Source organism: Microcebus murinus, chromosome 13, assembly GCF_040939455.1.
Source record: "Microcebus murinus isolate Inina chromosome 13, M.murinus_Inina_mat1.0, whole genome shotgun sequence".
In the NCBI taxonomy this organism is placed as follows: Eukaryota; Metazoa; Chordata; class Mammalia; order Primates; family Cheirogaleidae; genus Microcebus; species Microcebus murinus.
This window is the reverse complement of record NC_134116.1, coordinates 74,016,445-74,088,533: the sequence shown is the minus strand read 5'-3', so window position 1 is coordinate 74,088,533 and position 72,089 is coordinate 74,016,445. Positions and strand designations below refer to the sequence as shown.

The 72,089-nt window shown below is 38.7% G+C and overlaps 1 protein-coding gene across 2 annotated transcripts; it reads left to right on the top strand.

Annotated features, from left to right (window-relative positions):
* Positions 1-23,859: 23,859 nt before the first annotated feature.
* USPL1 (ubiquitin specific peptidase like 1) lies at positions 23,860-64,438 on the top strand. Of its 2 annotated transcripts, XM_012746519.3 has the most exons (10): positions 23,860-24,107; positions 25,500-25,596; positions 27,441-27,606; positions 28,127-28,255; positions 35,955-36,567; positions 41,720-41,833; positions 46,408-46,537; positions 49,813-49,938; positions 57,253-57,410; positions 61,288-64,438. In XM_012746519.3, exons 3-10 carry the CDS (start codon positions 27,508-27,510, stop codon positions 63,189-63,191), a joined length of 3,273 nt encoding a protein of 1,090 aa, XP_012601973.2. In that variant the 5' UTR covers positions 23,860-24,107; positions 25,500-25,596; positions 27,441-27,507; the 3' UTR covers positions 63,192-64,438. The 2 variants fall into 2 exon arrangements, with proteins under 2 accessions (XP_012601973.2, XP_012601976.2); XM_012746522.3 differs by lacking the exon at positions 25,500-25,596.
* Positions 64,439-72,089: the final 7,651 nt, after the last annotated feature.

The following is a 72,089-nucleotide window of genomic DNA, read 5'->3' as shown; positions in this document are numbered from 1 at the left end:
CCTAATCAGGACCCTGGCTTTGATAGAAGGCTGTCTTAACTCAACCAGGAGGGAGACACCTGCAGGCAAAGTCAGAATTTTCTGCAGGAAGTTTTGAGTCCATTTTCACATATGAACAAGTGTTCAGTTATTCATTTTATCTCTGTTAACTATGCTGTTATAGATGGTTCTCCTTGGCAAAGATCACTTTCTTCAATACAACCCAAGACTTTCTGGGAAGGTAGGGGGAGATGGGGGCAAAAATGTCCCAAGACTTGCTGAATAGAGTGTTTTACATTTTTATTTTTTATTTTTTGAGACAGAGTCGCACTTTGTTGCCCAGGCTAGAGTGAGTGCCGTGGCGTCAGCCTAGCTCACAGCAACCTCAAGCAATCCTCCTGGGCTCAAGCAATCCTCCTGCCTCAGCCTCCCAAGTAGCTGGGACTACAGGCATGCGCCACCATGCCCGGCTAATTTTTTCTATATATATACATTAGTTGGCCAATTAATTTCTTTCTATTTTTATAGTAGAGATGGGGTCTCGCTCTTGCTCAGGCTGGTTTTGAACTCCTGACCTCAAGCAATCTGCCCGCTTTGGCCTCTGAGAGTGCTAGGATTACAGGCGTGAGCCACCTCGCCCAGCCAATAGAGTGTTTTATAAATTTGCAACAGAAACACTGTAGATGATCTGCAATGTGTCTTGCTGCCTCTATTCCACAAAGCATTCAGAATGATCTTTCAAAGCATAAAACTAATCATGTCCCTTCCCTGATTATACCTTTCAATGGATTCCTATTAGTAAAAAAAACCTAGGCTGGGTGTGGTAGTTCACACTTATAATCCCAGCACTTTGGGAAGCCAAGGGGCAGGACTGTTTGAGGCCAGAAGTTCAAGACCAGCCTGGTTGACACAGAGAGACCCCTGTCTCTATTAAAAAACTTAAAATTCAGCCAGGTATGGTGGCATGTGCCTGTAGTTCCAGCTACTCTGGAGGCTGAGGAGGAAGGATCACTTAAACCCAGGAGTTCAGGGTTGCAGTGAGATATGATCACACAACTGAACTCCAGCCTAGGTAACAGTGTGAGACCCTGTCTCTAAAAGAAGAAAAGAAAAAAAACCCCAAATCCAACTTCCTTACTGTAATTAAGGCTCAAAATAATCTCATTGCAACTAACTCTCTTAAGAGCTCCTTCCATTCTATTCCTAGATTATTCCACATTTCAGCTACAATAGCTTTTTCGGTTTTTTTGGAGACAGAATCTCACTCTGTTGCACCAACTAGAGTGCAGTGGTGTCATCGTAGCTGACTGCAGCCTCAAACTCCTGGGCTCAAGCGATCCCCCTGCCTCAGCCTCCTGAGTGGCAGGGACTACAGGCATGCACCACCACACCTGGCTAATGTTTCTATTTTTTTTTTTCTGGAAATCTGCTTATCTTCCAAGAATTTTTTTTTTTTTTTTTTTTGAGAGACAGAGAGAGGTCTTGCCCTGTCAACCAGGCTATAGTGCAGTGGCGTCAGCCTAGCTCACAGCAACCTCAAACTCCTGGGCTCAATCCATCCTCTTGCCTTAGTCTCCCGAGTAGCTGGCTAATTTTTCTATTTTTTTTTCTTCTAGGGCTATTACAATATCAATTCTTGTATCGCTCATCAATCAACAACAAGATGATAGATCTCCTTTTATCTTAAAAAGAAGAGTCTAGAGAAACAGAGAGATATTTCTGAGGAATAAACTGATAATGAGGGAGATATTAAGTACCCAGTACAGAACTTTCTCTAAAAGCTCAGTAATGACTCATCTCATGAAAAGAAGCAAGTGTGAGAATAGAAGGCTATTTTACAAACTATGTAAAATTAGTAGGTCACTGGTGAACAACATTTATGAGCAAAACAAAATTCCCATGAAAATTACCATCATATGCTGTCATGTCTGCCGTTCTATATGTCATTAATATTACTTAAGAAACAAATATTTATTAAAGATGAATCATGTACTCAGCACTAGCAAATAAAGAGGAAATAGAGAGTATAATATTTATTCTTGCAAAAATAGCATTAACATAAATTAGATAACAGAAAATAAGAGAACGTAATCTTAAAAATATTATGTAGCAACACAGAAAGACACATATAATTACATATATACATTCAAACAATGATAATATATAATTTATAAATTATGAGGTATGGAAAAGTTCAATTCTGAAAACCAACATAATCAGGAAAAGCTTAGTGAAGGACACGAGATCTGTGCTGGATCCTGAAGGACAGGCAGGTAGAGCATGTACAAGCAGGGGAAAGGACTTCCTGACCAGGGATATATCATATTTAAAAACTAGGAGGCAGGGCTGAGCATCATGTGTTAATGGGACAGTGAAGAGATCTTCCTCTGCAGATTAAAAAAAAATAATAATAATAATAATGGGAAGCTGCATGGTTAAAAGATTTGACACTTAAGGTAGAGCAGACAGTAAAGGTCTCAAAGTCGAGGCATGGGGGTACAATGAAAACACAGAAAATAGATAGTGAAAAACTATTACACAAGGGAATAATAAAGATTTGTAAGTTTGGCACAGAGGATGGATTAAAACAGGGAGGACTGCGTTGAGGGACGTTAGCAAGAAGGCTATGCAGTTGTGAGGGCTTGGACTAAGATGCTGCAGCAGATGGCCAAGAGCAAAAGTCATGTTCATAGTTGAATACATGGATGATCTTATCAACTATGAAGTACATGTTTTTTTTTTTTTTTAAGATAAAAGTGCAGTAGAGAAGAAAAAAGCATGTAATAATTTTAAGAGTAGTATGACCTGTTTTTTTCCTCCTTTCTGATTAATTTTTAAATCACTTTTCTTAAGTTAACAAACATCTCGACATCAAGACAGCCTCCTCAGTTCTTTTGAGTTTCATAAAAAGGGGGATTCTCCAATGAAGACATTTTAGAACTAGAGGGACTCCCATTTGCAATCTGAAGAAGATTCCAGAATATATTCTTTTACATGTACTTCACAGCAACAACAAAAATAAATAAATGGGACTTGGTTAAATTAAAAAACTTCTGCACAGCCATGTAAACAATCAACAGAGCAAATAGACAACCTACAGAATGGGAGAAAATACTCGAATGCTATACATCAGATAAAGGGCTAATAACTAGAATCTACAAAGAACTCAAGCAAATCAGCAAGAAAAAAAAAATCAAACCACCCCATTAAAAAGTAGGCAAAAGACATGAACAGAAGCTTCTCAAAAGAAGACAGACTAATGGCCAATAAATGTGAAAAAATGTTCAACGTCACTGATCATCAGAGAGATGCAAATCAAAGCCACAGTGAGGTATCACCTAAGCCCAGAGAGAATGGCTTTTATCAAAAAGTCCCAAAACAATAGATGCTGGCATGGACGGAGAGAGAAAGGAACACTTATATGCTGTTGGTGGGACTATAAACTAGTGCAACCTCTCTGGAAAGTAGTACAGAGATTCGTCAAAGAACTCAAAGTAGACCTACCATTTGATCTAGCAATCCCATTACTGGGTATTTACCTAAAGGAAAAAAAGTCATTTTATCAAAAAGACACTTGTACTAGAATGTTTACTGCAGCACCATTCACAATCACAAAGATGTAGAATCAACCCAAGTGCCCATCAATTCATGAGTGGATGAGTAAAATGTGGTATATATACACCATGGAATACTACTTAGCCATAAAAAATGAATGAATACCTTTTGCAACAATCTGGATAGGATTTAAGACCATCCTCCTAAGTGAAGTATTGCAAGAATAGAAAAACAAACACCACATGTACTCACTATTAAATTAGAACTAACTGACTAGCACTCATGTGTACAGATGTAAGTAAAACTTAATAGAAATCATGCAGGGGGGAGACGGACGGACGGGATGAATGAAATCATACCTAACAAGTACAATGTACACTATCTGGGTGATGGGTACATTTATAAATTTGACTTGAGCAGTAGAAAAGCAATCCATTTAACCAAAATATTTGTAGCCCCATAATATTTTAAAATTTAAAAAAATCTAAAAAAAAAAAGAAAATATACAGCAGAATTTAGAATAGATAACTATTACATTTTCTTTATTCTTATATTGAGCATGATATGAATTTTTTTTTTTTTTTTTTTTTTTTTTTTAGCCAAGGTCTTGCTCTGTTGCCCAGGCTATAGTGCAGTGGCCTGACATAGCTCACTGTAGCCTCAAACTCCCAGGCTCAAATGATTCTCTTGACTCAGCCTCCCAAGTAGGTGGGACTACAGGTGCACACCACAATGTTTGGCTGATTTTAAAAACTGTTTTAGAGACTGGGTCTCACTATGTTGCCCAGGCTAGTCTCAAACTCCTGGCCTCAAGTGATCCTCCAGCCTCAACCTCCCAATTCACTGGATTACAGCTATGAGCCACTGGTGCCTGGCTGAGAAAGACATGAGTCTTTATCAGTCTTTCCGGGTAATACAATTTAAGTTAAAGATCATCTACATCAGGGGTCCTCAAACTTTTTAAACAGGGGGCCAGTTCACTGTCTCTCAGACCGTTGGAGAGTGCAGCGCACATTCCACACATGCGCACTGTGTGCTCGGGACAAGTTGGCTGCTAAGCAGGACAGGCAGCGGCGGCAAAAACACCCAGCGGGCCGGATAAATGTCCTTGGCGGGCCGCAGTTTGAGGACGCCTGATCTACATGGTATTACCTTACTCATTTTCCTATGTTATATTTGGAAAAAACAGAACTTATCTTTAGTGGTACCCTTATTAGAAAGTATCCCAGCTTTAGCATATTAGTATTTTATTTCTAAGTTTAAGTTACAGTATTTTCAGCAGCCCATGTATAATGACTACAGAAACCAGACTCAAATACTTGAGCGGCTGAGAATGCATTAGTCTTCAGATGAAATGAATTGTCTAAGACCTTGCCACCTGGGAAAGCCAGGAACAAAGCCATAACTATCATTACAGCCTCAGAAGATGCAGTTGCTTTGTCTTCAGACTTAAAAAAACATTTTCCATCTTAAAATAATATTTATGCATTTACCCAGGATAGTGTTGGGAATGATGCATAAATAAACAGATACATAAACTAAAATTTAGGGCTCTTTTTTTTTTTCTTTTTAAAAAGTGAATCCCTGGGGCATTTCATATAGTACAAAACAACTGAAACAATTTAAGAATTCATGCATTAAAAGAAATAATGTCTTATATCCCAGTCTCCAAGAGGGACTGCCTGTACTAAACTATGAACTATAGCTTAGTCCTTTTTATTTTTTTTTACAGAAAGGCAAACTTACTCATTTTTAATGCATTAGAATAGGTAAAAATGCCAAGCACCAGCAAGAGAAGTTTTTCTTGCAGATGGATGTGATTCTTATAGGAGCAACAGGGATTTCCCTCCTTGGGCAGAAAGGAGCATTTTGGTTCCCCACCCCCAAACCCAGCACGGCTACAGACTATTCCAGAGTAAGCTCCTTCTGTCCTCTCTGGTTATCTTTTAATATACAGTGTGGCATGCTAAATCTGTGTTATACTCTCTTTTGTATTCCCACGGTCCGCCCCAGTGTCTGGATAATAAGAATTTAATAATGTTTGTTGAATAAATTTAGCAGAAGTTGAAAGCAAATCCTTTGTTTCCACAGCAAGATACCATTGGCTTTCTGGGGAGCAGAGTTCCTGATGAGGCTAAATAAAACCACCTCAGTTCATCTCAATGCCAAGGCATTTCTTGATTTTTTTTTTACAATGCAGTTGTTGAATCAACCATCTATAGTAACTTGAAAGACTGAAAACTATCCTACCCGAAACATTTTCTAGGAAGTTGATGCTAGAATATGTTTTGGTTTTCCATTTCAACTTCTAATAATTCTTTCAAACTTTATGTTTGACTTAAATTTTGTTTTAAATTGATCCTTTGGATGGAATACTACTTTCACATTTTAGAAGAAGGATATTTTGTACAATGTATAACCTGAATCTCGCTACTCACACGGAAACAACAGATAAATCCAAAAATATGGAACATTCTACTAAAAATATCAACACCATAAAAAACAAAGAAAGGCTATGGAGACGTTACCAATTAAAGGAGACTAAAGATACATGGCTAAATGCATGATCCTAGACTGCATCCTGTACTAGGAAGGTGAACAATGGCATAATGGACATTATTAATTGAACTGACAAAATTGGATTCCAACAGTAAAGTATCAATTTTAAACTTACTGGAGATGTTAACTTTAATTCTTAGGAATTATACTCTAAACAATTTAGGGGTACAGGGCTACAATCTATGTAGATTTCCTTAAATGACTTAGGAAAAAAACTATGTGTGTAGATACACACACACACACACACACACACATATATATATATCTACACACACATATGTATTTAGAGAGAGGGCAAGAGCACACATGAACATAAGTGGTTAAAGCAAATCAGACAAAATCTTAATGATAGGTGAATCTAGGTAAAAAGTATACAGGTATTTTTTTTTCAACTGATCTGTAAGTTTGAAATTATTTTCAAATAAAGAATAAAAGCAAACAAGCAAAAAATGACATTCTTTATCTAGTGAATTCTTCAAAGATTACCAGCTCCTTCGATCGTTTTTCCTGGTTCTACTGAGTCCTTCCCCCTATTTGTTCAGATCCTTGTTAAAATGTTAAGTCTCATAAAAATAATTATATTTTGGGTTCATTTACATATTCCAAACACTCTAAATTCTTTTCAAGAAAACCCATTTAAAATATTTTATTTGTTTCCAAATAAAATGGTAGAGGTAATTTATACCTTTGCAAACAGAAGCAATAGGAACAACCAAGGTGTTCCAGCCATGACACAAGTCAATTACATTCCATTTAAGAAATATTTAAAAAGCACTGCAATAACCTCTGTAAGGCCTACAAAAATGAGTTAAGACACAAATTCTGCCCTTCAGTTGATAAAAATCTAGTGGGAGATAAACACATAAACAATGGCCTGAAAAAAAGGGCCGACTCATAAAGGTTGTATTATCTATTGCTGTATAACATATTCCCCTAACATTTAGTAGCTTAAAGTAATAAACATTGATTATTTCATAAAGTTTCTGTGGTCAGGAATACAGGAGCAGCTTAACCACGGGGATCTGGCCCGGCTGCAGTCCTTAAAGGATTGACCAGGGCTGCAAGATCCACTGCCAAGGTGGCTCACTCACACGCCAGGCAATTACTGCTGGTTGTTGGGAGGAGGTCCTAGTTTCTTATCACATGGACCTCTCCACAGTGCTGCTCGAGTGCTCTCATGTCATGGCAGCTGACCTCCCCTATAGCGAGTGAACTAAGAAAGCAAAATGGAAACCCCAATGCCTTTTAGGACCTAGGCTCAGAAGTTATGCACAGCCATTTACACAATATTCTACTGGTTATATAGGTTAGTCCTATTTAGTCTAGGAGTGGGCACGAATAGCAAGCAGCAAAAATCATTGGGGGTCATCTTGGCAGCTGGCTTCCACAAAAGGCTATTCAAAAGAGAAAATACCCAGGGCATTGCCAGGAAGGTACAATTAAACTCAATTCCTTGGTACACCATGGTAAGAAACATTAGGTTATCTCTGGGGTGTAATATCCTTTTTAATTTAGTTCTTCTCTGAGTAATCTGGTCAGTAATTGTGAAGGAAATATGACAGGATGGCAATTTTCTTCTCTCTTGTAATCAACCATACACTTAGAATGTATCCAAAGAGAATTTACAAAGTCCCAAGTAATTGCTTGGTATCATTTTTTATAGTCAGGTACTGGGACCCCTCAATTAACATTCACACACACCACTACAGGTTGGCCAAATAAGTCTTAGTCTGAGGTTTACTATATACACTTCAGCATGAAGTTGTATGTATTGTCTTTAACCATCAGACGCCCCAACCCAAATGCAAGAAGGTCTCATCGTAGTCACAGAATCATAGATTACTAGAGTTGCATGGGATTTCTAAAAATCTCATGGGAACTCATGGGAATTAAGGATTAAGAATAGAGTTTGTCGGTCGGGCGCTGTGGCTCACGCCTATAATCCTAGCACTCTGGGAGGCCGAGGCGGGCGGATTGTTCGAGGTCAGGAGTTCGAAACCAGCCTGAGCAAGAGCGAGACCCCCGTCTCTACTATAAATAGAAAGAAATTAATTGGCCAACTAATTATATAGAAAAAATTAGCCGGGCATGGTGGCGCATGCCTGTAGTCCCAGCTACTCGGGAGGCTGAGGCAGCAAGATTGCTTGAGCCCAGGAGACTGAGGTTGCAATGAGCTAGGCTGACGCCATGGCACTCACTCTAGCCTGGGCAACAAAGCGAGACTAGTGAGACTTGAGTCTAGCACCTGTAGCAGAACTGTGGGTAGAACCTCTGGATGATCCACCAGTCAGTCACGCTGCTGAAATAGGCCATGTACGGATCAAGACCAAAGCATGGTCTCTACAACTTTACTATACATGTATGCTTAGCTACTTTCCAGCAAACAGCAGATCTTGGGTAAATTCTTTCTGAACTGAATATACAAAGATGGTTTTAACCTAACATTTAGTGCATGAATGTGCTTGAATGTGCTTATTTCTATAAGCACATGATTGCACATTGAATGTGCATGAATGTGCTTATTTCTATAATGGAAATGATGAATTGTGATCTACCTATAATTTATTAATCCTCTGATTAATGGAAGGCACATGAAAAGATGACTGGAGTATGTAACTAGTGCAAATAGTACACTTGATCTGAATCACATTACTCAATAATCAATTGCGTATTATGGCGTAAAGCATGTAAGTAACAAACACCAGATCAGTCAGTGGACGTACATTAATACTGGTTCTGCTCCTAGATAGTTGTAAGATCTGAATGACTTCTTTACACTTTTTTGACCTCTGTGTTCGTCTCTGTAAAATGAAAGCTTAGAAGATATTATGGGTTGAATTGTGTCCCCTCCAAAAAAAATGTTGAAGTCCTAACCTCTAATACCTGTGAATGTGGCCTTATTTGGAAACGGGGTCTTGCCAAGTGATAAAAGTTAAGATGAGGTCATAGGGTGACCTAATCTAATATGACTGATGTTCTTATAAAAATGGGACATTTGGACACAGACCTACACAGGGAGAACACCATGTGAACATGAAGGCAGAGATCCAGGTGATGCATCTACTAGCCAAGAACACCAAAGATTGCCAGCAAACCACCAGAAGTTAGGAAAAGGCAAAATACACATTCTTTTTCACAGTCCTCAGAAGGAACCAACCATGTTGATGTTATTTTGGACTTCTAACACCCAGAACTGTGAGATAATAAATTTTGTTCAAGCTACTCAGTTTGTGGTACTTTGTTACAGCAGCCCTAGCAAACCAATACAGAACAGATGCTCTCTTAATATTCTGTAAGGTATAGGACAAACTAGGATGGAAAGCAATGAAAAGAAAAAAATAAAGAAAAATATTAAAAAGTTAAAAATAAATGAATACAAATATTAAAAAAAATTCTGTAAGGTCTACAATTGGATAATTCTACGAAACACTACAAATGTTCAGGAAGATTACTCATATTCAGCTGTTTACAGCACACCACTAGTCTTTCCATTGAGAATACAAACAGATCCTTTATAATATATGCATGGAATGGCAAACTTTTCCTCAGTCCACATTTGACCCGCAGCCTGACCCCTGGTGTGTAGGGTTAACAAGCCCCCTTTCCCCTGGGCTCCTTTTTCTGATCCCTTTTTCTACTAGGTAGAACATATCTTACACCAGCTTAGGCATGCTTCTGGTATCATTAGAATGGCTGTCCCTTCCTCTGAATTATTGTCTAATTAGTTCAGAAGTTAGCAACTTTTCCCATTTTTCCTTCAGTCACTCTCCATTAAGACGGGGGCATGCACCTGCAAATCACTTATGGCTATCCATGGCCTATTCTCTGAAGTCCCAGTGCCCTTGTGCTGTTTCTAGGCTGTTCTAATAGACACATACCCAGAGGATATGTTGCTTTCACATCTCACAAAATGACTTACACCTAGAGATTTAAATAATTAAGGTACTTTCCCCTAATTGTTAGGTATGGTAGAACCGATATTGGTGGGGCCAAGTATAAAAACTGATATTGGTAGGGCAATGACTGGAGATTCAAAGCTATAAATTGGTGTCACAAGGCCATCACTGTTGCTTGTTTTCTTTTTCTAGATTGGGCCACTGCTGTTTTTTCACTAAAGGAGATGTTTTATGTAAAGTGAGTAACACAGTACCTAGCATAAAACAGGTTCTCAGTAAATGTTAAGGCCTCTCCTTCAACTGGCCTACTCTTGCTTTTCACAAAGTGGAGAAAAATAACATGGGAGATTTCCCTGTTGCTTAGGAAAAACAGCTAAAGCTTGTTAAAAAGAATATGCCTGAAAATACTGGGAGTGACAGTAAAAAAGCCAGCTATAGGTATGTGTGTATGCTGGAATGGGATGAAGAAGAGAGAGGAATGGAAGGAAAGGGTTTATGGCTTTGGTGGCAAAATAAAGAATAAGGAGACTCTTCTAACATGGTCTATTTCAAGTGCCAGGTCATGTAATTTGATTATTTCATGCAAAAAATCTTCTATAATCGATTCCTTCCTTTTTCTTAAAAAAATTTTTTTGGAGACAGTCTTGCTCTGTTGCCTGGGCTAGAGTGCCGTGGCGTCAGCCTCACTCACAGAAACCTCAAACTCCTGGGCTCAAGTGATCCTCCTGCCTCAGCCTCCTGAGTAACTGGGACTATAGGCGCTCGCCACCACATCTGGCTAATTTTTTGTTTCTATTTTTAGTTGCCCGGCTAATTTTTTCTATTTTCAGTAGAGATAGGGTCTCACTCTTGCTCAGGATGGTCTTGAACTCCTGACCTCAAGCGATCCTCCTGCCTCAACCTCCCCGGTGCGAGGATTACAGGTGTGAGCCACCCTGCCCGGCCTATTATCCATTCCTGATTTGTTTTCCTATGACAAAAATTTTTGGTTTTGAAAAAATAACAAATATTAAATCCCACATGCAAGAGTGGGAAATGGGCCCTATATGAGTTTGCTCAGGCTGCCTTAACAAAATATCACATACTGGGCTGTTGCAACAACAGAAATTTATTTTCTTATAGTTCTGCAGGCTAGGAGTCCAAGATCAAGGTGTTGGCTGGTTTGGTTTCTTTTGGGGCCTCTCTCCTTGACTTGTGGATGGCCACTTTCTTGAAACATCCTCACATGGTCATCCCTCTGTCCGCCTGTTTCTGGTGTCTCCTCATGTGTCCAAATTTCTTTTTGTAAGGATACCAGTCATATCTGATTAGGGCCCAACCTAAAGACTTCATTTTAACTTAATCACCTCTTTAAGGCCTTATGTCCAAATACTGTCACATTCTAAGATACTGGGAGTTAAGGCTTCAACATGTGAATTGGGGGGTGGGGGGGATGGTGGCATAATTCAGGCAATAATAAGTCCAAACTTTGTCAGCACTACAGTTTGGATTTATTAGTACAGTAACTGCATCTGTGCTAATCTAAATGTCACATATCCAAATGAAATAATACAGAATGATGATCTGAATTTATTAAAAGACATCTTTTTTTTCTGTAGAAACCCAAATCTATAAATTATATACCAAGTGTGGTGAGATACCTGATACCTTCCTGGTAGACAGACCACAAAGAGCACCACCGAAGGATCCCTTTCCTAATCATAGTTTCCTCACTGGCTTGCCACAAAACCTAAAATTCTTCTAGAATTCCATTCCTTCACTGGCATTTTATTTCCTCTGACAATGTAAATAACCTCTGCAAGAGTACCTATTAAGTGATCATCAGCGCTAACACCTTAGGGTAGAACAGCTCGGATTGTAGTCTTAAAATAACTAATTCCACCAGAATGGACTTTTCTTTATTACTTCTCTGCTACTGGAATATTAATCACTGTCTGTCCTTTAATAATAATTCTAGTCTCAGTCATTCAAGTTTTGTTTAAGATAATGAAAATATAGCAGGTATAAAAACATTTCTTCATCTAGTAAAGAAACCTGAGAAGGGTAAGAAGAAGGTGGTAAAATTAACATTTTTGAGTAACTGCTAGGTATCAGGTGTTCTGCTGGGTACCTTAGAAATCATCTCATTCAATCCTAAACTCTATTCTATATAGTGGTACAAGTTGAGTATCCCTAATCCGAAAATTTGAAATGCTTCCAAAATCTGAAACTTTCTGAGCACCAACAAGAGACTCAAAGGAAATGCTCACTGGTACATTTTAGATTTCAGACTAGGGATGTCCAACAGGTAGGTATAATGCAAATACTTCAAAATCTGAAATCCAAAACACTTCTGGCCCCAAAAAGGTAAGGGATATTCATCCTGTACTAACCCCACTTTACAGATGAGGATACAGGCTCAGATAAATTAACATCTCAGAGCTTATTGATAGGAAAGGAGAAACTGAAACTGTAGCTGGTTCTGTGGCTTACCTGTTATGGGACTGTGGTCAAATTATTAGTGCTGAGTTTTAGTATCCTTGTTTTAAAAGGGAGGATAATAAAATATTCACTTTTTATAGCACTGTTATGAGGTTTAAATTAGTTAATCTGGATATATAATAGTGTGGTAGAATGCAGCAGAATTGATGAAGTGTAACTTTTAATTTTTTTTTTTCCAGATGGAGGTCTCACTATGTTGTTCTGGCCGGCTTTGAACTCATGGCCTTAAGAAATCCACTTGCCTCAGCCTCTCAAGTAGTTGGGACTATAGGCATGTACCATCATGAGTTGATGACATGTGAGTTCTGAGACGAGGCCTTAAGAAGCCCTGTGGCTTTCCATTTTGCCCTCTTAGAACACTCCCGCTGCCACAACTGTTGGAGCAGGTTGCTCCTTGCACCTAGGGATGCTGCTAAACATCCTACAATGCACCAGGCACAGGTCAGCCCCTTCCCCCAACATTTCGGGCCCCAACTGTCAATAGTGCTGAGAAACTGCTATAATCTGTGATGGAATGTAGCTTGGATTAAAATAGTAGTGGTAAGAGTTGAAGAGGTGTTTAGCTTCTGGATATATTTTAAAAGTAGGGCTGACCATAGCTGCTGAGAGATTAAACATAAGGTATGAGGAAAAAATAGGAAGCAAAACTGATATCAGAGTTTCCTGCCTGAGCAATTAGAATAATGAAATTCCTCACAGTGAGATGAGGAAGAATGTAGGAGTAGTAGGTCAGTAGCAAGTCTTTTGTTTGGGGCTCCAAAGAAGAGACTGAAGTGTTCAGTTTGGAACATATTAAATTTGAAATGCCTAGTTGGCATCAAATGAATACATCAGGTAGGCAGATGGATATATGTGTTCGAAGTTCAGAGGAGAGGCTGGGGCTGGAGATACTAACTTTGGAGTCTTGGTATCTATATAGTATTTAAAGCTATAGGACAAGACAAGATGATTTAAGAAGCAAATGCAAATTGAGAAGAGAACTGAGCCCTGAGGCATTCCAATGTTTAAAAAAGAGGAGGAATCAGCAAAAGTTACTAAAAAGGAGAAGCCAAGAAGTAGGAGAACTGGGAATATGAGAGAATGATCAACTGTGTCAAATGCTGCTGAAAGGTCAAGGAAAATGAGCACTAGGAAATGACCACCAGGTTTGGCAACACGGAGCTAATGCTGATGTAGAAATGACAATTTATACATAGTGGGGAGGTAGGAATGGAAGCCTGACTGGCCTGAATTCAAAAGAGAGAACAGTAGGGGAAGGTAGAGACAGTAACTATAAATAATGACATACTCTCTTGAGGCCATTTCCTGTAAAGCTGAGTAAAGAAACAGGGTTCTGGAAAAGGGATTTCTTTTTCTCCCAAGTTCTTGCTTTACATATTCAAACATATAGAAAAGCTGAAAGAATAGTATGACAATCACCCTTATATTTACCTCATAGATTCAACATTGACCACAGTACCACTTTTACCTATATGTACTACGTATGTATCTTGAATATAACTCTTCCCCTCTAAATACACTTCAGATACACCTCCTAAAATAAGCCCATTCTACATAACCATAGTAACCATTAACACATCTAGAGACATGAAAAATATATTCCCAAATATATTCTATAGCTGGCCATATTCAGATTTCCCCAATATGTGTTTCACAAGCCAGGATCAAATCAAAGTCCATGTGCTTCACGTTTTTTGGTCTCTACTACATGATAATGACTTCTTGAAAAGATCTGTCTTAGAGAATGGATTTGACGGACTCTTTGTCACTTTCATTTTACTTGCTCTTCTATTCTATTAATAGAAGGGGAGTTTTTCAGGATAGTGAATATATTTATGACTGCTGGCACAATAGTCTAAAATTAACATTTCCTAACACCTTTCCTATATTTCCCTGCCCTTTCATTGAGAAAATCCTCAATTTATTCTAATTATTTTTTTCCATTTAATCACCACCTTTCAGCTCTGAAGATTCAACTAAGCAACTGCCAGGGTTTTATACACTCCATATTCAGAAAATATGTACTACCACCTCTTATTTACCATAAGAATTCATAGGAGATCCCATCTTAAAGCTAATCAGTACCCAAACCAAACATCATTTTATTGATTAATCATGACAAATTACACTCAGAAAGTAAAATGAATTTCCTAAAATTTCTTTCCTGATTAGCAAAATAGTGCCTCCAAACACTTGAGGACGAAAGCTGCTGTCAAATATATCTACATGACTGGAAATTATGACATCCAAATGAGTTCACTGGGTCTGGCGCTGGTATGCTCCACACTTCCTTCTATCTGTGTAGTGAACAGCTTACATCCAGATGAGAAAACAGATTATCCCAATATTTGGGCTTCTATAACGTGTCATTGGTATCTATAAGTTCTTCAAGCAACTTAAAAATGCAAACTGACCCAACAATACTTAAGTTAAAATTCCAAAGAACATTTAAGCATTGCCAATTTATCTTAAAACATCTTCTGCCATAATCTTCAAATTATTATCTTTTCCACTGTGTTCAAAAGCTACAACAATAGAGGACAAATGAACTGTATACTCCTTCATTCAATAAACATTTCAAGCTCCCTCTAACTTCCATTGCAATTTTTTTTGCTATTTTACATAACCTAAAATTATTTAGCATATTATATGAGATTAAATTATACTCTTAACCATTTCATTACACTTAACTTCTTTAAGGCTCTGGTATTAGAATTTTATTTTTATTTTTAGACAAAGCCTATCTCTGCAATTTGGCATTAGAGTTTTAATCAAACCACAGCCACATACAGGGCTTACAGTGCTCCTTTGGGCCTGTGGACTGACTATCTCAGTGAGGTAAATGACTTCACTAGCCATCCAATCCACCTCATTCTGATTACCGCTGCAAAAAAATTAAAAAAAAGAAACCTCACTTGAATAAATCAAGAAGATGGGAATCAGACTTCATGAAGCACCCACCAGGAGACGAGAAGCAAATTATTAATTCATACTAAAATCAAAATAGTAGCTATTATCACCTTATAATAAATCTGCCTATAGATCTCCTGAACTTTCACAGACTATCTGGAAGAACATGCACACTGAGAATAGGCCTTGATCATACTATGTAAATTACTGATTTAGAAAGAAAACTAAACAAGGTCAGTCTGATAGTAGAAAATCATCCTCTAGACATACTGTTTCAACCTGTTCTCCAGCTAGGAAATTTTATGATAATACATACAAAAATATAATTGTTTCATAAAACTATCATTAAATAATTTTACTGGGATATTAGACATTACTGAATTACTTACTCTGCAAGGTATAAAATGAAACTAATAAGTTATATAATTGTAGTAGCCAGCCTCCAAAATGTCCTCCAATGAATCCTACCCTCCTGGTATTTATATCTTTGTGTAAACACCTCCCAGGTTGTACCATGGTAGGTCTGAGCAGCCCATAGAATGTAGTATAGTGATGGTAGGTCAATTCTGAGGCTAGGTTGTAATAGATATTGTGGTTTCTGCCTCTCTCTTAGATCACTCGCTGAGGACACGCTGTGAGGACACTCAAGCGGCCTTCAGATGACTGCAACCACATGGAGGCTGACTTGGATCCACCCAGCTACACCACTCCAAGATTCTTGACCATCACAAACAGCATGAAATAACAACTGTTTGTTGTTGTAAGCTGTTTTGGGGTAGTTTGTTACATAGCAAAAGACAGCTGATATGATATTATATGCTGATTTAACTGAAGTTATAACATTATAACTTCTAATTTAGGTATTAAAAGTCATAGCTTCCTGATGCAAGGTATTTTAAATTTATTAACAAATACTGACTGAGTACTGTTGAGGACATGAAAGCTCTTTCATATTCCATATGAAACTTCCTTAGTGTAATATTCATGGCTGATCTCCATTCTCTCACTAACTCCTTCCTAGGATAGGAGGCGGTAACTGATCTGATAGCAAGTTTGGGAGAAGAAATTCTGAGACTCAGTCACTTCCTCTCTCCTTTCCATTTGGGGTCTGGGTGACTAAAGACATTGTTTTGGCCTTCTCTGTCACACAGTAAATGTAGTGGGGCCGCTCTATTCTTGTAGACAGAGAAACTTGAGGTTTAAATCTGTCTAATCTGGAGCACGATACTGGGAAGGTCATTGTTGCTGCAAACCTCAGCCACATTTTTCAAACAACTTTTTCGATAATTAAACTTACATTTCAATTTTCACTTATCTGATTTAATTGGATCCAAACATAGGCAGATACAAAAAGTTGGAGGAGGGAGCATTACTTATCAACTTCTAAACTAAGTATTTTGTGCCCTCGTAGAGTTTACAGTATATTTGGGGTATAAACTAAAACACCTGAAGGGTTTCAGATATAAACTACAAAAAGCACATGATTAATAAATAGGTGAGAAATTGTGATTGCTGGTGAACATTAGAAAATCTGAGGGGTAAAATATATGGATGCCCAGGCCCCATGCCAAACTCATGAAATCATGAACCAGACCCAAACAAGTATAGTTTCAACAAGTTTCCAAGGGCAGTTGGCCCTTGAACAACACAGGTCTGAGCTGCATTGGTCCGCTTATATGTTGAGTTTTTAAATAAAAGTTACACCAAGTGTGCCTGCCTCTCCTGTCTTCCTTTCCACCTCCTTCAGCTCTTTTGCCTCTGCTAGCCCTGGGACAGCAAGACCAACCCTTCCTCTTCCTCCTTCTCCTCAGCCTACTCAACATGAAGATGATAAGGAAGACCTTTATCCACTTCCACTTAATGAACAATAAACATATTTTCTCTTCCTTATGATTGTAATAAAATTTTCTCTTCTCTAGCTTTATTGTAGAATACATGTAACATACAAAATACACATTAATCAACTTTTTATGTCATCAGAAAGCCTCCCAGTCAGCAGTTGACTATTAGTATTATAGTTTTTGGGGGAATCTAAAATTATACATGGATTTTTGAGAGCATGGAGGGTTGGTAGCCCTAATCTCCCTGTTGTTCAAGAGTCAACTATAATGCTGACTCATACTCATTTAAGAACTTGTAATATATATATGAGTGCAACAACTCTGCAAAAGAGAAGACTTCTAGGAGCTAGCAAAGGAAAGGTTATAGCAAACAGAACTTACAGCAAACTTTAAAAGCTGCAATCCCCAACCCCCAGGGCCACAGACTGGTACTGGTCAGTGCCGTTAGCAACCAGGCCACAGAGCAGGAGGTAAGCAGTGCGAAGCTTCATCTGTATTTATTGCTGCTCCCCATCGTTCTCATCACTGCTTAAGCCCCGCCTCCTGTCAGATCAGCAGCAGCATTAGGTTCTCATAGGAGCTCAAACCCTACTGTAAACTGTGCATGTGAGGGATCTAGGCTGCACTCTCCTCACGAGAATTTAATGCCTGATGATCTGAGGTGCAGCTGAGACGGTGATGCTAGCGCTGGGGAGCAGCTGCAAATACAGATTATCAATGGGAGAGAGGTCTGACTGCACAATAAATGTGACATGCTTGAATCATCCCCAAACCACCACTCCCCTCCATCTGTGGAAAAACTGTCTTCCATGGACAGTTTTGGTGCCTGGTGCCAAAAAGTTTGGGGACAGTTGCTTTATAAGTCTTTTACAATAAATTGGTAAATATAAAATGATTGAGTTAATAGTTTTCTCAATAAGAAGATAAGCATATCAATTATGTATGCATCTGAACTAACAAATATGATAACATGGGGGAAATATGTTGTTGAAAACATCCCATTTTAAGAGTAGGTTTAGTTAGCCATGTAAATTGAAAATCTGGAGCCACCAAGATCATCACTCATCAACAAATATGCACTATGTACCAGGCACTGTATATGTGATAGTGAATAAAACAGAGGTAGTCCTTGACCTCAGGCAGCTCACAACCTGGTAGAGACAAATATATATGTAAATAATATAAACATATACATGCTATGAGGAAAACAAACAGCAGGTGGTAATAAAGAATTAGAGTGGGAGTAGACGATAGAGGGCTCCTCAGAGAGGGTGAACAGCTTAATAAAAGACATTTAAGCTAAGACTCCAAGGATGAGAAGAGCCAGTCACGTAAACAGAAGGGGAACAGCACCGCCAGCAGGGACATAAGACCCTAAAGGGCGGTCACGTGCTGGGATGCCAGCTTCAGGGCAATACAGTTACTACAGCACATCCTCCAACCTTTGAGTTTTCAACTTTTGCTATTGTTTCTATCATCACTTCTCCTTTTCTGGTGATACGTATTTTAAATGTCTTGGCTAAATTAAATGACGGCATGAGCTCTGGGGAATGTAAGGCTGCCCATTTCCAAATAATCCTAAATTCCTTTCAGTCCTTATGACTAATAAGTTCATCTTGAAGTGACAACTACATCCCAATTAGGAAAGAGTGTTTTTCTATATGTGCTTAATTTTTCGATTTAGAGGCCTCCTGATTGCTAATCAGCATGTTATGTGATTACCTCAACAAGTACTTATAGAATGTTATTTTGTCACTGGAAACATGCACTGCTGCTTTCTGAACTCTAGGCTGCTGCAGTGTCTAGGGAAAGTAAATGTACCTAAAGCAGTCCCTAACCAGTAGACATTCTCAGATCTACAGCTGGAGCTACACATTCTGAGAGTGGGTAACACTGGAAAAAGCCCTGGATCAGATAGTAGAGGATGTAGGCTTTAGCCCCAGGTCTGTCACTTTGTTATGCAAATTTGGATAAATTGTTTACTTTTTCTTTCCATATTGGTAAAGTGGGAATACCTAGAAGTTGCATCATACACAAATTCAACTATATTATGCTTGGCAAAAAACTTAAAAGAAAAATATCAGTATAAATAGTAGTCACTGAGCATATGTCTTGGGATGAGCATGATCTAGAAATCACAAACCTGTTGTTACATCAATCAGTCTCAATTCTCATATCCCTTTCACTGTGAATCTTGCTCTGCTATATGATTTTAATGCTTAAAGATTTATATTTGTTTAGGACAAAGTCCCTACACATAACCTACCTGCTTCATCTATATGCATACATACACACTCTTTATTTATTTATTTATTTCAGGACTCGAAGAAACAATCATTCAGGTGATGTGATTTATCTCATATTCTTAGAGTTAAATAGGGCTATGACACCACTCACTATATCATCCTGGCACAGAGAACACATATGTCAAAATAGATGAAACCCAGCTGTGCTACTGGCTAAGGTATACATATATTTACATATATGGAAAATGATGTATGAACAATCATTCATTACATACTGCCTTTTTTTTTTTTTTTTTTTTTTTGAGACAGAGTCTCACTCTGTTGCCCAGGCTAGAGTGCCATGGCATCAGCCTAGCTCACAGCAACCTCAAACTCCTGGGCTCAAGCGATCCTTCTAACCTCAGCCTCCAAAGTAGCTGGAACTACAGGCACATGCCATTGTGCCTGGCTAATTTTTTTCTGTTTTTAGTTGTTTGGCTAATTTCTTTCTATTTATGGTAGAGACGAGGTCTCGCTCTTGCTCAGGCTGGTCTTGAACTCCTGAGCTCAAGCAATCCTCCCGCCTCAGCCTCCCAGAGTGCTAGAATTACAGGTGTGAGCCACCACACCCAGCCCATAATACTTTTAATAAAGATCTGCAAAAAACCCAAAAAACCCTAAATGTCCAAAGGGAGAGAGCTGATCAAATGATATGTTATGCAACAGAATATTATGCAGCCATAAAAAGAATGAGGAAATACCTCACATAATAATTTAGAACTTCTAAGTGAACAAATAAGGTATATAAGTAGTATTCATAGTATGTACCATTTATTTTAAAAATGAAAAAAATAAAATATATACAGTACTTATTTGCTTGCATATGCATAAAACTATTTCTGGAAAAATATACAAGAAACTGTTAGCACTGGCTGCTTCCTAGGCAGGGAACCGGGTGGCTGAGGAACAGGTACGGAAGGCAGACTTTTTGCTGTGGATCCTTTTGTACCTTTTGAATTTTCAACTATGTGAATGTATTATCTACAAACAAAATGACAAATTTAGATCAGCAAGATAGAAGTCTTAGATGAAATGGGATCATGTCCTTACTGAGAAACATTTTAAACAGCAGGTGGTAGTTCTAAAAGTAAATATCTGGAAGTAGAATGTTGAAACTGTAAGAAATCTTCATTAAGAGATCCACCTATTTCAAAGTTCTCACTTTATAGATCTATAAAGCAAGGCCTTGAAAATTAAGTGACTTGTGTAAAGTCATGCAGCAGAAGAGATGGGATTAGATATCAGATATTCCAATATCTACTCTAGGACTTTTTTTTTTGAGACTAGGTCTTGCTCTGCCACCCAAGCTGGAGTGCAGTGGTGTGATCACAGTTCACTTGTAGCCCTTAATTTCTGGGCTCAGGTGATCCTCCTGCTTTAGCCACTTGAGTAGCTGGTCTACAGGGCTCATGCCACTGCACCTGGCTAATTTTCAAAAAATATTTTGTAGATCCGAGGTCTCGCTATGTTGCCTAAGCTGGTCTTGAACTCTTGACCTCAAGGGATCCTTCTGTCTCCTGGCTTCCCAAAGTGCTGGGATTACAGGTGTGATCCACTGCACCCAGCCTCTAGGACTCTTCATCATACCACCTTCTCATTTTGTGTGGGCAAAGCAAAACAGAGCCAAATAAGTTTGGGCTACATTATGAGTTTTTATTGTTCTACCTAAATTTTAGAGTCTAAAGTAAAAACCAACCTTAAGCCCTGGGACTATTAATTTCTTGTTTGGATCAACACTACATGGCTACACTTAAAAATAAGCTGTGCATATTTCTGTCATTGCACTTATACAGCATGACAGATCTATTTTTTTCCATCCTAACAACTGAATTTACTGAGGGGAAGAACTAAAATGTTTTAAGTTATTTTAATTTTTTAAATATACAAATGCCTAGCGTAAGTGTGCTGCCAAAAATATTAATATAGGTTCACAATTCCTTAACTAACACTCAAGGGTTGGATATGCTTTAGAAATAAGAATTTCTTAGAATTTAAAAATGTTACAAGGTACATATACCATTATATAACACCCCATATAACAGTGGCCAAGGGCAGCACCCCATAATCACACATTTTAATATAGTTTCAGCAAAACATATGGGATAAAGACTATATATAGCTTCTCCTAGTTCAGGTCGTATTTTGTTGCCAAGCTTAAGAAGTTTTTGGTTTCAGAGCTTTCTGAATGTTAAGATTTAGATAATAGTTACAGACTGTATTCACATGGGTGCTGCTGCTAGAAAGTATGGTTAGTCACTTCAACTCTGATCTTTTTGATAAGATCAGAACACAAAATTCTAGCAGGCAGCTTTTATATCCCAGGTTTGGATCCATCATTAGTAGAGAAAATGAGAAAAAAATGAAAATCCGAATTGTACAGTATTGAACTCCTATTGTACCTGTTCATTAGTTATAAATTAAAAAAAAAAAAGCTTCTCTTGATTAAATCATGTGTTTATAATTGGAAATGGGTAAACAAAACTTCTGTCCCATACTGCTGCCAAGGGGATGGAGGTAATCTTTTAATCGCACTAGAAGGTAACTATTGCACTCGCTTTGGGACCAGTGTACACAGAGGCATCCCAAATATATTAGTAAGGAATAAGCAGCAATTTTCTCAACTTGGGACCATTACTCTATGAAGGAGAGGGGAGTTTTCTAGTCAAACTTTCCTGATCTCCCGTATCAGAATTCTTTCCTTTTAAGACTTTTCCTACCTACAAGGAGTCAAAACACAACAAACCCTAAAATCTTTTCCTTTCTCTCTATAACCCAAATCCCACCTCCATTTTGTTTCTGTCACTAACATACTTTTTTTTACTGGCTAAAAATAAAATTTATACTAAAAGACTATAAATCAACTTTGCAAAAGATGATGTTTGGTTTTTTATGATATAATTTAGTTCAGTGATAATGTTCTGCAATCTTAAAAATTTAGATAAAATTTTTTAACTGAATCAATTGTTTTGTTCAATTTATGGGTTAATATTCATGAGGTGTTTATTACAAATAGCATATTCCATTCTAAAAATGGAAATAGTAATAGTGACCAAGAGAAAACCCTCTGAGTTTTCACTATTTGAGGAAATATTTTCTCAAACTTTCATCACAATTCATAAAAAAAGAACACCTAATTAGCTAGATCTTAAACAAATATACCAGTACATTAACAATCTAGTAAAACAAAAAAACATAAACAAAAACCAACCCGTCTATTTTTATATGGAGAAAAAACAACACTCTTGTATTTCTTGGCCACCTGCATTTATAAGTACCAAAAACTAAAATCCATTTTACTAAAGGAATTTCTTCCTACACGATACTTGATTCCTCCATACTACCTCATCAAAATCATCAGCACTACTCCAGAATATAATCATTTAGTTTGAGACCACAAAAAAACTCCACAGTCCAAAATGCCAAGCACGGTTATTACTCTGTGAATAAATGGTTAGGAACTACGAATTGTTATCCTTAGGATGCAGAACCAACCGAGCGAAAGGACTTCTGGAATATGCTGCCCCAAGATGCAGAATGCAGCTGCAAAAATAGCATTCGCGGTCACGATGTCCCTTAAACCACATGACCTTCCTACGAAAGCAGAGCCTTAAACTTATAAACTAAATGAGAACTCCCCCTTTTTCTGAAGTTAACACAAGGCAGGGCAGCTGAAATCAGCGCAGCAGGGGCAGATCCGCCGCTGACTCCTCAGGATGGACCATGGACAGCAAAGTCCCTGTGCTTTCGCTACACCCCTTACCGTTAGAAGATCTGGGAGGGAGGAAAGGAGGAGAAACACCCCAGAATCCTGGCAGAAAAGCCCCTGGCCCCGAAGGTGGGGTTTAGGGAGACTGGGAGGGGCAGCTCCGTGTGTGGTGACCCTTTGAGAACACGCACTCTGTGGCAGCATCGGCTCTACCGAGGGTTTGGAAATGCGGACTATGGGCGCCTGGCGCGGCCCGACCGTGGAGGCCACGCTGCCGGAGAGCCTCCATGGCACCCCCGCGGCGTCGGGAGCCCTTCCTTCTCCCACCCCCGGGTCACCGCGGGCCGCTCGGCTCCCGACCACGACTTGCGCGGGCCAGAGCGCAGCGACACGCACGCCGATCTCTTTCCTCAGCGTAATCCCTCCGCAGCCGGCCGCGCACTAGTTTTAATCACGCCCCACCCCCTGGCCGCCGGCGTCACCTCCGCCACTCGCACGCTTTCCAGCAGCTTCCAGAAACGTCGCCTCCCCAAACCCAGCCACTCATACATGGCGGGCTCTGCAGCCACCCGCCCCGCCCCTACTCGTCGCCGCAGTTGAAACTGCGGCTGCGGCTGCGGAGCGGACAGCCACGCCTCTGAGGAGCGCAGCCGGAAGTGCTCCGTCCTCGCCTTCCCCGCCACGCCTACGTCCCTTCAGGCCCTGCGTGCAGCAGGAAGGGGGACTCTTTTGCCAAGGGCTCAAGCCGGAAGCCGCTTTCCTAGCGGAGACACGTTGGGGGAGGAGCAGTCGGAGGGTAACGTGAGTTGAACGTTGCGACTTAGGTAGTGTGGCGCTCAAGCTGGACCAGGAGTTTGGACCGACCCGGTACGAAGAAGGGGAGTGCTCGCGGCAGGTAAGGGAGGAGTGGGGGTAGTTCCTTTTGGCTGTCGATATAGGGGAAAGGGACAGCTGGGTGACCCGTGGGGTAGTAGCCCCGCTGAAGGGATGGGCCGGGCTGGGACAAGGCTCGGGTGGGAAGGGTTGGTGATTAAGGTACAGAATTGGAATAACAGATCCATTTGGGCTCAGAGAGGTAAACACTGAAGAGAAACCAGAGTTTGTTTTGTCTCCTAAGGAGTGTGAGGATGGGCAGGGTTAACGGACCCTGCGCCTCCTTTGGCTTCCAAGATTGGGTTTTGAAACTCACCTCTCTTGGCCCTATGTCCATCTCTGATTCAGGACAGCTGAGTTTGGTACCAGACCGGGCTGGGCTGAAAATCGACCCTCTTCTTCGGCTTCCAGTCAGTTGTGGCCTTTTACAGTTCACGTGCTGAGCCCACCAGGTCTCGGAGGGCAAGATTAAACGGATATAAGGCCCTTCTTCCAACGGCTGTTTGTCTGGGTTTCCCCATTTTGCACAAAGGAGTGTGAATTAATTTGAATTGCAAACCTGTTGGGATTCCCTGGGCCACCTTGATACATTCATTGTTCTGTAAATTGGTCCGTAATGGGCTAGTAATTCACGTTAGGGCTCCTGGAGCGTTAGTGGCCACGGAGGTACGAAAAGGGGATATTAGAAGAAAGGTAAAGGTGCTGGAGGTGAAGTGGTGTTTAGGAAGATAAAACTGTAAGGCTAGGTTGGTCTCACAGTGCCGTGAGCTTTATTTAGGTCATAGTACTATCTTTAGGTCATATTGTGCTCCTTGGACGGACTTGCCTATAATCTGGCTGGAGTAAGTTGTTTTTAAGGTGAGCAGTGACAGGTTCAGACTTGTTTTATAAAGCATTATTTTAACGGTGATATGGAGTGGGCAAGGAATGGGGATTTGAGACATTTCCAAAGAACTGTCCATAGAATTTGGTGATTTTTATTGCGTGAAGAAGAGGGAAATGAAAGAGTAGAGAACGACTTAAATTTTCTAGACTTGTATGTTTGGAAGGATGGAGATGCCAAAATTCAGGTGAGATACAGAAAGTAGGAGCAGGTTGTTTTTGAAGGGTGGAATGGCAGTTACTTAGGGACAAATTAAGTTGTAAGAACCACTCCCGCATTTTGTGTTTAAGACAAAGTAAATTGGATTTAAAAGAAGACCTGGCAAGCCCACTTCTGGTATTTTTTTAAAAATGAGTTTTCGTTTGGGGAGGGGGGGTTCTGTGTGTTCAGGATTTCAACTACCCATCTACCTGCTTTTCCCATTGAAATGCTGGTGGTGGAATCATGATAGCAGATTTGAAGGCTCCTCATGTTTTACCTTTGCAATATAGAGAGACAGAAACAGAGAAACTATCTGAAAAAATTTTCTAGATTCTCTCAGGCAGATGGAAATTTTCATCAAGAACAATTTATTCAAGATACAAAGCCGACCGGTTTCTCTTTCAAGAATACTGCAGGAGGATACAAGGTACCCTGCATATTTTCTACATAGAGTGAAGTAAAAAAATTAGCACTACATAGTAGCTTTAATTTACTGTGTGTGAGGTGCTAAGTTTTTTACCTGCATTATCACATTTACTTCCTAGAAGAAATCAATTTTACAAATAAATTTCTGGACCCAGATCTGCAGGTGCAAAGCCCATACTTTTTTGTGTGTGACAGAGTGTCACTCTGTTGCCTGGGCTAGAGTGCCTTGATGTCAGCTTAGTGCACAGCAACCTCAAACTCCTGGGCTCAAGTGATTCTCCTGCCTCAGCCTCCAGAAGTAGCTGGGACTACAGGCATGCACCACTGTGCCTGGCTAATTTTTTCTATATATTTTTAGTTGGCCAATTAATTTCTTTCCATTTATAGTAGAGACAAGGTCTGGCTCTTGCTCAGGCTGGTTTCGAACTCCTGACCTTGAGTGATCCACTCGCCTCGGCCTCCTAGAGTGCTAGGATTACAGGCATGAGCCACCACTCGGGGCCCAAAACCCATAATTTTAATTGCTCTGGAACTGTAGAAGTTTGACTCTTTCCTACATAGTTCCCTTTTGTGAATATAAGTAAAACTAGCCAAGGGTAAATAAACTATTGTCTGGGGAGCCTAAAAAGCAAAGGTTGGTACCAGTAGGTCTCAGTGAGGTGATTTGACCTCCCAGGGAACATTTGGCAATGTCTGGAGACATTTTTGGCTGTCACATCATGTGAGTAAAGGTCAGTGATCCTGCTAAACATCCCACAATGCATAGGACAGCCTTTTCAAAGAGTTATTTGGTCCAAATGTCTAGTGCTGTAGTTGAGAAACCCTGCCTTTTGGTTATTTCTTCAAGAATAGGAAATTGAGAATCACTGATACTTTTTTAAAAAGCATTTTTGTTTTTGAGATTATTCTTTAGCTTGAAAGGTTTGTGAAGTTTACACAGCTGGAACAGAACAATATAACTAGTTTTTAAACTGAATTCCATGAGCCATGGATTCCCAGGAGATGGTTGACATAGAATCATGGATTCTTAAATTTGGGAAAGACTTATGCCTGGAATAACTTTACAACATTTCGGCTTAGTGATAATTCACGTTTGCCTAAAGGTCCCCTGTATCTGGTTCCCCTAAATTGTAAATCCATATTTATTTAAACTGCTCTTGGTTATTTCTTCCTTACGCTGAGGTCCAGTCTCTCATAATTTTAACCCTACTAAATGTGGTTCTTGGGACTACACTGAAAGCAAGCTTTTCACATGTGTAATTTATACAGCGACAGTGTTTATATCTTTATTCTGATATAGATCATTTGCAAATAATATAAAATAGTAGTTTGTTGGCAGCTTTTAAAAAGTAGCATTTTTCCCAGCTGGCGAAGTATTCTTGGTAGTTGGAAACAATAGGAAATATGGAATATATAGTTCATTGATTCTTTTGTCCCTGACAAATAATGGCACTATGAATCTGGGTTTTTTTAAAGTACTTTCTCAGTATAATGCTGGCATATTTGTTTCACATTGTGCATAGACTCTAAAAACTTAGGTTTTCGAACTCTGGTTAATATAGTTTGCTTTAAATAGTAACTACCTCTGCTCCAAGTTTTGTTTAATTTGCTTGCAAATGAGTCTGCTGTCTAAACTGGTTCTGTTGTCAACATCTGCCCTCTGTCCACAAATTTGCTAGATTTATAAATATTGGTATTGTTTTCACTTAAAAATCATAATTTTAGAATGTTTCTTCTAGGACATATAGCCCTGAAAATAAACTTAATAAATACAAAATAGCACAGTGCTTCTTTAGAGTAAATAGGATTTTTTATTTAATTGTCTATTGACTTTTTTTTTTCCAGGGTTCATTGAAAAATCCTTAGTGATATTGACATGTTTCAAGTGACATAAATTAGCCAATGACTCGGAATGATGGATTCCCCGAAGATTGGAAATGGTTTGCCAGTGATTGGACCAGGGACTGGTATAGGGATATCTTCACTCCACATGGTGGGGTATTTGGGAAAAGTTAGTGAACTTATTTTTTGCCTCGGTGCAAAGTTGTTGTTTTTTTTTCCTCCTATTTTTGAGACTTAAATTCAGTTTTAATGTTACCAGTTAACTTCTAAAAAACTGTGTCTTCCACGGAAATCTTATAGTAATGGCGAAAGATTGCTTTAATGTGTTTACCTCTCTATGTTTTATTGATATGTGAAAGTAGAAATAAAACATAGACCTTGTGGTTTACTATTCTTTGAAAGTATGATACATACATTTTTCCCTGGCAGTTGATGTTACTTTTTTCTTGCAAATAAAATTGATGCTCTTCTCAACATTTAATATTTAAAACTGTAACACATTCTTTTTGGAGTAATAGCTTATTTAAAGCCTTATATGCATTTCTTTTATTTGCCATGCTTAAAATATCTTACCAAGATTCTTCTAGCTGAAAATTATAATTTTTTCTGGTTACCTTTCCATTTAACTTTTTATACTTTTGTATATTCTAGGAATGTCTATATTTTAATTTGCTTTATTTCTCTTGTAGAATTATGATTCAGCTAAAGTTACGTCAGATGGGTATTGTCCTGCTTGTAGAGAGAAGGGAAAGTTAAACGCCTTAAAGACTTACCGAATTAGTTTTCAAGAATCTATCTTTTTGTGTGAGGATCTGCAGGTAAAGTATTACTCTTATATACGTTTTAGCCTTTTGTTTTTTTCTTTATTGTTTAAATTTTTACTAATTTTGTAATTTTTAGTCTGTAGATTTTTAATACATAATCTGGGTTCTAAGTCTGTCTGGTATAGAATTTTAAATAGTTTTTTATTTTTCCAACTAGTTTCTTGAGTCGTTGCATAATGATGTTTATTTTTATGGCCATTTGACTTGTGAGAGGTGAAAATACATGTCAAGATTGATTTTTTTTTAATTTTAATTTTTTAAAACCTGTGGAATCCTGGTTAGCTATTAGTGTATCATAGTTACTCATCTCTTCAGTTTAATTTTGAGACTTACTGTAATGTACCCAGCAAAGTATTTTGGAACGTGGTTAGTCCAAAAACAATATATATATTTTGAGCTAATATGTACTTAAAGTTTTAAAAGGCTCTAAATATCATTTAAAATTAATTATAGTAGTTTGTACCCACTGGTACAACTTTTATACAGGAGCTCATTAAATTCTGTAATACTCTTATGTTTTGTCTTTGAGAGTTGATGAGACTGTTTTATTCATATTTAGTTCTCAAAACTTTGCAAGGTATGTATTCCCATTTTATGAATAAGAAAATAGATTTAGGGAGTTTAGGAACACAAGATCTTTGTAGAGTGGCAGAGCTGTGATTCAAATGCAGTCTTCTAATTTCAGTTATGTTTATTGCAGCTAACTAGCAGTTTATAAAATCACCTGGAGTGCTTTTAATAAATTTCTGATGGGCCACTCCCCAGAAAGACCAAGTGATTAGAGAGTTAGAGTTAAAACTTTTAGCCTCACCCACCTGCCTCCAGGCAAGGGGCAGGGCTAGAGATCAAGCTCTATAAAAACAAGATTTGGATTTTTTGAGCTTTGAGGTTACTGGGAGGTGTTGTGCCCAGAGGACTTAAAAGCTCTGCACCCCTGCCCACCACCACCCTATACCTTATCCTATCAATCTCTTCATCTGTAACCTTTGTAATATCCTTTAGAATAAACCAAGTAAGTGTTTGAGTTCTGTGTGCCATCCATACAAATTAATTGTATCCGAGGAGGGGACGGTGGGAACCCCAGTTTGTAGCCAGTCGGGTCAGATGTGTACAGGTAGCCTGGACTTGGGATTGGCATCTGGAGTGGAGACAGTCTTGTAGGACTGAACCCTTAACCTGTAGGATATGACAGTATCTCTAGGTAGATAGCATCCAAATTGAATTGAATTATAGGATACCTAGTTGGCGTCCACTGGAGAATTGCTTGGTGTGGGAAAAACCCTCCACACATCTGATCACAGAAGTGTGCTGTGAAGGTAGAATATGTGAAAGTAGTCAGAATCAAAATGGAAAAAACCCTGACAAATAGAGGCACAGAAGGCTATGAAGAGAGGACTCTCACGCCTAAATGCCTGATAAAATTATCGCAAAAGATTATGTAAGAACCTAACTTTACACAAAGGCCATTACAGCCTTACACAAAAAATACTTATGGTAGGACATCTGCTTAGCAATTGCCTGTCCAACCTCCAGGACTGGCATCACCCTTGTTACTAATCCTTGTAGCCAAGGATAATTATCTCAGAACAAGTAATCCTCTTCATTTTTCCTTTAATACCCTTTGTCTTCCTTTACTTCCCTGAATATATACATAGTTTACCATGGTTCACCTTGCAATGCTTTACTCCTGAATAAATATTTTCTTTTAGAGAGCTTCTGTTTCTTACTTAGGTTAACAAACAAAAAGCAAAAAAGTTTTTTTCCCTTCAGACTAGTTGAATGCAATTGCAGCATTCCAGAGAGAGGGGGTAGGGGCAAGAAGGGATGAGGTGTCGTTGGATTCTATGTATTGTATTTCTTGAAGGTAAAGACAACAAGATTTGCTGAAAGATTGGGATAAGGGTTTGGAGAGAGGAAGCAAGGTTGATTCCAAGATTTTTGACCTGAACTCTTAGAGGAATGGAGTTGCCAGTTGATGAATTGAGAAGACTTGGAAGAACAAAATTTGGGGGAAAGACCAAGAGGTCAGGACCAGTTAAGCTTGAGACGTCTAACTAACATCTGTGAGTATGTGGAGTAAACAGATCTATGCATCTCGCATTAGTTAAAGTTTGAGGTTGGAGATATTTGGTTGTCATGAGCATGTAGGTAACTGAGCCCTAAGTATGGATGAAGAAGTCCACAGTCTAAGCCTTGGCACACTCCAGCATTAATAAGCTGGGGAGATGAAGCAGAACCACAGTAGAGTCTGAGAAGTGGACAGTGAGGTAGGAGTAAAACCAGGAAGGAGCATATATTGTCCTGGAAATCAAGGAAGGAAGGGAAGAAGTCATTAGTATTAAATGCTACTGAGAGCTTAGGGAAGTGAGGGCTCAACTCACCCTTGACTGGAGTGCTCTGGGGGTCCTTGGAGACGTTGATGAGAATAGTTGGGATGAAGTAATAGTGATAAAAGCCTGGTGGGAGTTAGAGGGAGGAGAATTGGGAAGTATTGATTGTGGGAGATTGTTTTTAAGTTGGGAAAAACTAAGAGCACATTGTATTCTGGTTGTATCCAGTAGAGAGGAAAAATTAGGGGAAAGTGGCTAGAGGGGCATCCCTGGAGCAGGGGATGGGCTCTGTTGCATAAGGGAAGGAATTAATTTTAGGAGCTTTGACAGTTTGTCCCTAACAGCAGACTATATACAAAGCGTTTTCTAATTAACTACCTCCAAATAAAGTTGTGGAACATTGGAAAGACAAAATAAATTTTACTGATTCTAGATAAAAATTACTTTTTTTCCTCTTTTGAGCAATATATAATATTTCAGAAGAGTTCTTTAGCTAAGGACTGTAAGAACAGAGAAGTTGTCCTCAGGAGATAGGTTTTGGCTATTAAGATTAGGTATATTATATGCATTTTTAGTTTTTGAAGCATTCTTTTTAAGTGATAAGGAAAAATAATCAAGAATTTTAGGTATATAGTTTGCAAATGTTAAAAAAACTGAGTAATTCATTGTTGATCTAATTTTTTAAAAAAATTTTATCAGCAATATGAGCTCATAAAGTGAATTGGTTTACACCAGCAGTCAGCAAACTCTTTTCTATGATGCACAAGCTAGGAATGATTTTTACATTTTTTAAGTGGTTGGAGAAAAAAGGAAGACGGCTCTTTTATAACACAGAAAAATTGTATGAAATTCAGATTTCACTGTTCATAAATGAACACATTAGAACATAGCCATACTCAATCATTTCTTTATTGTCTATGGCTGCTTTTGTACTTCAACAGCAGAATTGAGTAATTGTGACAGAGACTGTATAGCTCACAAATCTAAATATTATCTGGCCTTTTATCAGTAGAGTTACTAACAAAGCAAACTTGAATTAATTTCTAAAGAGCTCTGTTATACAATTTGGAGTCCACTGTGCTATTAAATTGTATACAGCCCTTTGGAAAAACCCTTTTAATCAGATATTTATATAAAATGTTTCTTGATTGATTTGTATACACCAATATTCAAGACTCTGGTTCAAAATTAGTACCAAATTGAAACTCAAGTGCGTTTTTGAACAGTAGGAAGTTTTAAATTATCCCCCCCCTTTTTTTTTTTTTAGGAGTAGTCCATTATTCACTGTTTATTTTGGAGCATTTTATTATTCAGTCTTTTTTTTTTTTTTTTAAACTGGCCGGGCGTGGTGGCTCACACCTGTAATCCTGGCACTCTGGGAGGCTAAGGTGGGCGGATTGCTATAAAAGTGATACATGAAAATAGAAGCCAAAATCAGGCATAAAGAGATAGAGATCTAAAAACATTAATTTATAAAAAGAAAATCAGGACAGGGTCAAATTATATTGTAGATTAGCCCTCTGATGGGAGCACAGATTATGTAAAGAAAAGTCAGTGAAGACATTTGCAAAATGTGAGTGGAAGCCATCCGGGCTACTAAGTTTTGCAGCCCCAGGGCCCCTTATGGTTTTTTATTGTTTTTAATTAAGTAGGGGTGCAGGTAGGGTGTGTACACCATGATCTTGACTGTTTGAGATTGGTGAAGGGTTTTTATTTCTGGATTTGGTGCTTTTTGGGAATCTTAAACAAAATTCTTATTTTAAATTTTTTCTCAGTAATATTTTCCTCCTCAAAATTTAATTTTTAATTTTTTTTTTCTGTGACAGAGTCTCACTCTGTTGCCCAGGTTAGAGTGCCATGGCGTCAGCCTAGCTCACAGCAACCTCAAATTCCTGTGCTCAAGTGATTCTCCTGGCTCAGCATCCCGAGTAGCTGGGACTATAGGCGTGGGCCACAATGCCTGGCTAATTTTTTATATATATATATTTTTTAGTTGTCCAGCTAATTTCTTTCTATTTTTTTAGTAGAGACAGGGTCTCACTCTTGCTCAGCTGGTCTCAAACTCTTGAGTTCAAAGTATCTGCCTGCCTCGGCCTCCCAGAGTGCTAGGATTACAGGCGTGAGCCACCACTCCTGGCCTATTTTTAATTTTTAAGTTGTAAAAAACACAAAATTTATAATCATAACCATTTTTAAGTGGAGAGTTCAGAAGTATTAGGTATATTCATATTGTTGCATAACAGATCTGTAGGACATTTTTTTATCTTAGCAAAACTGAAACTCTATACCCATTTAACAACTATTTTTCATTTTCCTCCTCCATATCCCCTGGCAGCCACCATTCTACTTCTGTTTCTCTGAATCTGACTACTCTAAGTATCTCATGTAAATGGAATCATACAGTATTTATCTTTTTTTGTGACTAGCTTGTTTCACTTAGCATAATGTCCTCAAGGTTCATCATGTTGTAGCATGTAACAGGATTTTCTTCATTTTTAAGGCTGAGTAATACTGAACTGTATTTATACACCACATTTTCTTTATCCATTCACCTGTCTGCAGGTATTTGAGTTGCTTCCAGTTTTGGGGTCTTTGAATAATGCTGTAATGAACATGGGTTTGCAGATATCTCTGTGAGATCCTACTTTCAGTTTTTTTTTAGATATGTTCCTTTTTGCGATACTTTGAATACACAGTTATTGCTATTGGTTTTAAAGTATTCTCAGTTTTCTGACATGATAGAATCTAGGATATAATCTCAAGGAATAAAGTTGATGGTCAGTCAGATTATTAGTTGATGACTATGTAGCTAGAAGAATATGTTATGTATGTTAATAGAAGAATCTAGAACTTTTCTGTTTACACTAAAAAATTTCATAAGTGCAGTATTATGAGTGTAGTGTTCAATTGTATAGAAGAAGCTACATGAGGGGATTTACTGCATTTCATTTATCTGTTGCTGTGAAAGGAATCACCTTGAAACTTAGTGGCTTACAGATGTTAATGGCTTCATTTATTCTCATGATTCTGAGGGTTGACAACACAATTCTTATACTTCACACGATATTGGCTGGGACAACTGAAATGTCCACATGCCTGGCAGTTGATATTAGCTGCTGGCTGGGATTTCTGCTCAAGAAGTCAGCCAGGGGTTTCAGTTCTTTTCCATGAGGGTATCTTTCTATGATGCTCATTGGGCTCTTCATAGCATAAGAGCTGAGACTGAGAAGGAGTGTTCCATAAGGCCTCCAAGAGGACAAGCCCAGTGAGCCAGTGCCCGTCAGGCTTCCATGGGCATAATGTGTGCTAATGTCCCATCAAAGCTAGTCACATGGCCAAGCTGAGTCTATGGGATGGCATGAATTACCAGGAGGTGTAGTTCTTTATTAGGTCACTAGGGACCATCAAGGTAGCAGTCTACCATACTTGTGTAAAAGAGGGCGTATTTTATTATTTCTTTTTTTTTTTTTTTTGAGACAGAGTCTCACTTTGTTGTCCAGGCTAGAGTGAGTGCCGTGGCGTCACCCTAGCTCACAGCAACCTCAAACTCCTGGGCTCAAGTGATCCTCCTGCCTCAGCCTCCCGAGTAGCTGGGACTACAGGCATGCGCCACCATGCCCGGCTAATTTTTTTATATATACCAGTTGGCCAATTAATTTCTTTCTATTTATAGTAGAGACGGGGTCTCGCTCTTGCTCAGGCTGGTTTTGAACTCCTGACCTTGAGCAATCCGCCCGCCTCGGCCTCCCAAGAGCTAGGATTACAGGCGTGAGCCACAGCGCCCGGCCTATTATTTCTTTATTTAATGATGAATTGCAATATGTTATTATTGAAGGGAAAAGATTCAAGCCAATATTCACACTGTAGTCAATGAACGAGTAAGAGGGCCAAAGCAGTGAGCAAGAAGGCATATTTTAAATGAAGGCATTTAGTACATAGATTTCTTGAATTTATCTTATAAAAATATTCTGGTAGTTTGTAAATTTAGGAAAGATTCACTGATTATTGATTTGTTTACATTTTTTATATTTGGCTGAAATTGTATTAATGCAGTAAGATTTGACAAGGTCATTAAAATTTGGCCAGTTTGACTCTAAACCCAATAAGGATGTGGAACTATAGCTGGGGCTGAGGCAGGAGGATCACTTGAGCCAGAAGTTTGCTACCAATCTGGGCAACATAGATCATGTCGCTTAAAAAAAAAAAAAATCAAAAGAGCAGTAGTGCTCTCAGATACATATTCAGTTTCAAAATATAGGATAGTTTTAAATTTGAAAATACTTTTCAAATTTTTAGTGTTATGCAGTGTGTCTGTCCCAACATTTCATTATAGAGTGTTTCTTTACATTGTTGAAAATTTTAAATTTACTTGACATTAGATTTTTTTTTTTTTTTTTTTTTGAGACAGAGTCTCGCTTTGTTGCCCAGGCTAGAGTGAGTGTCATGGCATCAGCCTAGCTCACAGCAACCTCAAACTCCTGGGCTTAAGCGATCCTACTGCCTCAGCCTCCCGAGTAGCTGGGATTACAGGCATGGGCCACCATGCCTGGCTAATTTTTTCCTCTCTCTATATATATATTAGTTGGCCAATTAATTTCTTTCTATTTATAGTAGAGACGGGGTCTCGCTCTTGCTCAGGCTGGTTTTGAACTCCTGACCTCGAGCAATCCACCCGCCTCGGCCTCCCAGAGTGCTAGGATTACAGGCATGAGCCACCGCGCCCGGCCAACATTAGATTTTTTATTGAAGCCATAATATGTGTTTTCTTTGTTAGCTTTCCTTGTGTAACTCAGGGTAAACCCTTGATTGTTCAAATTAACTAGGAAAAATTGTTCTTTTGGGGGCCAAATTTTTTATTTAAATAGTTGTGTTTGTCTCTAGTTCAGATTTAGGTGGGTAAAAACACGCCATGTCAAATTTTTTTTTTTGAGACAGTCTCGCTTTGTTGCCCAGGCTAGAGTGAGTGTCATGGCGTCAGCCTAGCTCACAGCAGCCTCAAACTCCTGGGCTCAAGCAATCCTGCTGCCTCAGCCTCCCAAGTAGCTGGGACTACAGGCATGCGCCACCATGCCCGGCTGATTTTTTCTATATATATTAGTTGGCCAATTAATTTCTTTCTATTTATAGTAGAGATGGGGTCTTGCTCTTGCTCAGGCTGGTTTCGAACTCCTGACCTCGAGCAATCCGCCCACCTCAGCCTCCCAGAGTGCTAGGATTACAGACGTGAGCCACTGCGCCTGGCCCGCCATGTCAAATTAATGCTAAAATCCTATACATATTTTCCATGATACAGAAACTGTAAAGTAAAACTTGAGCTTATTTGAATATTTGTAGTTTTTATTATTTTATTTTTTTCTTTTTAGTGCATCTATCCTTTGGGCTCTAAATCACTTAATAACCTAATTTCTCCTGATTCGGAAGAGTGTCACACTCCGAGTAAGCCTCAAAAAAGAAAGATCTTGGAAACCAGCTGTAAAGATTTACTTCTTTTAGCAAATTCCAAAAAGACTAGAAATCATATTGTTACTGATGGTGAACAAATTTCGAACAGCAAACATAATGGAGAAGTATATGGTGACAGCTCATCAAATCCAATTAGCACAGCTGATTGCTTGGAGCAGAATGAGATTTTGGAAGCTGATATTGTTGATGTGGCTACTGAAAAAGATCGTACTACAATTGATGTCTCTGGAACTGGGGGAATTTCCCCTCAAAACGAAGAATATACATCTGAACTGGAAATGCCATTGGAGAGCAAATTTACATCATTTCAGCAGACTTTGTGTGTCCAGTGGAAAAATGCTTATGCTCTCTGTTGGTTAGATTGTATCCTATCAGCTTTGGTGCACTCAGAAAGACTAAAGAACACTGTGACTGAACTGTGCTCTAAGGAGGAATCTGTATTCTGGCAGCTGTTCACAAAATATAATCAAGCAAACAAGCTTTTGTGTGAGAAGCAATTGGATGGAGTTAAAGGTCGGCACTAATATTTTATTTCTCTTTAATTCTTAAAGATGTTAATGTTGCAGTTTGTCTCACAGCATGTGGGAAAGATGCCATTGGTAGCTTCTGTTTTATGTAGAGATCTGGAAGCAGGGAGCCCAAGGACAGTATCATGAAGCTTGTGGTAACACCAGTTATATTATCACAACTTCCCAAAGGCAATCTTTTTCAAAAACTAAAGGAGAGGCTGTGGTTGTTTCTTGTTTTTTTTTTTTTTTGAGACAGAGTCTCGCTTTGTTGCCCAGGCTAGAGTGAGTGCCGTGGCGTCAGCCTAGCTGACAGCAACCTCAAACTCCTGGGCTCAAGCAATCCTCCTGCCTCAGCCTCCTGAGTAGCTGGGACTACAGGCATGCGCCACCATGCCCGGCTAATTTTTTCTATATATATTAGTTGGCCAATTAATTTGTTTATATTTATAGTAGAGACGGGGTCTTGCTCTTGCTCGGGCTGGTTTCGAACTCCTGACCTTGAGCAATCCGCCCGCCTCGGCCTCCCAGAGTGCTAGGATTACAGGCATGAGCCACCGCGCCCAGCCTGTGGTTGTTTCTTATAGCCTATCAGGATAATAGTGGTCATCATAGATTCCATCAAAGTAAAATTTTAAGTGTTTATATTGAAAATCGGAATGAAAAATAAGTCACCCATAATTCTCCAACCCCCCAAAATCTCTCATCACAATAGTTGTGCCTAATTTATAAATTAAACCCGATTATAGTTATGTATGTATAGGTAAAAATATAGTATGTAAAGGGTTCAGTACTACCTGAAGTTTCAAGCATTCACTGGCGATCTTGGAAGGTAATCCCCACAGATAAGGAGGGACAAATAGTACTGAACCTAATATATACTGTTTTCTCCTGTATATGCATACTTAACGATCAAGTTTAGTTAAGATTAATCTGGCTCAACTCCTTGCCATCAATTGGAACATGTTTCTGTTTATGTCTTCCAACCACAAATTTAATACCTTTTCTGTATTAACTAAGCACTTACCATGCATTGTGGCTGTAACTTTTGCAGTTGGAGATGCGACAGCAAAACTAGCATCAATTCTTTTTCCTTCTTCACAATTTTATAGAAAAGAGATTCGTTCTTACTGTAGACCTTAGTAACATCAGCATGTGATTTTTTTTCTTTCCTTATTAAGTCAAGAACTTTCACTTTTTCACTTAAAGGAAGCACTTTACGACTTCTCTTTGGCATATCTGAATTACCAGCATCACTACTATTGCACCTTGAGGCCATTATTAAGTCAAATAATGACTTGAACACAAGTACTGCAATACCTTCATGGTCAATCTGATAATCTAGAAGGCTGCTAAGTGACTCATGGGCGGGGAGTGTAGACAGCATGGATACTCTGGACAAAGGGAGGATTCACTTAATGGATGGAACAGAGCAGGAAGGTGTATGATTTTATTATAGTACTCAGAATGGCATGAAATTTAAAACTTAAGAATTGTTTATTTCTAGAATGTTCCATTTAATATTTTCAGACTGTGGTTGACTTGAGGGTAACTGAAACCACAGAAAGTAAAACCGCAGATGAAGGACTACTGTAGTGTGCCTCATTTAGTTTCTTTTGACCTTTATAAGAAGGATGTCATGCAGCATGTCTTCTGGGACCTTTGTTTTTATTTTTGTAAAGATTTATCTTTGAAGCTGCTCGTACTTCATTGATTTTTATTGCTCCATAATATTTCCATTTGGTAAATAATACCAGTTTGTTTATTCATCCACCTGTCAGTGGTCAATTGGGTTATTTTTTGCCATAATGAATCCTACTGCTATGACCATTCTTGGGCAGGGCTCCTCCTGGGTCATGGTACAAGCATTTCCCTTCAGTGTATACCATATGAATGGAATTGCCAAATCATGTCTGAGTCCACATTTAGAAGATGATGGCAGTTGTCTTCTAAAGTGGTTGTACCAGTTAATACTCCTGTTAACAGTGTGTAAGACATCTTCTGGATCTGTATATTGTTTCTTGATTATTTTCATACTTGTGAGATTTTTGCTTAAATTAAGTGGGGTAAAATGATCTGTGATCTTGATTTGCCTTTCCCAGATTTTAGAGAATTTGTTGGCTCTTCATGTTTATGTTGATCATATTTGTTCTCTCTTCTAGGAAGTGATTCTTTGTGTCTTATCCCTGTTTGTTCTGTTGATTGTCATGTTCTTATTGATTTATATGAGTTTTTGTACATCATTTTTGCTATTTTTATGTCAGATAAATGTTGCTGAATCTTCTCCCAATTTGTGGCTTATGTTTTTACTTTTTAAAAGTTGTCTTAATTTATAATGAAGTATTTAGCTTTCCTTTTGGAACTAGTAATGTTTGTGGCTTTTAAAAGAAATCTTTCCTGGCCGGGCGCGGTGGCTCACGCCTGTAATCCTAGCACTCTGGGAGGCCGAGGCGGGCGGATTGCTCAAGGTCAGGAGTTCGAAACCAGCCTGAGCAAGAGCGAGACCCCGTCTCTACTATAAATAGAAAGAAATTAATTGGCCAACTAATATATATATATATATGTATATATATATATATATATTAGCCGGGCATGGTGGCACATGCCTGTAGTCCCAGCTACTCGGGAGGCTGAGGCAGAAGGATTACTTGAGTCCAGGAGTTTGAGGTTGCTATGAGCTAGGCTGACGCCACGGCACTCACTATAGCCTGGGCAACAAGCGAGACTCTGTCTCAAAAAAAAAAAAAAAAAAATCTTTCCTTTTCCCAAGATCAAAAAGTCATTTATCTGTATTTTCACTGAAAAATGGATAAAGTTTTGCTTTGACTTTGAAATTTTTAATTCAGCTGGAGTTAATATTTATGTATGGTGTGAGGTAAGGATCCTTTTTTTCCCCATTTGCATAGCCAGTCTATTAAACAGCTCTACTTTTTTTTCCTCAATTGATCTGTCATGCCACCTTTGTCACATTAACATTCCATATGTGTGTGCCACTATTCCTTAACTCTCAATTTTGTTCTCTTGGACACTTTTTCTATCCCTGCATCTACACTATTTTAATTATGGCAACTTTTTAAGTCTTGCTAACTTGTTAAGAATCCTTACCTTTATTCAACATATTTGGTGGAAGTATCTTGGTATATTTTCTTTTCTGATCTTGTGCATATATTTTTTTGACAGACATGACATCATCATACCAAGCTTTCTTTAATGTACTAGAAAGCATGACTTTGGTCATGCAGTCTTTTATATGGATCCTGCACGTTGCTCCCCCATTGTTGACCATTCAGGCTGCTGACCAAGTTTGCTATTATGAATTAACACCAGGCAAATATCCATATATCTTTTAAATCCATTGTTGATTAATATCCTAGGAGGGATATTAAAATATGAATATTTAGGGTCTTGCTGAAGGGCTTTTCAAAAGGGTTTTACCAACATATAATTCTGTTTTCATTATGTAGAAGAAAATTTCCAGGCATTCTAACCAGTTACCTTACGGCATAAATGTTTAAAATAATTTTGTTAGGTAAGAAATATTTTGTTTCAATTGAGTTCTGTTGAAACTGAATTTTTTTAAATGTGTTACTCATTTGCAACTTGTGCAATTTTAAAAATTGATTTCTCAGACATTTTCGCCTTTGAGTTTTCTCTCTGTTTTCTATAATTACAGGAACCCCAATGTTGAGTAGGTGATAGTTGTTCAGTTTATTGTTGCAGAACAACAACAATTCAATGTTGAAATTAATTTTAATTTTATATTTTTATCTTTTTACACAATAATTGTAGTTTTTTTTTTTGGAAACAGTCTCACTCTGTTACCCTGGCTAGAGTGCCGTGATATAAGCCTAGCTCACAGCAACCTCAAACTCCTGGGCTCAAGGCAATCCTCCTGCCTCAGCCTTCCAGGTAGCTGGGACTACAGGCGTGCACCACCATGCCTAGCTAATTTTTTTCTATATATTTTTAGTTGTCCTGCTAATTTATTTCTTTCTATTTTTTTAGTAGAGACAGGGTCTCACTGTTGCTCAGGCTGGTCTCGAGCTCAATGATCCTCCTACCTCTGCCTCCCAGAGTGCTAGGGTTACAGGTGTGACCTGTAAAAACTAGTTATAGTTTTTATAAGCTGGTTGTTAATTATATTTGAGCTGCACTCCTTTGCACTGTAAATTTTCTTTTTTGCCATGGTTAACAAAATTCTGGTTAATGCCTATTTCATATTACAGGAGGATACACATATTTTCATTAGTGAAATATATAAGCAGCATGTGATCAGGCTGTATGAATTATTTATTTATAAGAGATTTGAGTGAAAAGATCCATTTATGGCTTAAGAGTGACTAGAGTCAGATGATACGGAGGCTTTTATTCAAAATAATTTTCTTATTAATGTTGGATAGTTTCTTGTCATGATAATTCCATTTTGAGGACTTCTACTCTAAAGTGATCAAAAGCATGGGCAGATATTTGCCCAAAGATGTTTATAACAGTGGTATTTATAATAGTGAAAAAAAGAAACAAATGTCTAGCAATGGGGGAGTGATTAATAATGCTGTTTCAGACACAGTGTAATAGCCTGCAGAGTTTTTAATGAAGCAAATATATGTGGACAAAGCAGGATATGGAATGACATAAACACTATGATGCCACTGAAGACCACCCATATCCGTCAGAAAAGACATAGGAGGGAAAAATACCAAATAGTTTGGGAAAGAATCATAATTTCATTAAGATTCCTTATAAATTTATCTGTTCTTATAGCCTAGCTAAGTTCAGTAGAAGTTACACAAAGTAGAATAAACGATGCTGTTTCTAGCATAAGTAATCATAGCACATAAAGAGATAGCTTCGGCTGTTCCAGAGATGTACAATATCTGAAAGGTTAGCTATTTTATTAATACTAGGGCCTGTGATTATTGGATGAAAAAGGCTTTCACTGAGATTTTACCCAGGCAGTAGGTACTAATGCTTTTGTGCTGATAATAAATATTAAGATACAAGATACCACAGAGGAGGAATAATTAAGGAAGTTCTGTGTTTTGCTTTTTGCCTCTTTGTAAAACGTTTTGACTCTGATAAACTTTTGGTCTTATTAATGTCTCAGTTTTCTATGGAAAGATGTGCATTGATGAGGAATTTATAATGTATATATTTTTTAGATGGAGATGGTCAAAAACTTGCTTCAGAAATATATGCGGAGATAGACACCTCTCTGAATGAAGTCAGAGATAAAATTTTTGTTAGACTTCAGCCTCAGCTTAGGTGCGCATTAGGTAAGTAATTGGTGTAACTTAACTGTATTGCTCATCTACCATATAGAAATATGTACATCATAAGGATAGGTATTGTTTGGATGATTATATTCTTGGGAGAGAGAATCTGGGTAGTTTGATGTGGAACCAGTGACTAAATCATCATTGGGCAGAGATACTCCATATAAATATGCAGGCTGGTGTTCTGCCTCTTGAGAGTGGGTGCAGTTCTCAGAACCAGAATACATAGGAAGTACATCATTGGTTCCTTCTCCAGTACTTTCCACATTTTCATCCTTTGCTATGCATTAAAAAGCACCTCGGGAATTTAAAAGTAAATGCCAGTGCTAAGGGCTGATACCAGGTCAATTAAATCAGAATCTCAGGGAGAGGGCTCAGGTAATCAATAAGTTTTAGAAACCGCTACATGATTCTTGTATGTTGCAGGTTTGAGAATCTGTGACCTAAACCAGTCATAGTAATTTTACTTCTAGTAGTGATTGGTTTAGGAATGAACATGTGGTATAGTTTTGGCCAGTGGGATATTAGGAGAAATATACTGATGACTTTTTGGAAGGCTTTCTTACCTTTAAAAGAGGCATAAGGGTGAGACCTGCTTTGTCCTCTGCATTGGTATTTGGCCTGTGGGAGCAGAGTGGAGCAAGGAAGCTAGAAACTCTATCCAGCTCTTTCTAAATTTTTTTAATATTACATAAAGGGGCTACTGGTGATTTGTTTTTTTTGAGAGGGTTGTCTTTTTGTTTTATTTCCTTTTTATCCTTGTAACTCTTCTATTAATATTATAGTAGCAGAATATATACACTCCCTAGTAGTAATTACGCATATTAAGTATCAGTGTCTTCTAGTTTTTCTTTCAACAGATGGCATTTATGTCATTAGACCCAGATACCATATCTGGAAGCAGTGTCTTTGGTACATGTTAGATGGCTTTTGACCTACTTCTTTGTAGACCCCTTAGTTTTTTACTTTTTTTCCCCACATTTTTTTATTGATATGTAATGTACGTTTACTTCAGCTTTCAATGTACATTTACTTCATTTTTCATGGAGTCTTGCATATATAATTTACTCTGTTCTTATAATCTGATTTTCCATATTCCAAATCCTCTGGCATTGCCTCCTTTAGGTCTAAAGAGCTATTCTAATTTGTCATCAGGTAGCATCTCAGCTGGAATGAATTTTCTTTTTATCAGAGTATAATTTACATGCAGTAAAACCCTTCTTTAAATGTATATAGTTGTGTAACCACCACTGTAATCAAGGTATGGGAAAGCTGTATCATCCTAAATATCTTCACCATGCTCCTTTGTAGTCAACCCTTTCCTCAACTCCAACCACTGATATGTTGGGTGCATAATCATTTCAGAGGAGCCTGTTCCATAAGATCCCTAGAGTACAGCGTGAGGGGCTTCCATGTTGCATTGACAGGTATCATTTCCCTCCCAGAGTAACCTAAGATGTTTTGCTCAGGGTCCCTGCTGCAGTTCCCAGTTGAATTAAAAAATGGTTTCTTCTCCAGTCTGAATCAGCACCGTTCTTATCCCTGAGAATTATATTTGGAACAAAGTTTCGTATTTTGCTCCACCCCCTCCTTGGGTCTGGTTTTCTATGTAACAAAGAAGGAATTTTTAAATTATTATTTTGTGTAATCGTAACAATTAAGCAAGCATACAACTCTTTGCGTACAGTAGGGTTCTTGTTTGTGCTACCCATTAAACAGTGATAGGTGCTGTGTTAGAGCCGAAGTTCTTACTAATCTAATCTTTGCCTCAGAGAGCACTTTAAAATTTTACCATCTGTGTGTTGTCATTCTGAATATTAACATGTATTTTAAAGTACTAAAGACAAATGTAGAATCTGTACTGACCCAGAATGTTGATTAAACTGTTAAGTTCAGCTTCTTTATCATTTGATTATTTTTAAAAAACACATTGTAAACTATCCCCTTTGCTCTCCCTCCCTGCAGTTTAAGACATAAAACATTATGAATACAACAGAAGCCCCTTTCTTCCCCAATTCTTCCTTATCTCCCCACAAAGATAACTACTATCTTCAGTTTGGTATTTTCTTTTCCTTGAAGTTTCTACTTATTTATGTAAGTCTGAAGACGGTTTACTCTTTGAGAATTGTGTGCTGGTGTGAGGATGGACAGATAGAGTCTGTCTGGTCTCTATCTAGTCTCCATCTGGAAGCCTCCCCTTGGTTACTTCATAGTTTAACGGAGGTAGTTGTGCAGAAAAGAGGGGAAAGAGGGCTGTCAGTAAGTGGTGCTGGGACAGTGGGTTCCTGATACAGGAGGAATATTGCATCCTTACTTCATACCATGTTCAGAAGGAAACTTAAGCATGTTTAAGACCTAACTGTGAAAAGCAGAGTTGTAAAACACTGGCAGAAAATATAGGTAAATATTTTTATCACTTTAGAATGGGGGAAATTTTCTTAAAGAAAAGATTGATAGATACGATTACACTAAAGTGTAAAACCTTTGGGCAAAGATAGAACAAAGTAATAATATCCAGTATACCTATAAAGAACTCTTCTTATACATCAGTCAAAAAAAGACAACCTAATAAAAAAAAAATGGGAACTTGAATATCTAGATAGCAAAACATCACTGAAAGGTTTGCATCATGGCAAGTGAAGGTATTTTAGGGAAGTATGCAAATCAGATTGGTAGTGGGGAGTTGGGGTTGAGATTCTAGAGGCTAAGAGACCATGTAAATAATCTAGACAGGAAGTTATCAAAATTGAAATTAGGGATTGGTATTATATGTTCTTTAGTAAAATGCTTTATACTTTGTATTCATAGAATTTGTAATCAAAGGAAAAGACCAGACCAATTTATATAAAATTACCTGTAATGGTCTGTAATCATTTAATGTATTTAACAGTGTGTTTTAGCTTTTTCATGATATTGATTGACTGAGAACCTTAATGTATTTTAGACTTGAAGATTTTATGTTGTCATGATGAGATGTAAATTGTTTGCTGTTTTTTCAATTAACATTTAGTTACAATAGAGTGAGCATTTAAAGGCTAATTACAAACTTGTGCTATTACTAGATTTTATGTGTACAGTGTTTGTGTTTTTATTTCTAGATTAGTATTTCTATTTCTAAAAAACATTTGATTTAATGTTTTTGAACAAAAATAGCAGCGGGACTATACCACAAAGGTGACTATTAAAATAGCCTTAATTATTTTAATAGTCTATTAAAATACAATATGCTTGGCCAGTAATACCTGTTGTCTGCCTTGTGGTCCTGCCAAGGTGACCGTTGCTGGCCATGTTCCAGGCAATTGTAGTTCCAGGCTAGTGGGAGAACTGAACCATGAAAGTGAAGCTCTGACCAGGGGAATGAGGGGATAGGACTCATTCTCTCTGGGACCAAATCAGTCAGCATCTAAGCTTGTCTGAGGATTGGAAGGAGAGAAGCCAATTAGAGAATGATTGTAAGAAGAATTTAAATCCTATTTAACTTACTTGCTGATCTCAAAGCTGGAAGCCAGTATTGACCGTTCAGTTTTTGTTTTAATGGCAACAAAATTCAGGTCTTCTCTAGTCTTAAAGTTGTTGAATTGCTAAAAGAAAGGATTAGCTGAAAGGTTGAGAAGAGTGGTAGATGAAGAATGCATAGATTTGAGGCCTGTCGTTTAACCCGTGTGTCATTGTTAGGTCTATCTCAGTGTTCCCTGGTCCTCGGTTCCCAGTGTCAAAAGTGAGTACTGGTACCCAATTGAGCCGATGATGCAATGATCACAAATACAAAGCAATCCCACACAAACAGTTAATTACAGAAAAGAAAGAAACTATACAAAGTGAAAGTAAAGAAGGAAGCTACTACCTAAAGTGAAAACATGTTTCTCACAGAGGAACGGGTCAGAAAGACACTGAGGACTCCCAGGTGGTTTCCTTTTACTGGCCTGGTCTGGGGGCGGGCTTATAGCAGGTATGGCATAGTACCAAATGATTGCTAGGTGTTCTGTGTTTTCCTACAGTCCTTTCCCCTGATTGGTTCCCTCCTTATCCGCCCCTACAAACCACCCTCCTGGCCTATACCCACCACCTACAGATTTGATCCCTACCTAACATTATGTCCTCTCCAAAGGCAGAACAAGAGGATTGGAATAGGAGTGGTGTTTTAATGATTCTGTCCAATTCTGATATTGTTCTACAGTATTTTTTTTAGTATCTATAGCAAACCATTTACAAAATTTTTGTTTTAATGTACTCTAAGGCTATTTATTATAGTTTTAAGGTTTTTTTCTTCCTGAGAAAAGCTAGAAAGATCTGAGAAACCAGTTTGGGTCTTTTTTGGTTTTCGTCTTAAGAGGTTTTCATAAATGTCTTCCAAGAAAAATGAAAGAAACTGAGGTGATAATTAAATTTTTGTGCTGGACATTTTTAGAAAAATGTTTTAACCCCCTGCCATCCAACTGTGAATGACTTACTCTGAAATACTGTCTTCATATATATTCATACTGTAAATATAGTGAGAAAAGACAATAGCTAATTTTGGTTTACTTTTTGCAGCTATTAATTATGAACAATAATTTTTCCTTTTCTTTTTGAAGGTGATATGGAAAGCCCTGTGTTTGCATTTCCCCTGCTCTTAAAGATAGAACCTCACATTGAAAAGCTCTTCCTATATTCTTTTTCTTGGGACTTTGAATGTTCACAGTGTGGACACCAGTATCAAACCAGGTTAGTTTTTTTGTTTTTTAAAATTAATTCATTCTATTGAAAATGACTGTAAGTAATGTAATTTGAGTAAAACTTGCTTCACCTGTAGCACTGCTCTCTCCCAGGTTTCTTCTTCCTTTGACCAAATTTCCTACACATCCTGAAGTTTCTTCACCACTGAGGTTAAAAGAACAAATTTGAGCACAAGAAACTATAATAGCTTGCTTTCTTAAACTGGAAGGGTCAAAACCTCATGGTTTGAGACATTGCTTGTAGGAGTTTTCTTTAAAATTTCTTTAGCGGAAAGTGGAGACAAATGAGAATAGCACCCTCCTCCCCCTCTGGATTTGCTGCTGAGTAAGAGTACCTCTCAGAATTCCCTGCAACTGTGTGTTTTGTTTACTCCTCTATTAGAAACTAGGGTTTTTATTTGTATATTTTAGGTTTTTAGCATCATAGGAACTGTTTTTAGGCACCTAGAGTCTGGCAGCCGTTCTCAGAGGTAATGTAAACTTCCATGTTCTCTTCCTTAGTTCCATGAAGACCAGCCACCACCAGAATCCTCCTGCGTGTCAGTTGTCTCAGCCATCCTTTCTCCTTTTCTCATGTCACTTGGTGAGGATTAGGGAGGCTGTGATTGATGTACATGTTACTTTCAGGCTGTGTGTATAAGGTGTATATGAAACAAATGAATTCTGTGTTTAGACTTGGTTCCCATCTCTAGGATATCTCATACATGCAGGTATTCAAAAACCTGAAAAAAATTGAAATACTTCTGGTCTCAAGCATTTCGGATAAGAGATATTTAACCTGTACCCACCATGTAAGGAGAGGAATTGGGTTTTAGAAGAAGAGTCAGGGAGGGGAAGTTTTCATCAGACATGATATCCTCACTTTGTCCGTACCTGAGGAAGTTGTTGGCTGGCAGTTAAAAAGGTTACCAACTGGCTCTGTTGGTCATTTATTTAAATTATTACAATAGACATAAATCTTTTCCTCTTTTCTTTAACTCACTAGTAAGTTAGAAAGCTTGGAGTCCAAAGTTATTAAATAAAAACGTGAGAGGAAAATATCACTTAGCTATTCATTGTCTAAATCTGAGATTCTTTTTAGATATTTAGGGAACAATCAGAGAGAGTTCAGTCTGGGAGAATGCTCCAGGGAATGTAGGCAACAAAGTATTTATTTTTTTATCAGTTAAAACTCTTAGAACAGGATGAGAATTAACATTTTACTTAAACCTAAAACTTGCAAGTGAGTATGAGAACAAATATCTGTTTCCAGGTCTTCTGTCGTTGATTTTTATAAATTATCTGATTTTCTTCTCACTCATTGGGGAAGATCTTGGCATCCTCATTTGACACATGTGAACACTGAAGCTTGAAAGAGTTGGATACCCAAGGTGACACACTAGTGAGTGGCAGTCAGGAGTTACACTTTCCTGGTCTCTAAGACTTTTGCTAACTGTGCTATACTCCCTAATCATTACCTGGGATTTTAAATAATATAAATAAGCTTGATGGTTAAAATCAGCTTAATTATAGCTTTTCTAGAATCCACATACATCTTAGTAGTTTGGCAGTTTTTCATTGAGGTGTTATATGTGCCAGAAACTCATTTAGGCATTGGAAATAGTCTTTTTCCTGGCCAAATTCAAACTAGTTAGAGAATACATGAACATAGGCCAGTGACTTAGAAATTAATTTGATCTTTTGGCTGCTTTACGTTATCTTTGAATACAAGAGGATAAGTGCATTTTAGAGGAGTATAGAAAAAGCTGTGAGAGCTTGAGGGAAAGAAGCCACTTTGGTTTGCTTTTATGTTTTTGTTTTTATTTTTTTAAAATCTTCCTTTGTTCTAAAAATGAATGTAGTTATAGAGGAAAAGCTAAAATGAAATGGCATTTCATTAAATATGTTTTAATATGTTATAACTTAAAACTTATTTCAACTTAACCTAAAAGAAGATTATTCCACAAATTCATTTGTTTTTGTGCTAGTGCCTGTTTACGGGCTTCTGCTTGATTTAGGAAGTATATCCTAGAGGCAGTTAAAAAAAACACGGTCTTTGGAGGCAGCCTCCCTGGATTCGCATCTCAAGTCTGTCGTTTATCATCTGATGTATGCCCCGCTCTGTATTTCGGTTTCCTCATCTGTCAAATGGGGTTAAGAATAGCACCTACCTCTTAGAGTTGTTTGGGAAATGAGTGCCTAGCACCATGTCTTGCTGTGCACAAAGTGAGTGCTCAGAAGAAATGTTAGATGTCATGTGGAGCATTAACGCTTATTTGCTGAGATAAACTCCCTTTTATAAACTAGAATATAGAAGCCTTTACTAAACAGTTATCTTTGAGAATTTAGCAGAAATGTAGTTAATGCATTTGTTGATACTTTTATGTTGCTTTGCTTTTAAAATGTTAACTTCACTGAGAACTGATCCATTTTTAACAGCCAGTGATTATCTCACGTAGGATTTGTTAATATGGTTATTGTTTAGAAATGAAGCTTTGTCTCTGGTAATATGTGACTGCTCTTCTAATTAAAAAATGTTTCTATTAAAGTGGATGTAGTTGAGGTTCAGTGTACATCTTTAAAGATCATCTTTTTAGATGGCTATTCATATCAAATAGACTACTGGACAAATTTAGAACTTGCTTTACCTGTGAAAACATAATTCTTTCACAACTGATGCTGTAATTATTTTAAGTATCAAGGAAATTAAGTTGTATTAATATATGTTCTTCATTATATATTTGAAAACACCCCATTTCATTTTTGGTTGTCAATAATGGCTCACCAGATTGAGTTATTTGAGTAAGGGGGGAGCTCTTAATAAATTTGGTAACTGTAGAGCATTAGTTCTTAACTAGGGGCTATTTCGGCCCTGACAGGACATTTGGCAATGTCTAGAGACATTGGTTGCTGCAACTGGGGGCTGTTACTGGCATCTGGTGAGTAAAGGCCAGGGATGATGCTAAACATCCTACAGTGCACAAGACAGTGCCTTGCGACAAAGAATTATCTAGTGCAGAATTGTTGAGAAACCCCGCCTTCAACAGTTTCTTGCTGCATCTCATAGCTGAAAAACTATTGGTTATTAATGTGGGGAGTCTTCACAGAAAGCTTCTTTACTAGAGTTGGAGGAACATTTTTATATTAATATATGATTTGGGGAAATAAGAATGTATGAGTAAACAGTTGAAGGGGGAATACCTTTTATTTTAGACATTGGTTTAAATTAATGTGAATACATTTAACATAAATGATTTTGTTGTGTCTTTGGTTTTTTTTTTATAGGTGTACGAAGAGTCTGGTCACCTTTACAAATGTCATCCCTGAGTGGCACCCACTTAATGCTGCCCATTTTGGTCCATGTAACAGTTGCAACAATAAATCACAAATAAGAAAAATGGTATTAGAAAAGTGAGTTCAGTTTGCCTTATAATTTTTAGAACAAAATGAAGGTGAATTTACATTTTTTTAATGTGTAGAATTGAAAATGATGACTATAGCCTAGCTTTGAGAAATTTGAATTAACATCTATTTGTGAATGGCCTGCTGTCTCTCTGTTTCAGGGACTCTGGCTGATAAGCCCACTGTCCTGGGTGAAATACCACGAAAGCGCTGACTTAGGCTGCTTGTCTAGCTCCACTTTCCTGGTGTTTTCCCTTCTTTTTGCCTTTTTTTCTCCCTTTAAGAGTAAAATTTTTCTGTCCTCTGCCAAGTCACTAGAATTCTGGGATTTTCTTAATCTAAATTTCAAGAACTAAGATAATACAAAAATGAGCAATAGGCTTGTCTGTCTGAATTTCCATCCTCTCTCTGATCTCGGCCTGCTAATTCTTCATGTAAACTTTCTGCTGCCCTTGAGCAGATGTGTTTTCATTATATTTTGCCAGCTTTTCTGTTTGTCCTTAGTGGGGAAGTTGGTCAGAATTACTTTCTCAAGTGTTACCAGAAGCCGCATCTCTTTAAACCCACGGGTCAGCTGTATCTTGGGCAGTTTGTCTCTTGTTAATGCACTCACATGTATACACATCCTCTTTAACGTTTGCTTTCAGTCTAACTCTACTGAAATGTTTTGAGGTTTAATTTGATGTGATAAAGAACCAGTGACATTAACCTCTGGTGCCTATGAATGTGCCAGAAACCTCTCAGAATCTTTCCTAAAGGTATAATCTCATTGAAGTAATAAATTCTCAGTTAATGTTACAGTGCCAAAAGGCTTAAAAGGGGGGAAGAAAAAAGGCCTCCTCAAGCCCCAGGCATCTACTTTAAACTTTAAAATTAAGGTAGTATTTACTTTGACATTTGAAAATGCAGTACTTATTTTGCCATTATGCAGCCTGTTGTCCTTTCATGGTGGTTGAGCGCTAGGGTTCTTACACCAACACCCAGGCCCCATCCCTGTTAGCCTGTCTCCATTTTTCCAATGTGATTGCATATTTGGTTAAGTCAGTACTCAGTGTTTGCATTGTTATTAATATACATATATTATTCCCTCTCCAGCCAAGTAGCATATGTGGTTATGTTTCATTTCTTTTATAATTCTTTATTTTTCCTGGAATTATTATTTGCCTTGGGTTTTCACTTTATTATTATTATTTGCCTGTGAGTTTTTTCCAAATGCTTTAAACACTTATTAATAAATATTCAATACTCAAGTGCTTCACAGTTTTCAAATCTTTTCCCTCTCCCCTTTTTTTTTCTAGAAACCTCCTTCCGTTACCTTTTATTCCTTTGCTCCAGGCTTCTAGTCTATGCTGGTACCTGTCTGGGCCTGCTGCGTAAAGGTGTTCTTTATTATATATATGCTTTAGTCACTGTCCCAGTTTTTAGCCCAGGGCCTCACCCCCACATCCCACAGCATCTATTGCTCATAAATATCAAGTCTTTCAGGGGTTCCATGGGATAGATGAGCTCTTCCTGCTCACAGCACGCCCAGTCTGCAGCACTGTGCCTTCACCTCAGCCATCCTGCTGTGGAGGTGCCCCTTCTCTTGGCTTTCCGTCTTCTGAATAATTATTGACTTCTAGTTGCTCAGGTCTCATTTCTCTTTCTTTGTCCTTTTGGACTAGAACCTTCTTTTCCTTCACTCTTCATTTGATAGCATTTGAGCAGAAGGGCAAAGCATGAAGGAAGAGGAGGATCTTGAACCAGAAGTCTGTAATCTGTCTGGGCTGCCCAGTTTTGAGATCAGAGTGTTGAGGGTACTCTTCACGCCCTGGCCTTGATGATTTCAGGAGGAGGGACAGCAGGGCATGGGGATCTGCCATCCTGTCCTGGACCATGCACCTGCCTGTGGCTTCTTGGTGTATATGATTTCATCCAGCTGTTTATACTCACTTTTCCCCAAGCCCCAGTACTGAAGATAGACTCAAATGTTATTTTGTTTTGTCTGTTAATTGGTTGTATTGCAACATATACTTTTTAATTATACAAGTATATTGCTTTACTTAAATTAAAGATTCATGCTCTAATCTGGAAATGTATCCATTAGGTAAAACAGTTTTTCGGTGGAAGATGTGTTTTGAGTTCCAGTGGGCCAATTTATAAGTGGAATTTATAATTTGGACATTTCATGTATTCTTCAAAAGTAAATTAAACTGGTGTGTGAAATTTCACTTAAATTTTAAATGACAAGATCTTTATATAAGTCCTTTGTGGCTTTTTACTTTGAAATGTTTATAACTTGATTCATTGGTGTCTAATGGAATTTAAGAACAAATTTAACACAGTTTTCAGGGATAAGTTAAAAGTAATTAGGTCCATCATGATATCATGTGTAATTAAATCATACAACATTCCAAAAACTAATAAAGTTTCCTAGACACCTTGTCTCAGATAATCCACATCTCTTAATGTCTCCTCATTAGAAAAAGAGTTCATTGATAATTCAGGTAAATGATACCTTGCTGCCTTTCTTTAAGTTGTTTAGGAATTATATTTGGAGCCTGGTAACATGGAGCACCAAGAACTGAGAATCATATTTAATTGTACTTCACAAACTCTTGAAAGATTGCTGTCACAGTCTCCTTTAGGAGTCTGGTTGTATATTATCCTGGGCTGGCATATGAAAAGCTTATTTATTTAAACCTCTAACAATGACTTTTTTTTAAAATAGACAGGCTCTCACTCTGTGGCACAGGCTGGAGTGCAGTGACGTAATCATAGCTCACTGCAGCCTCAAACTCCTAGGCTTCAAGCCATCCTCTTGCTTCAGCTTTTCAAGTAGCTCAGACAACAGGTGTGCACCACCACACCTGGCTAATTTTTTTTTTTTTTTGTAGAGACGGGGGTCTCACTATGTTGCATGGGATCTCGAATCCTGGCCTCAAGTGATCCTCCCACCTCCATGTCCCAAAGTGCTGGGATTATAGGTGTGAGCCACTGTGTTTGGCCAGCAATAATTTATTAAATAACTATTTGTAAAGGATGGGGGAGTGGTAGGAAGGTAAATACATTTCTGTTTTGTGCTTATAGAGCTTATTAAAGTGTCTAATACAGTGATTTTGAGGCCTTTTTTTAAAAACGTGAAATTGCCTATGAAATTTTGGATTAAATACTGATATATAAAATAGTTAGAATTTTGTTTCTTGATTTAAATCTTCATTGTTTGACAAAAAATGCTTTATTATGTATTTATAAGATCCTTGAACTACCTCCAAAGAACGGTTTGTAGATCTTATCGTTGAATTTTTCTAGAGATGCATTTTCTTGTTATATATAATGTGAACTAATGCTAATGATTTGAATTATAGCTAATTTTGTTCATATTTTTCATTTTTCATCATAGTCTGAAATAATTCAATGATACGATCTAAAATGTAATATGATTTTAAAATTACATTTGTGGAACTTTTTCTGCCTAAAGCATACATTATTACAGTTCAGACGTACATATATATGCATGTTGTTAAATTTGCATTTTCTAAAATAAGATTTATTACATTAGATGGGATGAAAATCAAAAACTTGTACTCCAGATTATTAGCACAAGACTGTGGCTGCCCTTTGTGGGACAGGGACTGTTCTCTGCAGTATCAGGAGTTAGCACAATACCTGGTGCTTGCTTTCTCTCTTTTCTATTTTCTTTTCTTTTCTTTTTCTGAGGGTAGATCTTTATAATAGGAGTTTAACCCCAAGTTAGGTGAGTGCAAATGGGTCTTAGCTGGAAATCTCTTGTTCACTCTTGGTTTCAGTTCTGTTAATTTGTTCCATCCCATTTTCTTATGGTTGAAACAGACACTAATTTGCTCTCCTCCCCTCTGAGCATCATCTTTGACTGACACTCCAAGCATTATGGGTAGGAAGAGGCCTGAGAATAAAACCTAGGGGTAAAGTTCTACCCTCACCTAAGAGGCTGGAAATGAGATGAGCTGGAATTGTGGGGAGCAGAGTACTGTGACTTCTAGGGGACACCAGAGTCTAGGGGAACCAAAAAGGAAAATGAGGCCGGGCTCGGTGGCTAATGCCTGTAATCCTAGCACTCTGGGAGGCTGAGGCGGGCGGATTGCTCGAGCTCAGGAGTTCGAAACCAGCCTGAGCAAGAGCAAGACCCCGTCTCTACCATTAATAGGAAGAAATTAATTGGCCAACTGATATATATAGAAAAAATTAGCCGGGCATGGTGGCGCATGCCTGTAGTCCCAGCTACTTGGAAGGCTGAGGCAGTAGGATTGCTTGAGCCCAGGAATTTGAGGATGCTGTGAGCTAGGCTGATGCCACAGCACTCACTCTAGCCTGGGCAACAAAGTGAGACTCTGTCTCAGAAAAAAAAAGAAAATGAACAAGAAAAGGGGGGAAGCATATTATTTGATTGACTCCAAGATGCCATTGTTTATAAGTTGTATCTTTTTCTTTCTCTCCTGACCTGCTTTCCTGCTGGGAGACTCTGCCCCACTCCACCCTCCCTGTGCCTCCCATGATTTCCTGAATGCCATAAGCTTATTTTTTAACCTTTTCTTCCTTGAAAAGCACCACCCTACTGACCCAGAATGTGGACTCCTCCTTCTGTTCACTCTGACCATCCTACTTTCCTGAGTTAACCACCCTCATTTCCCTCTAAAAACTCTAAAAATCAGCAGTAATAGGGGGCCTTCCAGCTCCCTTAACGCCCCTTTTCTACCTTGAACTCTCCAAAATAACTAGCAAGGCTGAGAAAAGAGTGGAAATGTCTTACTTCTGAGCAAGTGATGTCTGGCAAGTGGGTCTGGCACTGTCTTATTAAATTCAACTGCCCCTGGGTTCTGAGGGCCACTTCTGGTAACTTAGGCTCTGGGTTAGGGATGGCTTATGGTGTAAGGAGGTAATTACTATCTTGGCCCCCACCCAGCACACACACCCAGGTTCTAGGAATCCCAGTCTTAACCTGGGGATAAACTCCAAACGCACATAAACAATAAACAGCCTCCTCACAGGTGTGCCGAGAGCCCACCCAGCTTTATCACTCTTTCCCCTTGCCCCCGTTGCCAGTAGCCCCACAGGGGAGTGGGGGGTGGAAGAGCAGGCAGGTGCTCACTCCACTCCTTGCACCCAGGCCCAGCCTGGTACTGTTTTTTAAATGTACCATTAAGAAAGAAATGCTCCTATTTAACTGCCATCAACAATAAGGTGCACCCTAACCTCAGAAATGTTAAAATAGCAGGGGAAAAATTGAAATATATTGGCATTTGCAACTTATAAAGTTTCATAGTTATAGAGAGTAGTATGGAGGACTTTCCGAGAGTTTTGCCTCCATGTGGGGGTGAAATGATAGTAAAACTCTAAATAGTGATTCTGTTCTGCATCATTTCACTATCAAGTTCTGGGTAATAGAAGCTAGTGTAATATTAAGAGGATGTTTATAAATTTAAATAATTGCTTTGATTGTTGTTGGCCCTTTTTTTGCTGGATAAGAATCAAATTTCTACCCTACGTAGATCGCAAAGTAGGCTTTGGAGGTTTCTGACAAGTCATTTCTTGTTATCTAAGGGACTTCACTTGTATTCAACTAGCAGGGGTCCTCAAACTACAGGCCCCGCGGGCCACATGCGGCCCGCCAAGGACATTTATCTGGCCTGCCGGGTGTTTTTGCTGCTGCTGTCTGGCCTGCTTAGCAGCCAACTGGTCCGGGGCCCACAGTGCGCATGTGTGGAATGTGCGCCGCACTCTCCAATGGTCTGAGAGACAGTGACCTGGCCCCCTGTTTAAAAAGTTTGAGGACCCTGAACCTAGAGTTTGAGTATACTACATCCAAGGAAGTACGCCAAGTGTGTGTGGGTTTTGGTTTTGGTGGTTTTTAGTTTTATTAACTTGCAAAAGAATAGAAGGTTTGGGACATACACAAAGCATAAAAATGTTTTATGTGCATTATTTTATCATTAATGTATATCTTAAAACATTGTAACTAGTGAAATTTGGTAGTCTAGGGATCAAAAAGAGATTGTTGTCGTAACTAGCTTCAGAAGATACCTTGAAAGGTATTATATGAGACCAATGGAACTAAATATTAGTAATTAAAGAGTCAGGCAGGAACCAAAACCTGCAAATTCAGCTGTGAGAATACATCTCAAGTTTTACTGTGGATCACTGATTCAAAGATGTACACTTCACATTTTAACATATCTGAAATGGGAATATATCTAGGAATTGATGGCATGGTATAGTTTTTAATTGGCAGTATATTTCCATGGTGGCTTATTTTACAATCAGTGACATCTTAGATTCCTTGGTATAGGTATGATTTTTTTTTTTTAATGGGAGAGTTTAGTGTTATAGACAGTTTGTAGGACCTTCTGTTTATAGATACTTATATTTTGAGGACTTGATTATTCTGTAACAAAATGATTGACAAGGAGTAATTTATAGATTATCCCTTGTCGGTCTGAATGCATTTTGGACATTGATTCAAGTTCATTTCAGCTGAATAAATTTTGATAAAGTAAGTTTTGACAGCTGTTTAAATATTGGGAAAAGGGGTATTCAACATTTTTCTTAAATCCTGAGAGCATTGTTCAATTTAGCTATTTAAGACTGTGTTGCTGTAATGATTAGATGTATTTTTGATATTATGGATGTCTTCAAGTTTCTAGTAAATTTTTTTTTTATTTTAGCGTATTATGGGGGTACAAGTGTTAAGGTTACTTATATTGCCCATGCCCCCCTAATTTCTAGTAAATTGACCAGCATGTTGTATTTTTTTCTCTACTTAAGTACAAATTAAACATTTTCTAAGTAGCAATTTTAATTTGATAGACCTCTCAACTTCCTGATATAATTGAGAAATAGGCCAAATTAATATTTATTTGAATATCTTAGGTTTGTTGCTTTATTTTACATGTTACCTACTCCACCTAACACAAGCAATTAATTTGAGCGCTTGGTGCCAAAGAAAATTCTAAAAGGTCTGGATTTTTTTCCTTGGATTCTACAAAGTAGCTACCATGAGATCGTCTTTAAGCCAAAGCAACATTGCCGCTTCCAAAGCGATTTTTGTTTAATGGTCTGTGTTAGAGCCTTATTACTTGATGGCTTCCAACTGGCAGGGATACCATTCTGAAAAGGGTTTGGTGTTACATGCGTCTTAGAGTGAGTTCCCCATTTCTAATTAAGGCACGCATCTGGAGTTGCCCAAGAAAAATTAGTGCAGTTAGTCTTGAAAGTGTTATATGTGACTTTTTTGCTTCAGACCATCTTTTAAATCACAAGACACATGGTGTCGAATCTGTTTGACTTCTCTTGCCTTCCTCCCCACAGAGTGTCTCCCTTATTCATGTTGCACTTCGTAGAAGGCTTACCGCAGAATGACCTGCAGCGCTACGCATTTCATTTTGAAGGCTGTCTTTATCAAATAACTTCTGTAATTCAGTACCAAGCAAATAATCATTTTATAACATGGAGTTTAGATGCTGATGGTAAGTGTTTAAAAGTTTTCTTCTATGATAATAGGCATGGAAACTAAAGTGGTTTTTTTTTTTTTTCTTTTTTAATGACAAACTGCCTTGGCTCTTTTTCTATCTTTGCCTTTGCCTTTAGTTTTCCTCCTCTTAAAACTTTGGCGGTTCTAGTATGCTTCATTTTTCCTTTTCCTTATATCATTTATTATGGGTATGTATGTGTGCATGTGCAAATTTCTTTTTTAGAGATAGGATGAGATTATATACTATTTATTTACAGTTTGCTTTTTCCCCGCTTAGCATTTTTGCTTTTAGTTTTTAAACATCTGTTTCTAAGACTATTAAACATTAGACTATGTAGCCCTTCTGTTATTGTGAAACAGAATATCTGAAATTGAGTTTGTTTTCCTCACAATGTTCATTTTGTCTTAGATAAGGTAACTGAATCCCCTTAAGATGTTATGTCAGGTCATCGGTAAGGCTCACTTGATATAACCATTTTCTATTGTTAGGACACTTTATATATCTGATATTTTCCTCCTGGAGGTGGTTTGGATGCGTGACACAAACTGTATTATAAAAGTGCTTTGTAAACTAAAACTTGATTAGAAATGTAATTATTACCTTAAAGCTTTACCTTGTTTCAGAATTTAAGCGGAAGTAGTTCTCAATAACATAAGCCAACTTACTTTAATTTCTGTTGCAGATTCATTTCAAGTGCAACATGGTTTCCAACCCTGACAGCATATAAGAATCATTTGGTTAGCTTATTAAAAAAATCTTGGGGATTGGCCCAAATATCAGTATTATTTTAAAAGCTCTTCACATGATTGTGATGTGATTCTAATATGCTCACATGGTAGGGAAACCACATAGGCAAACAATATTCTCAAAGTGTTAATAAGTGTAGAATGAAGGTAGATTGAGATAGTTGAAAAGGGTGTGCCACATAAACCCCATACTTAGTGGTTTTGTTTTGTTCGTATGTATGTGGGGAGGATTAGCAGATTTCTGAGTACATTGTTTTCTTTTTTGGAACTTAACAGAATTCATGCTTCTGTTATGTGACTTGTGCTCTAATTTGTTTCTATCAGCTATTTTAATAAATATTTTAATCTCGTTTTTAGTTTTTCCCCTTGGGGAATTTTTTAAAAATGTTTGATCTTAGACCTTTGCTGTTAGTTATCAGTCACTAATGAAACCTTAAAGTTGGCCAGTCTGTTTAGCAAGTAAATTGGCTTGAAGCAGCAGCTGAGGAAAAGCATTTCTTCTTTTTTGACCTTCCCTATTCCTCAAGATTAGTTCCTTATAGGAAACCGTTGAAATCTGTGGCACAATCCTCTTTTTTCCTCATAATATTAAGATGATGTCTTTCTCCGCATTAAAAAATGAATATGATAGCTATGTCACATTTATGTGAATTAAGGATTTTTTGTGTGTACTTTTAGAAATCTTTTTTCAAAAAGGATAGATGTATATGTATAAGGAAAAGGGAAACTTAGTACATTTTTAATATTTAAAATTGTTTCTCAACATAATTTTATAACATTAAAGAACACTATGTTGGCCGGACGCGGTAGCTCACGCCTGTAATCGTAGCACTCTGGGAGGCCGAGGCGGGTGGATCACTCAAAGTCAGTAGTTCGAGACCAGCCTGAGCAAGAGCGAGACCCAGTCTCTACTAAAAATAGAAAGAAATTAATTGGCTAACTAAAAATATATAGAAAAACTTAGCCAGGCATGGTGGTACATGCCTGTAATTCCAGCTACTCAGGAGGCTGAGGCAGGAGGATCACTTGAGCCCAGGAGTTTGAGATTGCTGTGAGCTAGGCTGACGCCACAGCACTCTAGCCAGGGCAACAGGGTAAGAGTCTGTCTCAAAAAAAAAAAAAATCTATTTCTGTTCCAGAGATATACAGATATAGTAGAAGTATGGATTTTTTTGAAAAGTCAGTAATAAAAGCACAGATAATTGTTGATTCTTTAAAAAGCTATTACTCATATAGAGGCCTGTGGTTAGATTTTCCCAAATTATCACATGGTGATAAGTAAAATATAAACAAATATATCTTCCCTTAGCCCCATACCATCTATCAGCACCTAGCCACCTTCCTTTACTTCTCAGCCATTTGTATTTTTTATTGTGGTAAAATATATAAAATTTACCATTTTAACATTTTTAAGTGTTGGCCTTGTTAGTAACATTGGCCTTGAATACATTCACAATGTTCTGCAAAACCACCACCGTCCAATTCTAGAACTTTTTCATCATCCCAACAGAAACTCTACTCATTAAACAATAACTTTCCACTCTCCCCCACAAACCCTGGTAACACTATTCTACTTTCTGTCTTTATGAGTCTGCCTATTCTAGATCCCTCATATAAGTGATCATACACTATTTGTCCTATTGTGTCTGGCATATTTCACTTAGCATATTTTCAGAGTTCACCCATGGTATAGCATGTAGCAGAATTTCATTCCTTTTTAGGACTGAATAATATTTCATTGTATGTATTATCCATTCATCTGTTAATGGACATTTGGGCTGCTCTTTTAGCTATTGTGAATAATGCTGTTACGAACATTGGTGGACAAATATGTGTTTGAGTCCCTGTTTTCAGTTCTTTTTGGAATACACCTACAAGTGGAATTGCTGGGTCTTATATAGAATTCTGTGTTTAACTTTTGGAGGAACTGCCAGACTGTTTCCATAGTAGCTGTGCCATTTTACATTTCTACCAGCAATGCACAAGGGTTCCAGTTTCTCCACATCCTCGCCAACGTAGTGTTTTCTGGTTCTTTTGAGAATAGCCATCCTAATGGCTGTCTTTTTTTAAAAAAGGAATGATTTAAACAAGATACCTTCTTACTCTTAATTCACAACTTAGTCCACTGCATAGTGACTCCCATTCCTACTACAGCACTGAAATTATGTGGGCAAAAATAACTACCAGTGACCACACTGCTGTAAATAATGGACTCTTCACAGTTCATGTTTTAATACTTAAGTATTTGATACCATAGATTACTCTTAGTCCATAAATTTTTCCTTTGACAACCATTACCTCACTCCCACTTGAAAAATACAAAAACAGAAGCTGAGAGATAAAACAAGAATTAAAACAAATGTTGGTCCTTGAGGTATCAAGCTTCATTTATCTTGATATATGGAGCAGCTTACTCTGTTTTCTGATGTTGTTGGATCAATCAGGTGATACTATATTCTAAATCCCAAAAGTTAAATATACTGCCTTGATTTCTGTGGGTATTATAGGAAAGAGTATGAACTATCCAGAAAACTGCCTTGGTTTTTCAAATTTCTGAATATATTCTAGTTCATAACTTTTGTTATCCAAATAAGGACTTCAGCATTTGGGAGAGAAGGATGGTGACAGGACAAGGCTATGTTTTTTTTGTTTGTTTGTTTTTTTTTTTTTTTTTTTTTTTTTTTGGAGACAGAGTCTCACTCTGTTGCCTGGGCTAGAGTGCCATGGCGTCAGCCTAGCTCACAGCAACCTCAAACTCCTGGGCTGAAGCAATCCTTCTGCCTCAGCCTCCGAGTAGTTGGGACTACAGGCATGGACCACCATGCCCGGCTAATTTTTTCTATTTTTAGTTGTTTGGCTAATTTCTTTCTATTTATAGATAGTAGAGACGGGGTATCACTCTTGCTCAGTCAGGTCTCGAACTCCTGAGCTCAAGCAATCCTCCTGCCTTGGCCTCCCAAAGTGCTAGGATTACAGGCGTGAACCACCGCGCCCGGCCAGGACAAGGCCATGTATTAGTGTTCTCCTTTGGTGGATTCAGTGATGTAGTAGTTAAAGAGGCCAGAAGAACCTAGGATGGTGGTTTTTGAATGTCTAACCTCTTTCACTTTCTTTCCCATCCCTAGGAAGTTGGCTGGAATGTGATGACTTAAAAGGCCCATGTTCTGAAAGGTATGAGAACTTTGAAGTTCCTGCTTCAGAGATACATATTGTTATTTGGGAAAGAAAAACGTCTCAAGAGACGGATAAAGAAGGTGCTTGCCTCTCGCTTGAAGAGACTAGTGATCAACATTCTTTTGATAATGAGAAACCAGTATCTCCAGCTTCGTGTTCTGTGGCTGATGCTGCCTCAGCTGAAACAGCCCCGGTGGCTCACCCTGCAAATACGCCAGTCGCTCCTCATGTTCCTCCACAGGACAAAGCTGTAGCTCTTGGAGATCATTCACTTTCAAGTCCAAAAGATTTGGTTGACAATACTATTTTACCCTTGACACTTGAAGACACTATCCAGCAAACTGCCCCGGTTTTTCAGCTTAACTCTGAAGCTTTCCTGTTAGCAAGTAAACCTGTGGCAGAAAATACAGGAATTGTTAAAACAAATACTTCTCAGTCACAAGAATCATTAATGCCTTCTTCAGTATCAGCCCCATGTAAAGAGAATCTTACCCAAGACCCATTAGTGGATCTGAACTTTCCATCTCAAGTTGTAAATACCAACGTGCAATCCTTACAGCTGAATGTAGAAGATACTGAAAGTACTAAACCTGTGAATAATGCTGACGCCGCTGGCCTTATACAGGGAGTGAAGTCTGTAGAAATGGAGAAGGACGCTCAGTTAAAACAATTCCTTACACCAAAAACTGAGAAATTAAAACCAGAACAAGTTATATCTCAGGTACCTAATTTGAAGAAAAAAGAAACTGTAGCAGACTCTCAAAACATGACAGCTAAGTCCTTACAGAAGCAGTCTGTGAAAGAAAATGAGAAGAAACCATTTGTGGGAAGTTGGGTTAAAGGCTTATTAAGCAGGGGTGCTTCTTTCATGCCGCCTTGTGTTTCAGCTCATAGTAGAAACACTATAACTGATTTGCAACCTTCAGTTAAAGGGGCGAATAATTTTGGTGGCTTTAAAACCAAAGGAATAAAGCAGAAGTCTAGCCGGGTATCCAGGAAAGCTCATAGGGGTTCAAGTAAGCCACCTCCAGCGAGTGAGCCTCCACCAAGTCCTCCGTCGTCGGGTGGCACGGCGGCCGCTCACCCACGCGTGAGTGCCAGCACTGCTTCCGAAGATGTGAAGAAGGGTGACAGTGCCTCACACGGAGCTCAACTCGACCACAGTTCTCATGGAAATGAAAATGATGTTTCTTCAGCAAACCATGGAGACTCAGTTGAAAGTCAGATTCATAAACTTCGCCTAAAACTTCTTAAAAAACTAAAGGCAAAAAAGAGGAAATTAGCTGCTCTCACGTCTTCCTCCCAAAGTGGAAAACTTCCAAGTGAAAATTTAGAACATGTACCCCAAGGTGGGTCTCCAAATGATTGTGAGTCGATAGAAGACTTGTTAAATGAGCTGCAGTATCAAATTGACCTTGCAGATAAGAAGTCTGGATGCACCACTGTTTCTGGCGTTTCCCCGTACAATAGTCAAACTCATGAAGAAATTTTAGCAGAATTATTGTCTCCTACATCTGTTGTTTCAACAGAGCTCTCAGAAAATGGGGAAGCTGACTTTAGGTATTTGGAAATGGGAGATAACCATATACCAGCTCCAGTACCTGGTGAACTAAATATTTCACAGAACACATATCTGGGACAGGACCGTAATTACTGTAGCCCGAGTAAGAAAACTGCATGTGAAGTTCAGCCAGACTCCCTAACAAACAATGCCTGTGTTAGAACATTAAACTTGGAGAGTCCCATGAAGACTGATATTTTTGATGAGTTTTTTTCCACCTCAGGATTAAATTCTTTAGCAAATGACACGTTAGACTTACCTCATTTTGATGAATATCTGTTTGAGAATTGTTGAATGCTTATTAAATAACTCTTTAATATTTATTATTACTCTTAGAAAAACTGTTTTCAGGTAATGTTTATACACTGGCCTAGTGTTAATAGCCGTGAACAAAATGTAAGCAACTGAAGGTTTTGCCTTTGGTTGTGCCCATGAAGCATGTAATTTGTTTTACAAATTAAAATAATCAGGAATGTGTTCTCCTGTGGGTTTCATTTTGTATTTGTAAGAGAATGGGGATTTCAAAATGTTTTTAAAAGATGAAAAGTGTTATCTCGTTTCTGGCAGTTGTACAGTTGGGTTCATTAAATTGCTAGATTTGAAATTTTGGTTATGTTCAAGAGTTTATATTAAGTTGTTGCATATGGTATATGAATGCCTGAGGGTTTCCTTAGGGTTGTGTGGTCTTACGTGAGGTCCCAAGCCTGTTTCTTACATAAAGTGCTGTGGAATGTGAACTTCCCCGTACCACTTGTGTCCTTTGTCTCTCCTTACAAAGGATGGCAGGAAACCTTATTAATAGAACTTAGTTTGAGTAATGTTAAGTGATCAATAAATGATCTTTAATAGGAAAAAGTAATCTATTTTCACAATGATGTGCAAAATGTTTACATGTTATCACTATCATGAATAGCATACTTCTCCCCAAGACATTTCTATAACCAAAGTGACATCATTTAACAGTCCTGTATTGGGAGAGTATAATAACCAGTGCTTATAAGGCTTGCTGCATGTTGGGTTCTGTTATATATATGAGACATGTGTTCATTCATGTAAACCTCAACATTCCTATGAGTGAGATACTTTTTACCACATTTTACAGATAAGAAGGAATGCACAGCTCGTAAGTTGTAGAGCTGAGATTGAGTAGAGTGGTTACTATAGCAATTAGAAGTGCTGAGCTTATCAATATATGTTCTTCCTCTCAGGCTTTATTTAAAGTTTGAATACCCAAACAGCACTACTGCTGTAGTGATTTGAGGTAACAGTAGTTACTGAGGTCTAATGGTGGCAGTCAGTGGTCTTGGGGTAAAATACTTTACCAGGGTCTCAGTACTTTGTAATTTATTTGCCAAATTTACTCCTAAACCTTGTTTTTTTTCCTGTTTGCAAAAGTAGTACAATTTATTGTAAAGAGAAGCTGAGAAAAGGTAGGAAAACACCAAGACTTTTGATCATCCATTTTAATCTTAGTGGTAACTATTGCAAACATTTTCATATTTATGCATATAGACTTTAAATAAAAGTGAGATCCTCTTGTACCTATTTCTATGATCTGTTTTTGTTTAATGAGAATTTTTCTATCATAGTTTTTGACAACTCTGAATAATTTTACTACATGGTATGGATAACAATTGTACTAATCTTTTTAGATTCTGAGATGATTTATATTATTTGGCTATTGTTAATTGCACAGCAGCAGTTATCCTGTTTATGAAATTTTGCACAGATCCAAGTTTTATTTTCTAGGTTGGAATTGGTTGGTCAAAGGATGTGAATATTTGATGTTTTAAATGATTGTATGATTGGCTTCCCTGGAGCCTCAACAACACTAGGTTTTTGTTTTGTTTTGAGACAGAGTCTCACTCTGTTGCCCTGGCACTGTGGCGTCAGCCTAGCTCACAGCAACCTCAAATTCCTGGGGTCAAGCGATCCTCCTGCCTCAGCCTCCCCGGTAGCTGGGACTACAGGCATGTGCCACCACGCCCAGCTAATTTTTGCTATGTATTTTTAGTTGGCCAATTAATTTCTTTCTATTTTTATTAGAGACTGGATCTCGCTCTTGCTCAGGCTGACCTTGAGCGATCCACCCTCCTCGGCCTCCCAGAGTACTAGGATTTCAGGTGTGAGCCACTGTGCCTGGCCAGCACTAGTATTAATAGTAACCTTGGTGGGCGGGGACCCTCCTTTGCTGTGTTTATGTTTCCATGATTACTAGTGAGGCTGAACATTTTCTATAACTATCGCTCAGTTGAGTTTCTTTGAAGAATTGCTTGTCCGTCTTTGTTTGTTACTAACCCATTCAGCAAGTATTTCTACATTATTACTAAGGGCTAAGCCTTAGAATGGAAGGAAATTCTTGCCCTTTAGAGTTTGCCTTCTAAACAAGGAGATAAATATTTAGTGGTAGGTGATAATAGGAGATACATACAGTTAATTCTTGTAATTTATGGACTATAAAGTTGTCATGAACACTGGATTAGCAAATACTGAAATAATGCTTTTAGGGGATATACAGGATTAGGTTCCTACTAGCCTATGGTCACAACAGTTTTGTCAACCAATCAATATATGACCTTGTATTTTGTTTCTATCTAAAGATGCCTTAATCTATTGATTGATTATATCAACATGGCCAGCTGGCCTAAACGGAGCTTACCTAACACAGTTTTCTCCCTAAGGCACATTCCAGCCTCCTGTGCTTAGGAACACTAGACAGCACTTCAGCACTGCACTTTCACACAGTGAAATAAAAAAGCAAAAATACGAGAAATAAAAAGTTTTCAGTAGGAGAGCTGAAAGAAGGTGAACATGTTCGACCTCAGCTGGGAAGGTGCCCATCAGGTGACTCAAAATTTTCAGTGCGTGTCTACAAATGACCACAACAGTACAAGTATTGATTTTGGGGGGTTGTAAATGTTAGCAAGTAGGTGAATAAACAAATGTGAAATTTGAATAATGAGGATTAACTGAATCACGTCAGATGGTACTAAACACTGGAGAAAAAATGTATGAGTGGGAAGAACCATCATAGACTGGGTGGACTTGGAAGCTTTCTTGGAGGTGAGTGACATTTTGAGGGGGCTTTAATGAAGTTAGGGTGTTAGCCATATGACTGGAGGAGGAGCATTCCAGGAAGAGCAAAAGTCATGAGGAACAAGTGTGCTTGGCATATGTCTTAGTCTGTTTCAGCTGCTATAACAAAACAACTTAGACTGGATAAGTAAAATTTAGTTTTCACAGTTCTGGAGACCAAGAAGTCAAGATCAAGACACCGCAGATTGGGTGTCTCGTGAAGGCTCACTCTGCTTCATAGGTGGCACCTCTCGCTGTGTCCTCACATGGTGGAATGGATGGGGGCGCTCCCTTCAACCTCTTAGGGCGCTAATCTCATCCATGAGGGCAGAGTTGTCATGACCTAATCAACACCCCCCAAGGGCCCCACCTGAACACTATTGCAGTGGGGATTTAGGTTTCAGCATAGGAATTGCGGGTGGGACACACATTCAGACCATAGCATGAGAGAATGGAGAGACTAGTGTGGCTGAGCAGGGCAAGGAGAGTTGAAACATGAGTAAACGGATTGGCAGGAACGAGATCTAGTATGGCTTCCTGGGCCATGTTGAAGACATCTGTGCTGAGAACAGGAAGGCATGGGAAGGATTCAGGCAAGAGGATAACATCTGGTCTGGGTTTTAAAAGGATCACTGAAGTGTAGAGAATGACTAGAATAGGAGTCTATTACACTCTCCTTAGAGTTTAGGTGAGGACCATGAAGGTGTTCAAAAGTAGATTACTGTTGGATTTCAAAGGGAGCTTCAACAGGATGTGTTGATAGGTTGAATGGGTAGAGGACAAGTTAGAGATGACCCCCAGGGTTTTTTGCCTGAGCAAATGGATTGTGCTATTTACTGAGATGGGACAGGCTTGGGAAGGAAAGAATTTAAAGGGGGTAAGCGAGTTCAGTTTGGGATGTAAGATTCCTACTAAACGTCCAAGTGGAGATAATTTACTAGAAAATGGATTTGCAACGTTGAAGCCCAGGAGAGGCAGACACTAGAGATACTAGTTTGGGAATTATGAATACATGGATCATATTTAACACCATGATAAAGGGTGGGGTCATTTAGGGAGTTACAATAGCTCTTGGAAACAAAAGGGGCAGTAGGAGGAAAAGCAGATGAGTGTGGTGCTCTGAAAATCAAAGAATGCTTTTTTCTTTTTCCTTTAAGAAGGGATGAGTATTTTCCAGACAACTAATATGGGAATCGACCATTGGCTTTGGCAATAGGGAAGTCCTCGGTAACTCAATGGACAGGTCAGTAGAGCTGGGAGAACAAGTGTGAGCTGCAGAGGGGATGGCGAGGAAGCGGAGCTGTGGACCCGCTCCTTGGAAACGCTTTCTGGTGCCTGGCGAGGGAATGAGAGGCCAAGGTTTTCGTAACTGTTTAAGATGAGAGAGGCCACAGTGTGTTCACGTGTGGACCTGAATGTGCCATGCAGAGAGATGAATGGATGTTGTAGATGAGAGAAGGGGCAGCTGTAGGAGCAAATTTCTCCAGGGACAGGATCCAGTGTGTAAGAGGAGGAGCGTGTGACCTTAAGAGCTAGAAGAATTCATCATTTTAATATAAGGGAAGACAGAGTGCGTAGATACAGATGTTAGATTTGGTGATAGAATGAGAAAAGTTTCTTCTGATTATTTTCTCAGGAAAATAAATAGTAAGAGCATCGGCGGAGGATGGGAGGGGGGAGGAGTTGAAGACTGAGCAAGAGAGGTGTGAGATATGATGGAACAGGGACATGCGGTGGGCTTGCTAGGCTGTGCTGAGAGCCTGCCGGAGGCTTATGGTCAAAACTGTGACTGAGATCAGCTAAGACGGTGGTTTATTTTCTCCAATCATGTTTAGTTGCTCAGTGAGTGGGAAGTTGGATTAAACCAAAGTAGAGGAATTATCAGGCAAACAGGACAGAGATAAGAGGAGAAAAGGAGTTAGGGTTTTCTGCAAGGGTAATGATTATAGGGATGGGTAAGGAGGGAGGGAAGTAGGGATGTGAGACAAGTGGTGGGTAGTCTGTTAAAAAGTGGTGGAGGTGTTTGTTTTTGTGTGTGGCCTTTCCTCCCTCCCCCACCAGCCTTGCCTCTTGAGGAGCATCTGGGATGGGGTCCCTGGGCCTTCCCCCCTCCCCTCTGTCTTTCTGTTGGTTGTCACCCCAGTTGGCTATATTGCTTTTTAGTGTTGCACTGAAGGTTTTTAAATAAAATTTAAAAAAAAGGGGGGGGGAGTGGTGGCAGGCAGGGCATGGCAACTCACACCTGTAATCCCAGCACTTTGAGAGGCTGAGATGGGAAGATTGTTAGAGTGGGAGGCTGCAGTGAGCTGTGATCATGCCACTGCACTCCAGCCTCGGCCAGACCCCATCTCCAAAAAAAAAAAAGTGTGTAGGGGGGGCAGATCTCAAGGGATCAGAGGAGGGCTCAAACAATGCCAGAGTGGACTTGCAGTGGAAGTAAGCTGGTTGAAAAGTACTGTGCTTGAAAACGAAGCTTCTGGAGATAGCACAGTTACTGGTGATGACAAAGTCTGAAGCATGAAAGTGCACAGCCAAAGTTAGGTAAGTTCATGAAAAGTGAGGCGACAGAGGAACCGAGGGGCTGGGGTGGTAAACGGATTGTCCCTGTGAAAGGCAAGCTAGGAAGAGGATGCTATGGGAGTTCATGGCAGGAGAGGTCGAACCAATCTGTGGATTAGAGAAAGCATCCCAAAGTAACATGAAACTAATGACTTCCTTCTGAGGAGGCTGCAGAGCCAATCCCTTGTGTGGGCTCCCCTGCCATGCGTAAAGTGTCCCCCCAGTTTGTGGGCTCTGAACGGGCCTGCTCAATGAATGTATCTAGAACTGTCTCTCTGGCCCTCTTAGCTCTGTTAGGTAAAATTTACAGAGGCCATTGGACTAAGGAGCTTAGTCCAAACAGACCAGACCAGAATGGAGTCACTCCTGCAAGGTGCCACATAATCAAACTGAACTTTAAAACAAGCCAGTTTTTCAAAGAAAACCCAAAGAGTCACAGCAGCCAATTAGAAGGGGCCCAGTCCACCCGAGCTGGCATGGTAAGGCCCCTCTGCTTGAATTCTGTAAGGAAAGGAACTTTGGAATGACTGGTCTGCTTTCATCCCTTGTTTCTGCTTTCTTCAGCCTTTTTCTGCCTATAAAGCTTTTCTGCTCAGCTCATTGGAGCTCTCTTTTACTCATAGATGATGGGATACTGCCCGATTCACATATCACTGATAAAAGCCAATTAAATCATTAAAGCTCAATTTGTTGAAATTTTGTTTTTTGACAGCTTTTCAACGCCAAGACTTCCACACCCACCCTTCCTCAGTGGTGCACCCTCAGGGAGCCTCTGAAGCAGCAGGGGGGGGCTGAAAGTCACATTAGGACACTTTCAAGTCAGCTGTCTATGAAAGACACCGATGACCTTTTGCAAGATAGCAGAGTACTGACGTGACAATAAATCTGGTATCGGAGAAGTTTAAAATAAGCACCTAGGCCGGGCGTGGTGGCTCACGCCTGTAATCCTAGCACTCTGGGAGGCCGAGGCGGGCAGATTGCTCGAGGTCAGGAGTTCGAAACCAGCCTGAGCAAGAGCGAGACCCCATCTCTACTATAAATAGAAAGAAATTAATTGGCCAACTAATATATATAGAAAAAAAATTAGCCGGGTATGGTGGCGCATGCCTGTAGTCCCAGCTACTTGGGAGGCTGAGGCAGGAGGATTGCTTGAGCCCAGGAGTTTGAGGTTGCTGTGAGCTAGGCTGACGCCACGGCACTCACTCTAGCCTGGGCAACAAAGCGAGACTCTGTCTCAAAAAAAAAATAAGCAGCTGATTAAATGTAGCCCAGAAGCAAGAGGCCATAAGAAAAAGAACCCTGTGAAATACTTTAAATACCCTATGAAATACTTTAAATCTTAAAATGAGAATGCATTTCCTGCTTAGTTGTTGCAGGCACTTAATAGCTTGGTAAAGTAACCTTCTCGCCAGCTTTCTCTTTATTACAGCCTTCCCACTGGGCTGGGAGGCAGATATTATCTAAATATAAGAGTAGGTTCAAGTGTCTCTACAACTCACCTGATACTTAATGCTCCCCTCAGCCCTAAGGCCATGTAAACTAGGCCTACTCAGCAGGATGACAAAATGTTTGCAGTTGTAAACTAATGTCCCACTGGCTATGGAACTTGTGGTATAAAGAATCCCTGCTTGGGGCCAGGCTGCAGTGTGTCATGCCTGAAATCCCAGTAATTTGGGAGCCTGAGGCGGAAGGATCACTTGAGGCCAAGGGTTCAAGACCAGCCTGAGCAAGATCAAGATCCCAGCTCTACAAAGAACAGAAAAATTAGCCGGGCATAGTGGCGCATGCCTGTAGTCCCAGATACTTAGGAAGCTAAGGAAGGAGGGATCTCTTGAGCCCAGGAGTTTGAGGTTGCTGTGAGCTAGGCTGTGACAGCCACTGTACTCTAGCCTGGACATCAGAGTGAGACTGTCTCAAAAAAAAAAAAAAAAAAAAAAAGATTCCCTGTGCTTGGTAATTAATGGAGTAATTCTATATTTAAAACCCTAGTTTTATATGGGGTCTTATCCATGGCAGAGTTTCACCTACGTAGTCTTTATTATGGTGAATTCCAACGATCAGACCTGTACTCAAGTGTGAGTGAATATCCTGTTCAATTAAGTATAAATCACCATTATGCTCACACACATATGATAATCTCAGTTTATTACTAAGGTAATTGAAGATCTTATTTTGAAATGTGTATTGATTTACTTATTTGGGAATAACTAGTTTGTCATCTTTCACAGACAATTTTTGTTTTATTTTTATTAAATAGCAATGAAAATGGCTCAATTTCTATGAGGGATAACTAAAATATGGCAATTTGCTGGGTGTCATTAACGCACAAGGAAAAAAATACAAATTGGTATCTGCCAATGGTGTCAATCCCTATAGAAGTGACCCTGAAAGGCTGAATGTGTTAAAGTCATTGCATCCAGTCATTTCGGATTGTCACAATAACGCATTAGGTGTTAAAACCTCAAGACAGCTTTTTCAGTCTCAAGTCCTCTATTATTTTATTCTGAGTTTTTGTTACCTTAAAATCTTCTGTATAGAAATTTTCCAATACTAGAACACTTTGGATTTGACATGGTTTGTGACACTTACCAGTATTAAATAATTAATACAAATGCAATAAATAAAAGCTGGGACTTCAAAATCTGGGACCAAGAACTTTGTTTCAGAGCCCTTGGACATTATAAACAAAATTTTATCTGTGACTATACATATTTTAGGTCTTTAGCTTCTCATTTGGATTTTCACAGGGCTCCATGGACCCCTAAAGTAGTCTCATGGGAAGTTTGATTTAAATAAATGAAGTTTAACTTAAAAAACAAAAGACTTTCTGCAATTAGGTTCTAGGTTGAAGAAAAACTCATAGTAGAGACACAAGTAAGTTAAGAGCATAGATAATTTATAATTTTTCTTATTTCCAGTTTTCTTTAAGACCCCTGCAGATTTTGAATGTCTATTAACAGGATTACCCAGCGTCTAAACATAGACATCACCTTGGACACTTCCTTCCTTTTTCAGTCCCCGAGTCTTGTCCAACCTTCCCTTCAATGGCACCCACGCTGCCTCCTCTATACCCACCTTAGCCTGAGCCTCATGGCCTCTCCTTTGGAATAGAATTGCCGCTTAACTATTCTCTGATCTTTTATTTCCCCTACACAGTCACTAGACCAACCACCTAAATAGATTTCATTCTGTCCTGAAACAGAAACCTCTAATAGTTACCTCTTTTCTTTAAGGGTGAAGTCAGGTCTTCAAGGCCCTTCCACAAGCTAAGAACATTTTCATTTTTGTCTCAAATTTTCCCAGCCTTCAATGCCCCTCCCCTGCCTCTCCCCTATCCAGATCTTTCAGGGTTGTTTCAAACACTCCACGAAGAGAGTTTTAACTCCAGGCTATGTTGACTCCTCCTCCACTGCCTGGGGACGTTTCTCTGTGGGTGACTTGTTGAGATTTCATCAAAGTGCGTTTTTACCTGACTGCCTTTCTCTGCAAAGCATGGCCTGAGAAGGGGCTCTCTTCTACAGGGAGCGTGTGCCACGTGGAAGGCCTGTGCACACTGGC

Excerpts from the sequence above, each read along its gene's own strand:
- USPL1 (XM_012746522.3), top strand. The coding sequence starts at position 27,508 with ATGATGGATTCCCCGAAGATTGGAAATGGTTTGCCAGTGATTGGACCA. Across the intron at positions 27,607-28,126 it reads TGGTGGGGTATTTGGGAAAA|AATTATGATTCAGCTAAAGT; the intron begins GTTAGTGAACTT and ends TTTCTCTTGTAG. Across the intron at positions 36,568-41,719 it reads GCAATTGGATGGAGTTAAAG|ATGGAGATGGTCAAAAACTT; the intron begins GTCGGCACTAAT and ends TATATTTTTTAG.